Source organism: Nicotiana tomentosiformis, chromosome 2 (genome assembly GCF_000390325.3).
Source record: "Nicotiana tomentosiformis chromosome 2, ASM39032v3, whole genome shotgun sequence".
Classification (NCBI taxonomy): Eukaryota; Viridiplantae; Streptophyta; class Magnoliopsida; order Solanales; family Solanaceae; genus Nicotiana; species Nicotiana tomentosiformis.
In genome coordinates this window covers 191929943-191997875 of record NC_090813.1, presented here as the reverse complement: position 1 = coordinate 191997875, position 67933 = coordinate 191929943, and the positions used below count along the sequence as shown (strand labels likewise).

The window sequence follows — 67933 nt, the reverse complement described above, 5'->3', positions numbered from 1 at the left end:
ATATGCCCCCGTGAGTCCTTAGTTTTACTTGTTCATGTATCTACGCCGGTGGGCGATACTATTATTGTGGACCGCGTGTATCAATCGTGTGTGGTGACTATCGGGGGCTGGAGACTGGAGTTGATATCTTATTGCTTAGTGTGAACACCTGATTTTTGCCCCACATATGAAATTACTCCTAAAAAATAATCCAAAAATAATTTTAATTATTTTATGAACTTTAGCATTTTTTTCTTTATTTGTTTTGCATTTATTTGCATTGTTTATGCATGTTAGGAATATTGTAAATCATAAAAATCATAAAAATATTCAAATCTTAATTTCATAGCATTTTAGTTTTTAAATTGTATTTTTAGGATTTAATTATATTGTTAAATGCATTATTTAAATATCTTAAAACCAAAAATAATGCATTCTTAGGCTAGTTAATTAATTAGGTCATTAGTCAATTAGTAAACGAAATATATAAATAGTTTAGCCACACAAATTAATTTTAATTAAAATCTGAGTTCATAGTGACTAATTTTGCAGAAAAAAAAAGTCTAATAAAGAAAGATGAGAAAGAAAGAAAGGGTTGTTGGTGCACATCTTTTCGAATTGGGCCAAACAAATTCGGTGGCCCAGTTGCTCCACAAGCTTGCCCTAAATTCCCTTTTAATTACTCAATTCTTTTCTCATTTTTGAGAGAGGACAAATGATGAGAGAGAACACACGGACAAAGCCCCCTCCCTCTTTGACAAAAAAATAAAAAATAAAAAACCTAGCAGCCCCATCTCTCACCTCACTCTCAACAGAGGGACCGAAAATACACACTCAGACATTCTCATTCTCATTCTTATTCTCATCTCTCTCACCCGGATACACACAGAATTCTCACCCGTCATTCACGGCAATAGAGAGAGACATACCCTTACCCTCATCTTCATACACCACACGTTCAAAGCTTGGACTAGCAGATGAAAACGGAATTTTGAAATTGAAAAGGGAGATTCAGATCTGAAATTTTCGAAAACAAATGCACACGAAATAACTGAGAAAGAATTCTGAAGTTCAAAAAAAAAATCAAAGTCAGATGTGGGAACAAAAACTTTCGAAAAAACCAAATTGAAATAAGGATTTCAAGGGGAGGGGAATTAGCTGAAATTTTGCTATTTGCTGTTGATTGTTGCTCAAATGAACTCAGTGCGTTAGAAATCATTGTTGTTTGTTGCTGTATCTTCTGATTTCTGCTTGTGTCGAGCTCCGTTTCATTCTCTTAGCCTTTACATGGCATCTTAAGCAATCTGTGACTTCTAGGTGCGTTTCTTCAGCTTTGTATTTTAATTTCGAAAAGCAATGAAGCTTCGAGTTTTCTGTTATGTTGTTTTGTTTGATTTAGTCTCCGATCTTAGTAATTGGTTGTGGACTGAATTACTTGAAGTATTTGATATAATGATTGGATGAACATTTAAAGCATGCTTTGAATTTAATGCTAATTTTGAAGACCGGTGGCCCGCACTTTTAATTGAGTTGTTCCACTAATTAATTTGGTATAATGCTCTATTTATTAATTCATTTTTGAAGCAACTCACCGCGCTATTGGGATGATTTATAAATCAGCAATTAACTCTTATTGAATGTTCAAACTGTTAATGGGTTGAAAAGGGCTGCACAATCTTGATTCACGAATCTCAATTCGTTTTCTAATTTAATGTCGGCATCTCGTTATGTAGCAGCATAATCTAACTTTGGTAAATAGGAAATTCAATCCACATGTCTTCAGAAATTAGTATCTATGAGATCACGCTTCACGGCAAATCTTAAATGTAGAAGTAGTACACTTATAAGGCGCGATTAATAAATCATCGTGGTCATAGTACGGTTCTTATGACATGGTCACAATACGTAAATTTCAATTCGAGTGTACGTTTTACGTGACTTTACCATAACTTCAAATAATAATAAAAATTAACATGTTATAAATCGCGAGTGCGTTTCACGTGGCGCGATTCACAATGTGTACAAAAACAAACAAGTGCGCGACATCGCGACTTGTTCAAACAAATTCCATAAATGCTAAACGCGATTTAAAAGTAAAGAATGCACAATAGGTTTCAAATATGTATTAAATCAGATAATTTGGCCAATTATTAATAGTTGAGCGACCGTGCTAAAACCACGGAACTCGGGAGTGCCTCACACCTTCTTCCGAGTTAACAAAATTTCTTACCCGGTCTTCTGTGTTCGCGGATCATAAATAAGAGTCAAATTTCCTCGATTTGGAATTTAAAATAAACCGGTGACTTGGGACACCATAAATTATTCTAAGTGGCGACTCTGAACTAAATAAATAATCCCATTTCGAATAATGTCGCTTAAATTAGAAAAACTCCATATCCCTTCGGGAAAAAGGAGGTGTGACACTTAGTATGGTTGATTTCGATGTAATCTTGGGTATGGATTGGTTGTATCCATATCATGCTGTTCTGGACTGTAACGCTAAAATCGTGACGTTGTCGATGTCGGGGTTGCCGAGGATCGAGTGGAGATGTTCTCTAGATTATGTTCCCAGCAGGGTAATTTCTTATTTGAAGGCCCAACTGATGGTTGGGAAGGGGGTGTTTGTCATATTTGGCCTTTGTGAGAGATGTTGATGCATACACTCCTACTATTGATTCTTTACCGGTAGTACGATATTTTCCGAATGTATTTCCTGCAGACCTGCCGTTATGTCACCCGACAGAGATATTGAATTTGGTATTGACTTGGTGTCGGTCACTCAACCCATTTCTATTCCTCCATATTGTATGGCACTGGCTGAATTGAAAGAATTGAAAGAGCAACTCCGGGAACTCTTGATAAGGGGTTTATTAGGCCTAGTGTGTCACCTTGGGGTGCACCGGTTATGTTTGTGAAAAAGAAAGATGGTACTATGCGGATGTACATCGACTACAAGCAGTTGAAAGAAGTTACAATCAAGAACAAGTATCCTTTACCATGCATTGATGATTTATTTGACTAACTTCAGGGAGCGAGGGTATTCTCCAAAATTGATTGGAGGTTTGGGTATCACCGGTTGAAGATTCGAGACTCAGATATAGATGACATTCAGGACCCGCTATGGTCACTGTGAATTTCTCGTGATGTCTTTTGTGCTGACCAACACCCCAACAACATTCATACACTTGATGAACAATGTATTTCAGCCATATCTTGATTCATTTGTCGTAGTATTTATTGGTGATATCCAGGTGTACTCACGTAGCATAAGGAGCATGCACAACACTTGAGTATTGTATTACAGAGGTTGAGGGAGGAGAAACTTTATGCCAAATTCTCCAAGTGTGAGTTATGGCTTATTTCAGTGGCGCTCTTGGGGCACGTGGTGTCTAGCGAGGGTATTTGTGTGGATCCAAGGAAGATAGTGGCAGTTCAGAATTGGCCCAGGTCATTTTCAGCTACTGAAATTCGGAGTTTTCTTGGTTTGGCCGGGTATTATAGTCTCTTTGTAGAGGGTTTCTCGTCTATTGCAGCGCCTATGACTAAATTGACCCAGAAAGGTGCTACATTCAAGTGGTCGAATGAGTGTGAAGAGAGTTTTTAGAAGCTCAAGACTACTTTGACCACAACTCCAGTTCTAGTTTTGCCTTCAGCGTCATGCTCTTATATAGTGTATTGTGATGATTCTCGTATTGGTATTGGGTGTGTCTTAATTCAGGATAGTAGAGTGATTGCTTATGCTTCGATCCAGTTGAAGCCACATGAAAAGAATTACCTTGTTCATGATTTAGAGTTGGCAGCCATTGTTTATGCATTAAATATTTGGAGACACTATCTATACGATGTGTCTTGTGAAGTATTTATGTATCATCAAAGTCTTCAGCACTTATTCAAACAGAATGATCTAAATTTGAGCCAATTTAGATGATTGGAGCTATTAAAGGACTATGATATTACTATTTTGTATTATCTCGGGAATGCCAATGTGGTGCCCGGTGCCTTGAGTAGAAAGGTAGTGAGTATGGGTAGTCTTGCTTTTATTCCTGTTAGTGAGAGGCCACTTGCATCAGATGTTCAAGCCTTAGCCAATCAATTCGTGATATTAGATGTTTCGGAGCCCAGTGGGGTTCTAGCTTGTGTGGTATCTCGGTATTCCTTATATGACCGCATCAGAGAGTTCCAATATAATGATCCCCATTTTCTTTTCCTTAAGGACACGGTTCAACACGATGATGCTAAAGATGTTACAATTGGAGATGATGGGGTGTTGAGGATGCAGGGTCGGATCTGTGTACCAAATATAGATGGAATGCGTGAGTTGATTCTTGAGGAGGCCCACATTTCGCGGTATTCCATTCATTCGGGGTGCCGCAAAAATGTATCAGGACTTTAGGCAATATTATTGGTGGAGGAGGATGAAGAAAGATATAGCCGGGTTTGTAGCTCGGTGTTTAAATTGTCAGCAGGTGAAGTACGAGTATCAGAATCCGGGCGGATTGCTTCAAAAACTTGAAATTCCGGAGTGTAAATGGGAGCGTATTACCATGGACTTTGTAGTTAGACTCCTACGGACTTCGAGAAAGTTTGATGCTATTTGGGTGATTGTGGATCGGTTGGCCAAGTCCGTGTATTTTATTCCAATTGGAACTACTTATTATTCAGAGCGCTTGACTGAGATTTATATTCGCGAGATTATTTGCCTTCACGGTGTTCCAGTGTCCATCATTTCAGACTGGGGCATGCATTTCATATCACAGTTTTGGAGAGCAGTGCAACGAGAGTTAGGCACACATGTTCAGCTGAGTACATCATTTCACACTCAGACAGACGGGCAGCCCGTGCACACTATTCAAAAATTGGAAGATATGTTACGCACTTGTGTTATAGATTTCGGGGGTTCTTGGGATCAGTTTCTGCCGCTTGTAGAGTTTGCCTATAACAATAGCTACCAATCGAGCATTCAGATGACTCCGTATGAGGCTTTGTATGGGAGACCGTGTCGGTCTCCGGTGGGTTGGTTTGAGCCGGGTGAGGCTAGGCTATTGGGTAATGATTTAGTTCAGGATGCTTTGGAAAATGTTAAATTGATTCAGGATCGACTTCGCACGGCGCAATCTAGACATAATAGTTATGCCGACCAGAAGGTTCGTGATGTTGCTTACATGGTGGGAGAGAAGGTACTACTCCGACTTTCGCCTATGAAAGGTGTTATGAGGTTCGAGAATAAGGGAAAGTTGAGCCATCGGTATATTGGCCCTTTTGAAGTACTTAAGAGGATTGGAGAGGTGGCCTATGAACTTGCATTGCCGCCTAGTCTATCGGGTATTCATCCAGTGTTTCATGTATCCATGCTCCATAAGTATGTCGGAGATTCGTCTCATGTTTTGGATTTCAGTACGATCCAGTTGGATGGTGATTTGACTTATGATGTGGAGCCGGTGGCCATTTTGGACCGGCAGGTTCGAAAGTTGAGATTAAAAAACATAACTTATGTGAAAGTGCAGTTGAGAGGCCAGCCAATCGGAGAAGCTACATGGGAGATTGAGCGGGAGATGCGGAGCAAATATCCACGCCTATTTGAGACTCCATGTATGATTCTAAATTCGTTCGAGGACGAACGTTTGTTTAAGATGAGGAGAATGTAACGACCCGGCCGGTCGTTTTAAGTATTACTACCATGTTCACCCATTTACTGAATAATTTATGCTCAATTGTGATAATGTGATTTGTCGGGGAAGTTTCGGAATGAATTTGGACACTTAGTTCCAAGATTTAAGCTTAAGTTGAAATAATTGACCGAATGTTGACTTATGTTTAAATGACATCAGAATTGAGTTTGATAATTTCAATAGCTCAGTATGGTGATTTTGGACTTAGGAGTGTGTCATAATATTTATTTTGAAGTCCGTAGAATAAATTGAAGCTTTTTGGTGAAAGTTAGAAATTGAAATTCGAAAATTTGACCGGGAGTTGATTTTATTAATATCGAGCTCAGATTTCGATTCCCGAAATTAGAATAACTTTGTTATGTCATTTATGACTTGTGTGCAAAATTTGAAGTCATTCCGGATGATTTAATATGCTTCGGTGCAAATTATAGAATTTGAAAATTTCATAACTCATAATTCGATTCGAGGCGCGATTCATAGTTTTGGCGTTGTTTAATGTGATTCGAGGCCTCGACTAAGTTTGTATCATTTTTTGGGATTTGTTGGTATGATTTGACGAGGTCCCGAGGGGCTTGAGTGTATTTTTGGATCCTTAGTTGAGAGACTAGTAAAGTTAGAAAATTTGGAGTTTGACCATGGTCAATATCAGGTCAATACGACCTATTTTCATTGTTTTGAGTGCGCGAGTAGGTCCGTAGTGTATTTTATGATTGAAATTTATATATGGTTTGTGTCCGGAAGGTTTCTGATGAGTTTCGGGGTAGTTTTGTATCATTTCGGAGAAGTTTGGATTTGTTGGTTTCTGATGTGGCACTGTTCATTTGCATTTGCAGATGCCAAGTTTTTGTACGCAAATGTGAACCTGGGCAGAAGACTTAAGTATCGAAAATTGATCATTTTATTCATTTCGTTTTGGGGTTTGAAGCCTCGGTTTTGGGCGATTTTGGAGGAGTTTTTCTCGAGTTTGAATTGGGTAAGTATTCCTCAACCGAAATTGGTTATATTTCATGATTCTATGGTAATTTTAATCATTTATTAGTGAATCAAATGGAAGAAATTGAGAAATTTGTAAAATCTTTCAAAAACGAAAAATGAAGATTTGGAGGTCGAATTATTATTGGAATTTGATAAAATTGGTGTGGCTGGACTCGTGGTTGAATGAGTATTCATATTTTATAACTTTTGTCGGGTTCCAATACGTGGCCCCCAATGTTGACTTTTGGTTGACTTTTCGAATTTAATTAGAAAATTTAGTATTTTCATATGGAATTGATTCCTATAACTTGTGTTGAGTGTATCAAATAAATTGTGACTAAATTCGAGGCATTCAGAGGCCAATTCGCGAGGAAAGGGCTTATTGGAATAGAAAATTTGCACGGTTTAAGGTAAGTAATATTTCTAAACTTGGTTCTGAGGGTATGAATCCCTGAATTACGTGTTATATGAATTGTTTGGAGGTGACGCATATGCTAGGTGACAGACGTGTGGACATGCACCATAGAAATTGCGTCTTAATTGATTCTGTGGAGTTGCATAATCAAATAATGATGTCATTATCCACATATCCTCTATGTGTTAGAGAAATTGAGTTGTGACTCGTATTAAAGATCATGTTTAGGCTACGTGCCGATATTTTGGGACCCACATGGCTCATATTGCTGTTAAATTAATCGTTTTAAAAATATAAATTTCATACTTAGTCATGTCCATCCAGTTGTGGGGATATTTATGGGATCGAGTTGCACGCCGCAGTAGGCCATATATATAATTTATAGATCGAGGCTATATGTCGCAGGAGGCTTTACAGGCCTTATTATTATATGGATCGGGGCTGCACGCCGCAGCAGACCTTATAGGCTTTATTGTTATGGGATCGAGTTTCACGCCGCAGCAGGCCTAAATGACTTATTATTATAGCGCTTGGGCTAAAGGAACCCCTCCGGAGTCTACACCCCCCACAATGAGCGCAATTGATATTATATTGAGGGATGGATCTTCCCTGGGCTGGATTTGCCTCGTACAATACTGAGTGATTGAGTACTCTGAGAGTGTGAGTACGCGAGATTTTCATTATGTTGTATCACATATGACATGTACATTTGCATGTAGATATAAAGATGTCATATTCCTCATATCATTCAGATTTGATCTATTTTTCTTGTATTGAGTTTAACTGTCGAACTTGAAAGGATGTCTACATTTTTATACTATTATATTCTATGATTAGACTGTAATTGTTGAGCTCGTCACTACTTTCAGCCCAAATGTTAGTCTTGTTACTTATTGAGTACATTGGGTCGGTCGTACTCATACTACACATTGCACTTTATGTGCACATCCAGGTACTTCCGAATACGGCGGTTGCTAGATTTTGGAGATTTATTTGCTGGAGACTATAGAGGTAGCTGCTTTGGCGTCCGCAAACTTTGACTCTCTTTCCTTTCAGTTATTTATACTGTTCTATATTTTTCAGACAATGATTTTATCAGTCAGGTTGTGTTGTCATTTAGATGCTCATGCACTTAGTGACACCGGTTTTGGAATGTGTTGTATAAAGACAATATTTTGTATTAGAAATTGTGGGATTTTACTCTTAAATTTATTTATGGTGTTTTCAAACTTAAAGGAATTGGTAGTTTATTGAGGTTGTCGGCTTACCTAGTATTAAAATAAGCGTCATCACGACATGTGAGATTTTACATCGTGACACATACAAGGTAAACACTAATGGTGCGGCATACCAAAAAGAAAGAGCATAAGGTATATGAGGAGTTATTAGAAACAACAATGGGGACTGAATAATGGGGTTCATGCGAAAGATACATTGCACTAATACACTCCACTCAAGAGTTAACAACTTTCATGCAGGAGCTAAAAAGGCAGCATCAAACAATCTCCTACCCTTGGAGATTAACTTAGACTCAGTAGAGGTAATCCAATTCATTAACAAAGGTCATCTGATTTATGACACTATGGTATATGAATGCAGGTCACTCCTAGCAGCACTGGGGCATCCACCAGTAAACCATATCTTTGTTTGTGGATGCGGGCAATGTACCACAACAACCCACAGTAATGAACAACTAACTAGTATTTATATAATACCCAGTTGATCCCCCCAAAAAGCATTTGCCCAAGTGTCGAGACTATTTATAATAAAGCATGTTTGGTTTGGGACCCAAACTAAAACACTAAAAAATAAATTTCAACAATTATCTAGGACTTTATTAACATAAGAGGGGTCGCACAATCCGAGGTAGCCAAAGCCTCCCAGATAAGTTATTTTTGGAAGATTATTTCATGTAAATATGTGCTCCTAGTTTTGAGAAGATCAAACATTTTTGAAAATTTTATTTATAACTCGAGACAATTGTGTAGGTTGTCAAGCTTTATCTATATTTTTCAATTAGATATTTAAGCTTTTACACATTGTATTCTCTACTAGAATATTCAAGATGGCTCTCTAAATGTCTTATCATATCTTGAAGGCCTGAAACTCTTTAGCGTGTGAATTCGTGTATGCTATTGGATAACACAAGTCAACGAATCTTTTAATTATTGTTTTCGATCTTTTGGAATCTTCTACATGACATATAGATATTGAAGCTAGTAACATGATTTAAAAGATGTGAAAGCTATAGGAAAAAAAGATATAAACTTATACACGATACTAGTTATAACTATACAAATCATTATTGATGTGATTTTTATCGCACTGAATACGTTTCTCATCTTCGACTTCATTTTCGTTACGATAAAGTTAATTCATCTGAAAATAATTTAATAAAAGTAATTTATCTGAAAAGTTAATATAAGAGTTAACATGAAAAGAAGTTGAGTATATCATTAGCATTTTTTAAATTTTTTTTTTTTAACACAAACATGAGAAAAATAATTTTTACAATGACACAGGTTTTCACATTGACGCATGCCAACAATTGGAGCGATGCAAGTAGAACCATAAATCTAGGTTTGGCCCGTTGTGCCGGCCCAACTTAACTCGTAATTTGGTATGGCTATGCTTTAAATTTTTGGAGCCCGTATATGAACAAGCCTTTTTAAGCCCAACCAGTAAGTCTACAAACCATGAACTTGAATGAGGTTGTGCTCAGCTAGGCTGGGCCCGTGGGCCATGTAATTTTTTTTAATTAAAATATAAAAAATAAAAGAAAATAGGGAACTAAAAATAGTTTGGCATGTCAAAGTGAGTTCTTTCATGTGCGTTGTTCTGCTCATATTTGAATTTGATTATTCAAGAGGTTTTAAAAGCAGCTAGTGATTCCTTATTTGCAATTAGGAAAAGTGTTAAAGAATATGAGAGGATCTGATGGAAGAATGCAAAAGTTTGAGTAATGTTTTTAGGCAAGTTGGAATTCATATTAATCTTGGTTTACATTTAGATGTATAAACTAGATGGAACTCAACAAATTTGATGTTTGAAAATGCTCTCCCGTATTAAAAAGGTTTTTGCTAGTCTACATTTGCATGACCTAAGTTATGTTTGTCGTACTACATCTAATCAATGGAGAAACACAAAAAAGATTGTGAAGTCCTTAGCTTTTTCATGAGATAACTGACTTGATTTCTAGTTCAAGTTACTCAAACTTTAACTTGTATTTAATGCAAGTTCGAAGTTTCATTGTAATCTATTGAACAATGTTAAAAGTTTTTAAGTTTTGCAGAAATTTTCTATCCCACACAATATTTTTTGACCCGTAAATACTTATTTTTTATATTTTAGGTTAGAACTTAAATTTTTAAAAATATAAAAAATATTTTTAAAAATGATAGGCAAGCTCATGGGAAATGGTACCTCACGTAGGGCTGGGTTGAACTGATCATTTTAAGACCCATCAAAATATTAGTCCAACTCCCGTTAAATCCATCAAATACCACCGCGGGAGCTGGGCTAGGCTGGGCCAGCCAACCCATATTTGTTTTTTTTGGTTAACCTAATATAATATATAAAACCCATATTAACAACTCCAGGCGCAAGCAAAAAATGATGGTAGCAGGCCAACTATCTTAAAATAGGAATAAATTAAATGCATAAACCTTCCCCCAAATTTCAACATTTTCATTAGAACGAGGTGCAATTATAGACTATATAGGCCAACAAAGATAATTGAACGAGATAATTCTATCTATGAAGGTTTAAATAAAAACATTCTAGCATTTTTTATTTATACTGAAATTTGAACAATAATCATTAAGATTTATACCCATTTAGGCCTCATTTGTTTTTTTATAAGATTAATACGTCTGTATCTGAATACACATCTGAAAATTAAGATGTGCATTAAGATTAAGACATCTGAATCTGATTACATATCTGAATATTACGATGTGTATTAAGATCTGAATACTAAATGATTAAGACCTTTTATTTTTAACATCTAAATGTATAAAATTTATCTTTATTTGAGAATTAATTGTAACGATCTGACCGGTAGTTTTGAGTATTTACGCTCCTTTCAACTATTTGAAGTCTTGAATAGCTTCATATGGCGTATTATGACCAGTGTGCATTGTCGGAATTGGTTTTCAGGTGTTTCGGGATTAGTTTGGATGAATGAAATTCATGTTGGAAGCTTAAATGAAAAGGGGTGGACCGAAGTTTGACTTTTGTGCAAACGACTCCAAAATTGAGTTTTGATGATTCCAATAGCCTCGTATGGTGATTTTAGACTTCGGGGTGTATCTGAAAAATTATTTGGAAATTTGTAGTTAAATTAGGCTTGAAATGGCAAAAATAGGAAATTGAAAGTTTGAAAGTTTGACCGGGAGTTGACTTTTTGATATTGGGGTCAAAATTCAATTCTGGTAATTTGAATAGGTCTATTATGTCATTTATGACTTGTATGTAAAATTTGAGGTCAATCAGACTTGATTTGATATGTTTCGGTACGAGTTTTGGAAGTTGGAAGATTCAAAGTTCATTAAGTTCGATTTAAGGAGCGATTCGTGATTTCGACGTTGTTTGATGTGATTTGATCCGTAAAATATTTTAGGACTTGTTGCTATATTTGGTTGGGGTCTCGGGGGCCTCGGGTGAGTTTCGGATGGTTAACGGATCAAATTTGGACTTAAGGAAAAATCTAAAAATTTTGGCATTCTGGTGCAATCGCACCTGCGGAATTTTGCTCGCAGGTGTGAGCTCGCAGAAGCGAGATAAGCATCTCAGAAGCGACATGGCGAGGGACTGGGCAGTGTGCGCAGGTGCAGAGTTTTTGCCGCATCTGCGAAGTCGAAGAGATGTTTGCTGATCGCAGAAGCGAGTCCGCATGAGCGGATAGGCGATCGCAGAAGCGGAGGCAAGGCAGCCTGGGCAAAACGAAAGAACCGGTAGATTTTCCGTAAAACTGGAACCACATATGCGGTTATGAGTCCGCAAGTGCGAAAGCACTGGACATATTACAAAACAGAGGGGTTCCGACGTTTTTGTCATTTTGGACATTTCCAACACGGGTTTGGGCAATTTTTTAGAGGAAATTCACGGGGAAACTTGAGGTAAGTCACTTAGAATCATTGTTAGTCAATAATATTGAATTATCATTGAGTATTTCGACTAGATTACGTGTTGTTGAGGTGAAATTCAAAAATTTGGACCTAGGGATTTGAAAATAAGATTTGGGAATTTAAAGGTCGAGTTGATGTCGGAATTTAGTAAATTTGGTATGTTGGACTCGGGGTTGAATGGGCGTTCACATTTTGTAACTTTTATCGGGTTCCGAGACGTGGGCCCCATTGCCGATTTTTCGAGCGGAGTTGAGAATTTTTATGAATTGTTAAATTGTAAGCATTGGAGTATATTTTGATTAATTTGCACTATGTTTGATTAGTTTCGAATCGTCTGGCTTGGAATTAAGAAGGCATGAAGGCGTTCGGAGGTTGATATGCGCGGAATAGAATTTCTGGAGTATTATTTATCGTGCTCGATATTGGATTCAGCTTGTTCGAGGTAAGTAACACTTCTAAACTTAGTGCTGAGGGTATGAAACCCCGAATTCCGTGTTATGTGTTTGTTGTTGAGGTGACGCACATGCTAGGTGACGGGCGTGTGGGCGTGCACCGTGTGAATTATAATTCTGTTATTTCTGTGGTGTTGTGTAGTTACCTGAATTTATCTGTAAACGTGAAATCTCTACGTATTAGGGTTATTTATATGTGATCCATGTTAGAAACCATATCTAGACTATATGCTTATTCTGTTAGGACCCACTGAGGTCATTACTGTTGTTTAGTTATTTGCTTACATTGCAATTTCATACTCAGTCATGTTCATTCATTTTGTATCATATATCAGACTTTGTTGATATATATTGACACATCATATCATCATTTTGGGTTAGTTTCATGGCATTGTGGCCCCGAGAGTGTAACGACGCGACTTGTCATTTCTAATTAATGCTCCGTTCAGTGGCTTAAGGTCTCGAACAGCTTCGCAATATATATTATGACCCGCGGGTGTGGTCGAGTATGATTTACTAAAGATTCGGAATTAAATTAAAAGAGCAATTCTTATTTAGAAGCTTAAAATGGAAAGAGTGATCGGAGAGTTAATTTTTGAGCAAACGACCCCGGAATAGAATTTCGATGATAGTAATAGTTTTGTATGATGATTTCAGACTTAGACGTATGTTCGGATTTGGATTTAGAAGTCCATAGGACAATTCAACACATTTTGGCAAAAGTTGGAAAATAGAAGATTTTGGAAAGTTCGGTCGAAGGTGGAATTTTTTATAAAGAGGTCGGATTTCGATTCCGGAAATGGGAATAGCTCCATTACGTCAATTATGACTTGTGTGCAAAATTTGAAGTTATTCCGGATTGATTTGATATGTTTCGGCGCAAAATATGAAAGTTGATAGATTTGAAAACTCAAAATTTGATTTGATGCATGATTCGTAATTTCGGCGTTGTTTGACGTGTTTTGAAGCCTCGACTATATTCGTATTGTATTTTGGGACGCATTTATATAATTGGTTAAGGTCCCGGGGGCCTCGGGCGAGTTTCGGATGGTTAAATGGACCAAAATTTGTGCTTGAAGGGATTTTGGAATTTTTCCAGTTCTGGTGCAATCGCACCTGTGATGGAAATGGTCGCAGGTGTGCGACCGCAAAAGCTACAAAAATGGTTGCAGATGTGGCCTGGGCTGGAATAGGCAGAGGTCGCATGTGCGATGTACTTTTCCGCACCTGAGAGACCGCAGAAGTGGAACTCTTCCGCAGGTGCGAGAGGGCAGTGGTCAGTGGACATCGCAGAAGCAAGAATTTGCTTGCAAAAGCGAGCTCGCAGGTGCGACCAAAATGTCCGCAGGTGCGAAACTGGGCAGAAACATAAGGATGAAACTTGGTCATTTTTGACATTTTGTTTTGGAATTTTTGGAGCTCGGATTTGGGCGATTCTGGAGGGATTCTTCACAAGCTTGGTTGGGGTAAGTGTTTTATATCCTAAAGTGATTATATTTCATGAATATATGATTGTATTCATCGTTTAACCCGGATTTAAATGGAAGAAAATCAAGATTTTTGTAAAATCTTCCAAAACGAAAATTTAAGATTTGGAGGTCGATTTTTTTATTGGAATTTGATAAAATTGGTATGGTTGAACTCGTATCGGAATGGGTGTTTGGATTTCATGAAAATTTTATCGGGTTCCGAGAGGCGAGTCCCTCGTTGACTTTTTGTTGACATTTTAAAATAAATTTTTAAGTCGTCGCATTATTATCCGAAATTATTTCTGATGAATTTTAATGAAGTTATACAATAAATTTGGATAGATTTGAGCTGTCCGGAGGTCAATTCAAGCAAGAAGGCTATTTTGAAATATCGGCCTAACTTCAAAAAGGTAAGTGTCTTGCTTAACCTCGAGTAAGAGACTTATCCCTTAGGCATTGAATCTTATATGAAAATTGTGTGATTAAAAATCATGTACACGAGGTGACGAGTACGTACTTGGTTTATATATGCAAATTATATCGGTTTAAATTCGTAGACACGCTTATGTATTAAATTGGAAATTATTGGCACTTATTAAATCCTCTATTTATCATGCCTAGATTCTTGTTTGTTGAAATTATTTTTATATGATAATTTGGTGTGATTGACACCTTAAATTTATGTGAAATATTATTTTGTTGAGTTGTTCACTCCCGGATATTTTTGTTAAGATTTTGTGCACATTATGGTCGAGCCATGGGCTCCTTTTTATGAAAATTTATGTATTATTGAATTTTGTGAAAAATTATAATAATTGAGCACTTGTGCAAATCTGTGATATGTTGTAATATTTGAGCACTTGAGGTGCAGTTTATGAGATGTGATATTGGCACGTTATTTTGTTTGGGTGTTTGCACGATGTTTCTGTCGTGCTATTGTTACTATTGATATTTGCACATGCGGCGTGACAAGGCGGTATATATATATATATATATGGGTTGCACATGTGGCGAGACAAGGTGGGAACATTATTGTGCGCATGTGGCGAGACAAGGCGGGCATTCACTTTACTATTGCACACGTGGCGAGACAAGGTGAGCTATGTCGGGGATTGATTTGTGATGGCCTGGGGGCATTGTTGTTGTTGTTGCATATTTACTTTGGGGATTACGAGGCGGTACCTCGGGAGTGCCCTTTTTGTTAATATTTTTTATGGTTACACTTGCCTTTGGTTATTTTATTTTTCCGTGATATGTAAATCCTTGTGTTCTTCCGTGATGTATTATTTGATTTTATTGTGTATTTATATTCCTTGTTGTAATGTGTTGGCTTTGGCTCTTGTACGAGACTCTAGGATTTGTGTTTCTAGTTTTTACTAATTTTTAAGGTTAAGTTGTTTTGAATAAAAGAAATTGTTGTATGCTTTAATTCTTATAAGTTTTACATCCAAATCAGCAACTATCGGGTGTTTCATTTTAATTGAAATGTTATTTACTCCATCCAAATGATTTCTAAAATAAATTCATTATTTTGTTGATTTCCTACTTGATTTTAAAAAATTTAAACATACTTTATTGGAAATAAATTGATCGTGTGGATCTCATATACATTGATATTATTGGCACGTGAATTGTCCGTGCAGTTGTGATATAAAATGTGGGCACGAGGTGCCGTGATTGAGTGATAATAATATTGTCACGTGAACTGTCCGTGCAGTTGTAATATGAAAAGTGGGCATGAGGTGCCGGAAAAATATGAAAATGGGCTGAGACCCGTATTTATGAAAAATATGAAAATTGGTTGAGACCCGTATTTCTTATGATTATGAAATGAGGTGTCATATGATGACTTTTTTTAAATTGAAGAATTATATTTTAAAAGATATTTATTTGAAAGAGTTTTATATTCGAAGGATACTTATTTGAAGAAATATATATTTGAAGGGTTCTTATGTGAAAGACTTGTTTAATTAGTTGTACTCATAGTAATAATTGTGGTGTTCTTGCTGCCTTACTGTTTATATCACTGCTATTTGTTCTCGATTATTTTAGTATAGCACAGGTTATTTGACTAGTGAGTGTCTTGACTGTACCTCGCCACTACTCCACTGAGTAATAATTATGGTGTTCTTGCTGCCTTACTGTTTATATCACTCCTATTTGTTCTCGATTATTTTAGTATGGCACAGGTTATTTGACTAGTGAGTGTCTTGACTGTACCTCGCCACTACTCCACTGAGGTTAGTCTTGATACTTACTGGGCACCGCTGTGGTGTGCTCATTCTACACTTTTGCACATTTTTGTGTAGATCCAGGTATTGTTCGTTAGTAGCTGTGCGAGTCGTTGCTGTGGAGACTCAAGGTAAACCTGCTGCTGCGTTCGCAGGCTTCAGAGTCACCTTCAAGTTTTTATTTTGCACTGTTTATTCTTATTTTTGGACAGTTGTATTTAGAAGCTTTCTAGCAAATACTCTGTAGAGCTTATGACTTGTACTACCGGATTTTGGGAATTGTAAATTTTAATAGATTTCTATTTCAAATTGTTAGATGTTATTTAAATAATGTTGTTTCAATTAATGTTAAGCTTACCTAGGCCCTAAGACTAGGTGCTATCACGATACTCAAACGGAGGGAAAATTGGGTCGTGACAGAGAGATTGGAGAGATTGATGACTGAGTGAGGCCGATGGCCTGATTATGAGGTTATTGATACTATAGCACGTGAGTTGTCTGTGCAACACGTGAGTTGTCCGTGCGAATCCAGATATTGATAATATAACACGTGAGTTATCCGTGCAACACGTGAGTTGTCCGTGCAGATCCAGATATTGATACCATAGCATGTGAGTTATCCATGCAATGCGTGAATCGTCCGTGCGGATCCAGATATTGATATTATAGCACGTGAGTTGTCCGTGCGGATTATAGCGTTTGGGCTGAAGGAGCCCCTCCGGAGTCTACACACACAACCAATGAGCGCATGTACCTATTTAGTGTGAGTGCGGGTGCCGAGTGATTGGGAGAACTTAGTGGATTGATACTCTGGAGTATGCATATGGTTGTTTACCATGTTGTACTGCATTGACATGCACACTTGACACACAAGCATAGAGACGCGTTTTTCTCATGTTTTACGGTATCACGTCATTCATGACTTCTTATACACATTGACATATGGGCATAGAGATGTACTTTTTCTCATGCCATTTGATAATGAAACATCTACCTGTTGAAAAGTTTTGGAAGGAAAATCACGATTTTACAAACTTACTCATATTTTAGTAATTTCGGTAAAAGATTTGGGATTTTTACTCTTATACTTGAAAAGCATGTCTATTTTCTGGAACTCTGAACGAGCTGAACATTTCATTTTTGAGTTATTTCATGTACCACTTTTTGTTATATTGTTATGAGTTGTTGTTGGCTATTGGCGTTTGACATTGACTTGTGATCCGGCTCGTTACTACTTTCAACCTAAGGTTAGGTTTGTTACTTATTGAGTACATGGGGTCGGTTTTACTCATACTACACTTCTGCACCTTGCGTGCAGATATTGGATGCTGATATTGCTGTGATCGACGGGTGTGGGATTTCAAGACGTACCTGCATTCCGGTTGTAGCTGTCTCTTGTTCATGGTAGCCTTAAATTTATAAAAATCTATTTATGTATATTTCGAACAAATGATGTATTTATTTTATACCAGCTTTGTAAATTCTAATCTTAGAAGCTCATGATTTGTACTACCAGTCCTTGAGAATTCTTGTATAAAAGTAGTTTTATTATCCTTTTTTTTTCTTAATAAATCTCATCTAAATTGGATAGTTGTTAATTGGCTTACCTGACGGGTTGGGTTAGGTGTCTTCACGACCAGGTTGATTTTGTGTCGTGACAAGGTGGTATCAGAGCTCTAGGTTCATAGGTTCTACAAGTCATAAGCAAGTGTCTAGTAGAGTCTTACGGATTGGTATGATGACGTCTATACTTATCTTCGAGAGGTTACAAGGCATTTAAGATAAATTTTCCATCTTTCATTCTTTATCGTGCGGCATTGGTTCAGCTTGGAGTGTAATTCTTTGAATTCCTTCCATGCATTCGTATGCGCATGTGAGCGCTTAGTATCAGCTGTGCATTGCCGGCTTATGATTCCATGGATGAGGTGTGAGATGTAATTTCGGTGTGATGATGATGGGCCAGCCTGGAGGACTTGAGGCCGGGGTTTGACTATAGCTTGAGCACGAAGTTTTCAGTTGTGTGTGAGTATGTTCTTTTGGACTTATATGTCCGGTAGTGTCCCTATTAGGATCGATGAGTGGCTGGATGGAGATATGATGAGTATGATGTGACTACGGGATATGTTCCGATGGTTTGATTGTGACGAGAATAGTTTGCTTGAGATGTAAAAGGGACTATTGTGTGTTTGATTTCTAACCTAATATATTGTATAGTCTCGAGTTATGATCGTAATGCGGAATCCTTCATGTTGTTTAATTATGGGACGAAGTAGATTTTATGTCTTGTTGTGAGTTCAGACTCAGGAAGATTAAGTGATGACGTAGTAATCGTGGCTGTGAAAGGGCAGCAAGATGCCAAATTGAGGCTAAACAGGTGGGTTATCTCCTGCGGAGTAATCTACGGAGGTGTGATCCTTATAAAATTATGTGGAGAGTTTTGTTTTCTACTAGCGGGGTATATGTGTTAAGATTCGAATTTGAATTTGGTTGAGAAAGTTGACTTGATCATCATGTGGATGTCTGCAAGTTTAGTAGATGAATTGAGGTAATATATGGGTTGTGTTATGTAAGCGTAGGAAGGATTTAGTTGAACTTCGGTGCGGGATTATGGTAGTAGTAGAGTATGGGTATTATGAGTTATCGAGTGTTTTGTTATATGGCTTTGAGCCAAGTGGGGGAGTATGTTATCGATGATTTGATTGCGTGGTTATGTGTTATACTGGTTTCGGTTTGAGGCATACTTGTGGATCGGATATGACTTGTAGAGGTTAAGATCGAGGGTGATTCGAGCAAAGAAATTTTTGGATACGGGTTATATTATATTGTATGGATATATGGAAATTATGGAAATTATGGAGTTGTTATGTGTGAAGGATGTAGTGTGCATGGAGTATGAATTTAATCGGCTGTGTTAAGACAAGGTTACTTCCTTGGGTGTTGTTGTGCTAATGGGGCACATGTCGTTTGGCCCGTTTGGGCGGCACAATTGAGATTTGAGCATAATGGATAACTCTCGAAAAGGTTCTAATGGGTTCAAGATTTATATATGCAGCAACTGAGAATTTTTCGGATCGGTATATGGAGAAATAAGACAGTTTTATAGTAAGTTGTATCAGCACAATAATAGATATGATCGGTTCTTTAGGTACTTATGACGCGGTGAGGCTCTACATGTGTTTTGGTGTCAATACTCTTGGGTTTGACAACCTGCGTTGATTGGTTGAGTTGGAGAGACTCAGTCCTGATGGTTTGGTTATGGACAGATGGATTTCAAAGTGTTCTCAATAGTTTCTACTACAGTTCGAGGTGTATATTTCCTGCTGGTGTGGGGAGCGTGTTGCGTATTGTGATTTTTTCCTCGATAAGATTCTCGTACTTTACATATGATGGCATGATAGATGTGGTGTATTTGTGCGGGATTGAGATTTACATGTACAAGGTGGCAGTTCAGTCTTTCAAGAGAAAATTCTTCTTAAATTTGAAGTATTAAGAATGTGCCTCTTAGGATTTTCTCTGGTTGTAGCTGCCTCTTGTTCATGGTAGACTTAAATTTATAAAAATCTGTTTATGTACATTTCGAACAGATGGTGTATTTATTTCATACCAGCTTTGTAAATTCTAATCTTAGAAACTCGTGATTTGTACTATCAATCATTGGGAATTCTTGTATAAAAGCAGTTTTATTATCCTTTTTTTTTTCTTAATAAATCTCATCTAAATTGGATAGTTGTTAATTAACTCATCTGATGGGTTGGGTTAGGTGCCTTCACGACCAGGTAAATTTTGGGTCATGACATTAATAAACATAAAATTTAAATAAATACTTATATATATATATATATATATATATATATATATATATATATATATATATATATATATATATATATATTGTCACGACTCAATTTAGGATCATGACTGGCACTTAGGATCAAGTGCCCTCAAGTAAGCCTCATCGGTATTTTACAGAAAATGGGACATAATTTTCCCTATTTAAGGACTATCTAAAAGTTTTCATGTCTCATAAAAAAATAATAACCGACCAATATTCACCTAAACCAGTCACAGTCTTCATCAACTAACCAGCCTTATCGGCATATAATACTAAACCTATAAAAAAATATGGGAAGAAGTGCAATACTAGTAACTAGTCCAATAAAACGAATGAATACTCATTACACTACTAAAAATGATTATGGAGCGACTCTAAGAGTTCATAAGGAAAGACGATAACAAATAAATAAACTCTTCACACACGCGAACAAGTGCGGGGCTTACCATGAACTATCAACTCATGTACTCTAATTAACAAAATCCTTGCTCGCGTCAACTGTTGTATCTGTAAAAAAAATGGGGAGTGAGTCGCTAGCTCATTGAGTAATGATACTTAACCACAACCATTTTTTTTATAATTGGGAACAAGTCATAAAACATGCTTGCATAATAATAATTAGAAACTATCATAAAAATAAAATGCCCTCTAAAAAACGGTAACAATAATCAGTCTCATCATGTGTTTCATATAATAGAAATCAATTTAAAAATTCGATAATAAACTCGGTAAGCACTGTATCATATCAAATCTTTATGTTTGGGAGATTTTCAAGAAGAGATCATGTAATCTGTATCACTATGTGGACTCCTTCGTAAAAGGAGTCAAATATAATTGTAGGTCCCTACTCGAGGGAAAACTTTAACTGTATGCTAGTTCTACCTTCCCACTAGTGAGGGCTATAACTGTACTCGATAATCTGCAAATACAAGGTGCACCAGGTCTAACGAACCCGCCGTTAGCTATGGGATCATTCAAAGTCTCCTCCCATTAATATTCTTTCTTGTAATCAGTCAATACTCGTATGGAAGCATTTTCAAAATAATAAAGGGCATATCATTTCTTATCAAATCATGTAATTTTATTTTGATAACGGTAAAAATATCTAGTAATAAAGAGTTTAAAACAACAATAATTACCTCAAATAACTATTTCGGTATCATATCGTATAAAAAACTTGTCCCACGTACACTTTCAAAATAATCGGTAACATATTCATATTAGAACTCATATGCAAATCATGCAAGTTGTGAAAATACAAATTGCGGTAGGATTACTACTCACCTTTTGATGTCAACTAACCAAAGCTTAACTTCTAGTCAGATCCGAATCGCTCGGCTGCTCGCGTATGAATCTATAAATCAATCTATAGCTTAGTGTTACCATTCACTAGTTCTGTAATTTATAATTAAGGTGATAACGAATCACTATTTTGATTACCCACGTCTTGATTTCACTTAAATTAGCAACGGTTAGGCTGCTATTCCTTTAAAATAATTCTCTGTAATCCTCCTTTCCTGACTTATATCTCCTTTAATGAACTACTCTATTTTATTATGAAAATTCCTACTTAGTACCGCCATTACAGTTAAACATCGAAATAAAATCTTAGAATCCCAATTTCACTTAGCCTGGCCAAGAATCTAAAGAGACTAGTTTAAATAAAAAATGTATTGCTATCTCTCTTTTTTTCGTTTTCTTAAATCCCAATTTGATTCCCAACTCTTAATCAAATTACAACCACATATTTATTCAAACTTTAAAAACAATACTACTTCAAATAGGAGGAGACAAATATGTAGTTATCTGAAATTCTACTGTTGAGGGTCAAGATATATATTTAATTCTTCAAGTAGAACATGATATTGGATGGAGCACCAGAAACCCTTCTGCTTTGATGCCTACGATGACTGGTTTTTTTTTTTTTTTTTTTTCCCAAATCCCTTTTCCCTCCTTTCTATCTCACGCCACTTTGGACCAAATGGGTTGTCGATTATGGTTGAGAATGGTGGGTGGTGGTGGTGGTGGTTATAATTGTGACTGAGAAAGATGGTGGTAGTTTATAACGGTGGGCAATGCCGACTATACTTGTTGATGATGATGGGGTGGTTAGTTGTGGTAGTTGAGTATGTGTTTGTGATTGAGAATGATAGTGGTGGGTCTGTGTGGTGGTTGTCGATAATGGTGACGGCTATGATTGAGGAGGAGGAGGTGATGGTGGCGGGTGACATGGTAGTAGTTGATAATAATAGGAGGTAGTGGCAATTAATAATGAATGTAATGATAGGATCTTAATGTAATTAAGTCTTTGTTATGCATCTTAATCATACAGACTTATTAAGACCTATTAAGTGGTTGTTAAGTTAAAAAAAATAAACAAACTTAATGATTAATATCTGAATAATTAAGATTCAAATTTTTAAAACAAACTTACTTAATGTCTGAGATCTGGATGATTAGGATTCAGACCTCCATTAAGTGCAAACAATTGAGGCCTTAGTTGAACACAATGATATGCCACTAAGTGCTTAAGTTTTTTAATGCCACGAAATAATTACCTTTCTTTAATTAAGGATAATTTACTTTAATGTCACATGCCATTAAATGAATGACATATTTGGAAATGATAGATAATCAATGAGGAGACACATAAAAAGAATAAATTTGAATTTTGAACCTTATAGTCATATTGTTTTATCATAACAAAGGTTCTATATTTAACATGTCATAAATCTTGTGAAATCTTATTGAATATTTGAAGATATATTCTGTACTTTGTTAAAAGATTGATTCTTGTTTACCAATCACATATTATTTAACTAAATTTAATTCTCTCTCGTTGCCAAATTTAGGGGCTTTTACCTATTTACTGTGTATTTTTCTCTTTTACAATTGAAAATATTTGATAATTTTTTTTCTTACAATGATGATGACCGACTTATTTGCGTATTATCTATTTCATTGATTACTAAACCATGTTCTTACTACTTATACTAACGTTATGCAATAAAATCAAATGAAAATTACTTTAATTTCATAGACCATTAAATGAACGAAATGTTTGGAAGTAACAGAATGGATTACTAGGATTTACTGATTTAGGACAAACATAAAATTTTTCCCAATTTGAAGAAAAAAACAAAGAAAAACCATTGACCGTAATTTAGGGGGCACGCTCAAAGTCACGTACTCAGCGCGCGTGAAATCACCGTAACATCACTGCGAACAGAACTATAGTATAAATTTCCCATGCTCCCCCTCCAGTCAAGCAAAAAGCTGAACACTCTGTTTACGGTTATTCACCAATCACAGTTTCGTCACTGTTTGCAAGTTTTTTTAGGGCTTTGATTTTTCCGGCAATGGCGTCTTCTTCGGCTTCGCCGTCATCGGCGTCATCGACAGCACCTGAGTTTCCACTTCTACCAGTTATGGGAATGAAGAGTAAAATCGTTGAGAAAATTCAAGAGAATCGTGTCACTCTTCTTGTTGGTGAAACTGGTTGCGGTACTCCTCATTTTTCTATTTTTCCTTAATTGGTCTGTTATTCTTTCTGAAAATTATGTTTACAGTCAGTTTGTAGAGGATGATTCAACATATAAGCAAGTAGTTACACATGTATACAAATTTTTGACTATATTTATATATGTGTACGGTCATACATATCTATAAAAGTCAATCCTCTATAACAACATTTTCATAGAGAGATTCATCATCTACAATATATATATATATAAAATTGACCTTGTGTATACAGTGTGATTTCCGCCCCTCTAGCTTAAACCATGCCTATAACAAACATGCTTTTTGGAATTGATTTTTTTTATTTTATATATATATATATATGACGATGGTCTATCGGAAACAGTAAGTTATGCGTACACACTGTACTCCCAAGACCCACTTGTGGGATTATAGTGGGTATGTTATTGTTGTTGTTGTTGTATATTCTACATTTTATAACTAAAACAACATTCTACTTGTAACAACATCTATTATTATACCGGTGAACTCTTTGTATAGTTACCACTCTATAACAGCCTTACTCAAATATCTATATATATGTTAGGATTTGTAATAACCAAAAAGCAATCTATTTAATAAGTAATAACAAAATTTTCATAATTTTTGTAAGTTTCAACAAGGAATCTGGAACGTTAAAAACTCTTGTTAGCTTAGAACAAGAGAAATTAAAAGATGAAGTTGGAATTTTTTTTTATTCTGCCATATTCCCACATTTTCCACCTATTAAAATTGTATATTAGTTTTTTTTAATTCTTGATAAATGATACAAATTATCATTTGACATCTTAAAAGTAAATAGTTTTATTAGCTGTTATAACACAAATAAATTGAAAACACAAACCAATCAAAAAACATAAATAAATTTAAAAAAATGAGTTATAGAGTATTTTTATCCATAACAGCCATAAAAGATCTAAATGTCAAATGCTGTTATAGGTGTATAACAAATTAATCACTATACAAGGCAGCAAAAAGTCCGTACAAATGAGGTTGTTATAGAGATGTTTGACTATATATATATTAAGAGGTCCATTATCCCTCGGACTCGAACTTTATATATGTACATTAAAAATTAGAGAAATTTTAAAGTATATAACTTAGAGCTGTGTACACATTATCTTGAATTCAGTCTATATATATCTTCAAAAAAGTGTAAAATAAGTGTATTTATTCAGAGGTGCATCTACTGTCTCGGGCTTGTGACTTATTTTATGTATGTGGGAAATATATATGTGTGTGTATGTATAAAGAGGTGCAACTACTGTCTTTAAATTGGCATGTCAATAAAAGACTAACTAACAAAACTTAAGTTGTAGTTTTATTGGTTAGTTCTGATGATCTTATACCAAAAATAGTAGATTGAGTCACTGGAATATGGAGAGCGGCATTTTTAAGGTTCATGGAAGTAGAATAACATATATATGACTTGGTAATCTATATATGTTGGTATGGATTCATCGGATGAAATTTTCTTGTTACAAATGCAAATGTTTGCCCCTTTTTAGAATTTCCATTAGGTTTCATTTTGTCACATTTGCTTTTAGCTGCATGATTATTGCAAAAGGAAAAAGATTAAAAAAATCAAATGCAAAATGGTGGTGCAAGGTGGTGGTGCTTACTTTCACCTAGCCGACAACACTGGTGCCTACTATAAATTTTGTGCCTTCTTAATTATGTATTTGCTTTATATGCTCTAGAGTTGATATTGTATTCATGAATTTATTAGGAAAGAGACCTACAACATAAATTTTCCAAATATGAAACATTTCTACGCTGCATTGTGTAACTTAGCCATGGATGCTTGTTATTATGGCTTTACTAATTTTTATAACACGTGTCACTTAACGCTCATATCCAAATCTTGGTCAGAACATAGGGCCTCCTAGTTAGTGGGGAATTACTCCTAGATGAACATTCAATGTGTTATTATCTTATTACGAGTGGCTATTAGATTCTTCTATGGTGAAATTCTACCATTCGATTGTTTGAACTTGAGTGTACTTACTAGCTTTATAGTTTTTTGTTAAAAGTGCACAGCTTTTGCTTAATGTCATGCTACTGTTTTAGAATTTGTCAATTTGTTAGTTTTATTAAGTAACTTGTTCCTTGGTAATTAAGGAAAAAGCTCGCAAGTCCCTCAGTTTTTACTTGAAGGAAACATGGAACCCATACTTTGTACACAACCAAGGAGATTTGCTGTGGTAGCAGTTGCTAGAATGGTGGCGAAGGCTCGAAAATGTGAAGTAGGTGAAGAAGTTGGATACCATATAGGGCACTCTAGGGTCTACTCGGAAAGGTAGTCTTTTGTTAGTGTTTTTCTCAGATGTACTCGTCATCCATCGTTGCTTGAGTTTTGCCTTTCACTCATATTGTTTGAATTGGTTGCTATTCTTCTCCTGATCTGAAGTTTGAGTGAGCATTAAATTCTAACAAAGCTACATATACTACATTTCAGACAACAACAGCAAAAACATTTACATAGTGCTATTACTTATAAGTAATATAAAACCTGTTGGTGTCCGTTAATTACATGGGTTGTTCATGGCATGTTTGTATAATTGGTTAATACTGTCTTTACTCTTGCCAAGGGTTCACTTACGTGAAAACGTATTATTTGACGATGATCCGGTAGTTTATACACACATTCTGCGTGCACGTTCTTTTTAAATAAGAGTCTTAGCTAGCGTTTGGCCATAGATTCCCAAATTTATTCTGAAAAATCTGGTTTGGGTGAAGTTTGGTTTGAAGATGAAAATGTGTTTGGACATCTGTTTTGGGTGAAGTTTGGTTTGGAAAAACATGAAACATGACTTATACCCACAAGTTATAAAAGCTATCACAAATACCCAACAGTACCATTATCAATAACATTCGTTATATTATTGCTAACCATGGTCCTGAACATAAATAAATTTGATACAAAATTATCATTTTTATAATGAACTACATGATACACTATCAGATGATCGAGAAGACGAAGCAACATCGTTACAAAATAATAAATGGTGGGCTCTTTTATAAAACACAAAAGTTTGGGGCAATTTTTAAAAAATATAATAGTGATATTTTGGCCCAAAACCAGCTATTGAGCTTGGTTTGGAATTTGGGATTTGACCAAAATGTAGGCAAAATCTATGGCCAAACATGTGTTTGCCAAATAAAACCCAAGTTTATTTTGGCAAAATCTATGGCCAAACGGGTCCTTAGTGTGTGTTACAACAACTGTGCCTTAATCCCAAGCGTGGGGTCTGCATATAAAGTCTCACTATTCATTTTACCCTAGTCGGTATACTGTTTTTATACAGGGGCTTTCTCCATCATTAATATAAAAAGTTTACTTTTTAAAAGAAATCCAATGATCTACGATTCTCCAACACTAGAGGATATCTACATCTTCTACTGACATGCAAATTTCTAAATAGACTAGAAAATACTCATAATGACGCTAGCCCTAATGTAAGAATAACATCATGACTACGTCTTAATCCCAGTTAGCCAATGTCGCCTATATGGAACTTTTGCTTCCATTGCATATGTCTATGTTGATAGATAAAAAGAGGAAAGGTTAAGTGGACTTTTATTTTTTGTTTTCATGACATGCTGAAATGAACTGAGATATGGTCAACTTAGGCTGGAGAAATTTGCCGATGCAGGATATCATGTAAAGCTTTGACGAATTTTATATGGCCTTGTCGGATGAGTTTTAATGACAAAATACAAGGACACCTTCCACTTTACATCTTCAGATGCTTAATTATCGTCACTGTCCTTTCTTGCTTTTTTATTTTAATTTCTTTTGGTTCTGTTTTTTTTTTTTGGTTTCTTGTTGTTATTGTTTTTTCATGTGAAGTAATAAGCAGAGAAGCAGAAATATGTACATCTCCTTTTATTTTCTTTCACTAATTTCTTAGCTAATGTATAAGATATAAAGAAAAATTTAAGGTTATTTCTGCACTTAATATTTTGAAATTTATCAATTTGATAAATGTCCAAAATTAATGGTGTTTGGCACTGGTGGACCTTCAAGAGAAAGTGGAATATACCGCTAGTGTAAAGCTCATTTCAGTTGTCTTGTGACTTTGACATCATTTGATCTTCTATCTCCAATGAAATGTGCCAGCTCGCAATGATTTAAACAACTAATAAGAGGGAATTTTTAAATTAGTGCTACTGGGACCTCCAAGCAATATTCGGAATAACTGCATATGAAGCTCATTTGAGTCTTCTTATTTCTTTGACGTCATTTAATATTCTCTCTCCAATTAAATGTACCAGCTTGAATGATTTAAGCAACTAATAAGAGGGAATCCCAAATTAGTGCTACTGGCAAGTGATACATTTACCGAAAGAAATAAAAGCCAATTTATTGTCTTGTTTTTATGTCTCAATGCAGTTTTGTGGGAATATATGCGCATCATGATTCACTGTATTGTCACGTTTATAGTTTAAGTTAGTGAGCACATGACCTCAGTGTCCAACTGATGTATTATTAGTCAGTCCGTATAGCCATTCTCGAAAAAGCAAACTACAACAACAACAAACCCAGTGAAAAAAAAGCAATCATGTTGTATATTTATCTTTCTCCATATCAGAGCTTGGCACCCATCTATCATGTTGTACAGTCTTGGTGATCATTTTCGTCAGTCATTCCTCTTTTCACTGGTTGTTGCAAGGGAAGCCATCTTTGGCACCTTAAGCATGATTTATCGAGATGCAGTTTGCCTGGAATGCCATGGAAGTTATATGTTGGAACTAAGATGTTATGGTAAAAAGGAAGTATAACAATCTTTACCTTTTCCTTGTTAATGTCCCTCTCTTTTTGGGGAACAGTTTTAAGGAACGTCATTCTCCTCCTGTAGTGGATTTATCAATGTTTTTGTGTTTCAATTACATCCAGCAAAATTTTCAACTACTCATTATCACTTTTTTCTCTGTGATGTATCTTCTTTATTTAACTTATCAAGTCAACATCGTACCACAGATCTAAGATTGTGTTTAAAACTGCTGGAGTTCTGTTGGAAGAAATGCTAGAGAAGGGCTTGAATGCGCTAAAGTATAAAGTTATCATTCTCGACGAAGTGCATGAAAGATCTGTAGAGTCAGATCTTGTCCTTGTTTGCATCAAGCAGTTTTTGCTTAAAAAGAGTGACCTGAGGTAACATTCTCTTTCTTCTTCTTTTCTTCTTTTCTTCTTCTGTATTTTCTATTTATTTGTCTATCTTGATATGAACTGTTTGCCATCTCTCTGCTTTGTACTCAATCTTCTACCATTAACACTTGGAGAACTTGGTCTACTATGTCGCATGCATTACAAACTCATTGGTGATAATGTGCTTTGTGTATCTAATTGGTTCAACTCTATAGGGTGGTGTTAATGTCTGCTACTGCTGATATTGCAAGATACCGTGAATACTTTAAGGATCTCGGTAGAGGTGAAAGGGTAGAGTTGTTGGCAATCCCTAGTTCTGGACAAGACACCATATATCAGCGAAAAGTTTCATACATTGAGCAGGTATAATTCATCTATCTTAGAGAAGAGAATCCATTTCATTTCCTTTATCAGAAAAGGAAAATGAAGAAAATTCGTTTAACAGCATGTTTCTTATATTGAAAGTTACCATGCACCGATGGTCTTAAAGCAAATTCCATCAATAACAGTTAGCATCTATAACTTTGGCATTTCCCTCTCTCCAGATTAAATTCGTTTAATTATGTTTAAATTCATGGTTTACTTTTCATAATGGTAGTTTCAAGTGCACTGAGTCAACCTAACTTGGCTTTGTCCTACTGCCTTGGGTGGATATGTGAATCCATTTTTGTTCATGTAACCCTACCTATTGAAATGTCTCTTTTGATGTTCTATCACAATTGTCAGTTCTCGTGTTCTATTATTTTATCCCTCTTTTATCTTTTCTTAGTTATTTGGGCTCGTAATTGGCTGTAAAGATGTTTGCTAGAAATGAAGCAGTTGCATTGAATTCCATAATTGGTATTGCCTTTTCGAGTTATGCTTTTAAACATAAGCTTGAAGGTTGCTCCAATGAAACCACTATGTGGAACTTGTTAACCTTTGTTACTTTTGCTTTCATGTAGACTAATATAAGGAATAAGAATCCTTCATTTCTAAAGTAAAATATTGATGGAAAGTCATCTTTTGCAATGGCTATTTCTTGAGATATTTAATATATTTGTGTTCTTACTTTTTGCAAGTCAGCATTAATATGTAAAACGATATAAAAGTTGCAATACATATGATTATTAAATAACTATTTATGATCACATTATCTGAAACCATTAATATTATTTAGACCAACTAGGCATAAATAGGTAGATACATTATCTTTTTGTGTAGGTAATTATGGTTTGTAAGAAGTGAATATTTAGAATTTAATTATTCAACATCTTGTTAAGAGACTCTATTGGCGGATGATCCAGATTATACTCTCTTCATCCTAAAATAGATGACTCTCTTTGACTAGTTTATTCATTACAATAATAAATTTTGGTTAATTTTTTTAAACCAAAATTAGGTTTAGATATGTTACATAACAATATTTGCTGAAATCTAGAATGTATGAGTAACCTTACCATACATGAGGTTTACAACCCTATATGAAATATAAATTCAAATTTAACGAAGTTATCCATTTAAGGGGAGAATGTGCAAGCTTTCAAATGGTGAAGGTTCCTTACTTATAGAGAGAATAGATGCAAGACTCCAATTTTACGTACCTCTGACTTTTGAGCTCAGGTAAGGCCTCCTCTCCGTTTAAAATAACAAGCGAAATGTGTAAATATGAGGTATATGCTATAAGGATGTCACATGAAGGCTAAAGTGATATTAATTTAGAATACATATTGTATGTTACTCCGTATTTTTATGGGATGGAGAGCTTTTGGGGTTGGGAAAGGGGTCAAGTAATTTTTAGCATATTAAAAAGGAAAGCGGGCCAATTTTTTTCTGAAGGAGGTAGTATTTCATGTTGAACTTGATGTTCTCAAATTAGTCTAGTCTCTAATTACTAATATCACAACTTTCAATACAGTAATCAAATGACCCCTTATTCCACTTACAAACTGTTTAGTATCTAAAAGAGGACTTATCTCTTATTGCCTACACATATTGTGGTCTTCCACTTAATTAATTTTCCCTTTTCCTATTCGACTTCTATGATGTATGATTACTGAGAAAATGCTTTGTTTAAATCTATGCATTTCTGGTTACTGCATGGTATGTTTTTATATTCATATGCTGCAAGAAATATATACAAGCTAATATTTCTGCTGTGCCTGCCAGACTAGAGAATATTTTAACTTTATCAAATAAGGAAAAAAATTCATGAACATCTTAACCTGATCAAAAAGGGGAAAAGATTATACATAATTAAAGTGTAATAACAGTACAGCAAGTGTTCTGTTAAGAGGATATGTAATATTGCTTCCTATAGATTACTGATGTTTTCCATTTAATCAAAATTGTAATCTGCAATGATATTATTTGCTTAACAGGTAGCTGAGCTCCTTGAAATGGAATCAGAAGAGACGGCTCTGAAATGCTGTTCTGGTCCAAGCCCATTGACAGCTGATGCTGATATCAAGCCTGAAATGTATCAGCTTATACACAATCTTATTATACACATTCATAAAAATGAAAGGGACATTGAAAAAGGAATTCTGGTCTTCCTTCCAACATACTATGCACTTGAGCAGCAGTGGCTCTTGTTGAAGCCTTTCAGTGTATCTTTTAAGGTTCACATATTACACAGTAGTATCGACACTGAACAAGCTCTCAAGGCCATGAAAATCTGTAAGTCGCATCGTAAGGTAGGGTTTCTTTCCTCCCTTTGTTCAACATCCATCATTGTCTAAAAAATCTGGGGAGACAGTCCTAAAAGCAGGCAGAGTGCTTATATCCCTCTCCCCTCCCCCCCCCCCCAAGCAATGCCCCCCAGCAATGCCCAAAAGATAAGAGAAAGAGTGCTTACAGCGAAAGGTCATTTTTGTTAATAACATCTAAACATTTCTGTTTTCTCTTAACCCTGATTCCTGATTTTATTTCAGTGGTTAGCTGCTATAAGTATTCAGTAAAATGAATATGGTAACTGCATTCATGTCTCTACAGTACTGATGCCTCTCTCTGAAACCTAAACTTATCTGCAGGTGATTTTGGCCACAAATATTGCAGAATCTTCGGTTACAATACCAATGGTGGGCTATGTCATTGATTCTTGCCGTTCTTTACAAGTTTTCTGGGATAATAATAGGAAAACAGATTCTGCAGAGCTTGTGTGGGTTTCCAAATCACAGGTACTAAATGAGTCATGTTTGCACATTCCAATCTCTCTTCATGAGATTGCTGCTCCTAATTTTTTGAGATGCAGGCAGACCAAAGGAGAGGGAGAACTGGACGGACTTGTGACGGCCATGTATATCGATTGGTAAAAAGATCATTTTACACTCAACTAGAGGATTACGAGCCTCCTGCAATACTGAGGTTATCGTTGAGGCAGCAAGTACTTCTCCTTTGCTGTGCTGAATCTAAAGCCATCAATGATCCCAAAGGTATTCAGCTACTATGCTTTTTTAGCTGGATATTCAGCATTACAGTTTCTTCTCTGTTTGTTTTCTTTCTCCTTTTCCTTTTACATGATTACTTTCATGAAATTGCTTGCTGCTTCATCTTGAGTTGAATTGTGAAAATTTTCTGTAATTTGATGAAGAAAATGAAGAAAGCATGCTTAGGGATGGAAGAGATGTATAATTGGCTTGTTTATTTCTCCTCCTGTTTTCTTCGTACATCTTTAGTCGTTCTGCTATGGATTTGTTTTATTGGAATGAGTCTTATGACAATTATTATGGAAAATGTTTTGTTTTGCTGACTTCTCTATGCTTCCTGATTCTACCATTTTGTTGAGGACGAGGTTTTAACTTTTAACTTTTTAAGGGTGGTTATGAAATAACATATGTAGAAAATAAACATTGCGCCTAACTCAACTCAAAGCTAACTCATGAGCTGAGGATTGACCAAGAGCCCAAGACCATATAAGGAGATAACAGCCATCCCTTCAAACAATATGGAGACTTAACACCCCCCCTACTCCCAGGACGGGACATCTTGTGCGTGGAAAATATAATACGAAGGCTCAACTGGGTAAACCAAAAACAAGATGGGTCTATCTTTGATACCGTGTTAGGAAAATGGTCCTAGGGCCTAATTCAACCCTAAAAGCTAACTCATGAACTTAGGATTGTCCAAGACTATCTAAGGAGCTAATCAACCAAAGTGAGACTCTAACACCTCCCTTCCCTTGCACGCCCAAGACTAGACATCCAGAGCGCGGACACCATGACATGGGGCCTAACATTGGGTAAACTAAGAATTATGATGGGTCTTGCTTTGATATTGAAAATGGACCTTTGGTCTTGCTTGGTTGTCAATGCAAAATGTGTTCATAAATAATTAGTACATGTTATCAACTGAGAATTGAAATGTCTGATACACTAAGGAGTTAATGCATATAGAATCCTCTATATTTATGATTTGTTTCTGAAATGCGAAGACTTTCTTCCCACACCTACAAGCAAATGGAAAAAAAATGCATGAGATAAATTTGGTGCAGTATTACTAGCAAGTTTGTCCAATCTAAGTCAGATCCATACGGGGCCCTCTACAGCGTGGGCTGGTTAGACCAAGAACTCGAACCAACCTGCTCAGTTGTCACCCATAGTTTAAGCACAAAGCAGGACTAATCAATTTATATATGGGCTAAAAAATATGTCATTTATCCAAATTAGCATGGTCTTGAGTGTTATTATCATCAATTTGGGTAAGTTTGCTGTCTATGTTCAATAATTCTCTTTTCCTTTTTCTAGTCTACTGCTGTTTATAGATGTGAGATACTAAAATTTAACTTATGGATCTTTCAATTAGTTCTGCTACGGAAGGCTTTAGACACTCCAGATCCTGAAGTCGTTGAGGATGCATTGAGTTTGCTTGTTGACCTCCATGCACTACAAAAAACACCTCCAAGGAGCCGTTATGAGCCTACTTTTTATGGAAGATTGCTTGCCAGCTTTTCTCTTTCATTTGATGCTTCTATACTAATACTCAAGTTTGGAGCCATAGGAATGCTACGAGAAGGCATTGTTCTTGGTATAATGATGGATATGCAGCCACTCCCCATTCTTCGTCCTTTCGGCCACGAAAGCTTGGTACTATCCTATACTTTTTAATTTGAGAATGTCACATTTCTTTAATGGTTTAGATTAATGTTGATCAATAAATTTGATTTTGCAGTTCATGAAGTACATTGACAACTTTTTCAGTGGAGATTCTAAGACCACTGGTTTATCTGGTAGAAAAGAGGTAATCTGTATGGCAAATTCGTGCGCATTTCAGTTCTGGCAACGTGCTTTCAAGGTAAACCCGCAGTTCATTCTTGACTATAGGAAATCTCTCTCTTTCATTCTCTCTCTCTCTCTCTCTCCTCCCTGTTTTTTTTGGTTTATTTTTTTGGATGCTAGCATTCTATTTACGTATATTGTTTCCAAATGAAGGACAAATACCGCCTTCAACTATTAAGACAACTCTTCAAGTTGGATAACACAAAAGACAGAGAAATAGTGCTTTCAAAAATTGAGGAAGAGTGGTGCTCATACCATAATCTTTTGCGATCGGCACTCAAGCAAGTTGCTGAATCATGTATGTCTTATCTTGAGTTTTACCAGTTTAGATCCTTTGGTTTTTTATACTAAGCCTGTGTTGTTGCAGATGATGAGGTTCTGGACTCTTTGCATCGATATAGACCCCAATTTCTTGCTACATCAGTTGGCATACCATCTTATTATAATCCAAATGAATATCAGCACAAGTGCCATCTCGACTGTGATCAGTATTTAGATGCTGGTACGTTAGATATGGATTATCAGCTACTTGAACTAGGTGGTGAAATAAGGAAATGCATTTCTATTCCATTTTTGGGCCACAATGAATCATTAGCACATAAGGTGGCTCAAAATTTGGCTAGTGTAGTCAAAGAGGTACTGTATTCTGCTATCACTTTGCTGTTATATTTGATGTCAAGATTTTGATATCATCTTCCTTTTCGATGTTCGATAGATGAGAAGTCAGTCTTCTGCGGATGTCTCTGGAAATCCTGACATGTTGGTGTATGGTAATGGTGTTTCCACAGGGGAGGCTTCTTTTTGTAAATTTTTTCTCAGTGGTCAGTGCAACAGAGGTTCCCAATGTTCCTTTTCTCATTCTTTACAAGCAAAGAGGCCCACTTGCAAATTTTTCTTCTCTTTACAGGTATCAGTAGTTTTATGGCTTATTGTATTTGTCAAATAACAGTGTCCCTGATCGATAATCCCCCATTGGAAACATTGGTGATTGAAAAATGAGGAAGTGAATACTAGGGAAAAAGAGTTAATGAAGGTCCTCCTCTTTTTACTTTTGGTTGATTTGAGATAGAGGAATAAAAGAATATTGAAGGGGTTGAGAGTCCATTCCGTAGAGTAAAGAGTTCCGTTTTTGCTTCATTTGGTGTAATAAAGACATCCCTTACTGTATTGGTCATTCCAGGAAAAAATGCAGTTATCATTCTTAATAGGCTGACTATGATCAAATTAGAATCTGATTCTTCTGTCAATTTTTTCTTCCTTGGTTCATCAGTCATCACAAAGACATGTTACTTGTTACATCTTTCCTTTGAAGAGGAAGAAGAGCTTGCATTAGTGGAAGGAGGAGGAGAAAGAATGGGGAAGATTTAAGGGTGTGCTATATATATATATATGGAGGGGAAAATAGTCATTTGTTGGCACTGCCTTATCCATAGGTTATCCATGTAGTATTAAATGGTGCATATCCTTGGCTTCTTTAAATTTCTTCTTACAAATTTTTTCTCAAGGGTCTCGATACTCCTATCTGACATATTCTGAATTTACATTTATATAGGGATGCCGGAATGGAGATTCATGTTTCTTTTCTCACGATTCAGTTTCATCTGCTTATTCTGGTGTTCTGTCAAGTTTATGCCGTCCGGAGAATGAAGATGCTGATATGTTGTCACTTCTGCGATGGTTTCCTGCACCTCATCATGGACGCATCCTCATACTTGATGACAATGATTTATATTTTTCGTCACATATTGCACGTCACTATGCTCCGTCTTCTATAATTTCCACAACGCCCCTTCCAGATGAATCCACACTTGACCAATTACCAACTGATGTCAGAATTCTCTGGGGCCATTCCAATCCATACAACACGATAGTATCCAACACTGCAGGAAGTCCAGTTCTGTGGAGTGAAGTTAAATGTGTCCTATGGTTTCCTAAATTTGAAACAGGACATAGAGAAGGGCAGAAGAGTGTGATGCAAACCTTTTTTGAGTATTTAGCCATCCGGATGCTTGGATATGCCTTATATGATGTTAAAGTTATTGTCACTATGAATAATATGCGTTTCTCCTACCTACAGGTAATTTACTCCTCGTATTTTTTTTTTTCCTTTTCCTATCTTTATGACAGTTCTGTTCTGAAGTGCTCTATTTGTGGGTAGTACTTGGGGGGGGGGGGGGGGGGATTAATACAAAATCTATATCTAAAAGTTAGTAACAACTGAGCTTTTGAAAGTTGACATGAAAGTATGCTTTGTATTTGTGGAGCTGCTTGATGTTTTAAGCATCTGCAATGAGAAATGAATGGAATGGTATTACGTTTATGTCTACTGATAAATAAAATAGGACTTGCTGTGAAGCTATATGATATTTTGTCGCTTGGCGTGCATTTACGCTATATAAACACATACTAATATGTTGTTGCTTTATCATACTGTAGGTTGTCGAAGAGAATGTTTGAGAATCACTTTTGAAAAAAATAAAAATGTTTTCTGCTCTTTTCTATTGGCTGAGGCTCTTGACTTTGTTAGAACTTTTTCTTTGATGAAAACTGCCTATCAGGCAGACATGCACCTTGACAGCTTCCATGCTCTAAAAATGTTTAACAACTTATGTAATATTATCTCCTTATACATTTTAATCCCCTTCCCTATTTCTTTTAATGCTGCAAATAGTTCTCTCCTTCATTTCGTCCGAGTCCTAAATCCCACCTGTTGCTAACATAAATGCTTTGCTGATTCAGATTATTTTCCCCTTTATTTCATTGAATTGAACATTTGAGACTGTTGCTTCAGGTAGAAAAGCTGGCAAGGGAATGCTGTTTTTTTCTCAGGGAGTCATTCCTATTTGATGAACAGAACTTGGGAGAATTGTTTGATGAGATTAATGCCAGAAAGCCAATGCTGCAGTCGAAGCCTGTCTCGTATGTTTTCTCGCTGCATCCGCCTGTAGATGTCCAGTCTCGTGATTTTGCAACACTCCTTAGCCAAAATAAAAATAAGGTTATTTAGATACAAGATTAGCTCCAGAATGACGTGCAGTGCGGGGAGTTAAATTATATGCAAATTCGCGTAGAACAGTGTGAAGAGAAGGTTCCTTTTGACATCCAAAAATGCTTAAGTTGCAGAGAATTCCTTCATCTTGATCAGGTTTTACTGTTATATTAGGCATCTCTGTGTGTGTGTGTTTGGCCGGGGGGAGATGGATGAAGTGCACTAGTAATCCTTGAACGTGAGAAAAGCAGATTAGCCATCTAATTATTTGTGGGGATAAAAGATGACTTTGGTTAAACTCCTGCAACGGTTTGCTTATTGGCTAATGAAGTATTTTAAATTGTTAAATCAAATTATATTTCTTTAATTATTGTTATCTTTTGTTATGACAATTAACCGTGAACTTGATTTTAGTGCTTATGATAAGTTACCCTCCTGAGTCTTGGCTTGGTCATCTTTTTTCTTTAACTTAGTAGACAAATGTTACCAGAATTACTGTTTGAAATTAGCCAAATTTTTACTTTCTCTATTTCAAAAGGATTTATTCTATTTCCTTATTAGTCTGTTTAAAAAAGATTAGCACATTTCACTATTTTCTTAATAAGAAGTATTTATAGCCACACAAATGCTAAGGCAAATTTCAGACAACAAAAGTTTTAGTCACACAAATGCTATGATTTATTTAAGATCACATATCTCAAAAGTCTTCCCCTCTTTATTATAGTTTGTGCCAAGTCAAACTAAGACAATTTTTTTTAAACGGAGGGAGCACTATTGTGTGTGATTTTCTATGCAATGTACTTTATTTTTACTTGCTCTTTATGTGTCTAAAATATTTTGCCATTTTTCATAGAGAAGAGATCGAAAAGAGAAAACGCCAAAAATTAGTATTGCTAAACATTAAATACCAGTATAAACAATTATTCAAATAATAACCTGGTAATAGTTAATATTTTACTTTCTTTGCGTTATTTCTGTTGTTTTGAAATGATTAGTTGTATATTTTCCACGTAATTTATATAAGGGGAAAATCCTAAGTAGACAGCAAAGATCTAAAACAAAAAATTAGTGTAATTTTAGATTATCACACTAACAGTAAGGTTCAAATGGCAATTTGTAAACTATCTCACCTAAGATAATAATTTGTCTTTTCCGTTTTTTTTTTCGTCTTTTTTGTTTTGACATCAATAATTATTGATCACTGGAGGGGTGCGGCAGAAAAAGTTAGAATTTCTTTACTTTTATTTAAAAAAATTAAACTCGAGCAAGAAAATTTAAAATCTTTTAACACAAAACACTTTACAATTTCATATTTACCATATTATACAAAAATCTGAATTAATCAAACTTAATGAACTTCAGATACAATATACACGAAAAATAGATAAAACAACATATTGCCATGTGTCTTGTCTCCTACTTGAGTAGAAAACTACTGGCTGACATAACGAATTAGCTACCATATTACTACTAGTATTACTTCATAATATTTGTTATAAAAATTAACTTGAAATTATTTTATACGCGATTTAATTATGTAAAGATTATTTACACGGTGTACATTCAAATTAAAAACTACAACAAGTAAAATATTGCCACGTGTCATGTCTCCTACTAGTAGACTAGAAAACTAGTGGCTGAAACTGAAATAAAAAAGCGGGGATCTTTTCGTGATTTTGATTGTGCGAATATAATAAAGACAACAGACCAATTATCCATAGATGCTTCTGGAAAATTGATACCAAATTGTCTACTCCACAAATATCCACTCCTCTTTGTTCTTCAACAATCCATATTCAATTATTTCCTATTCATTTATTTAGCTGCTGTACATGATTTATGCGAGTTATATAAATTATTGTGTGCATAGGGAGTTATATAAATTATTGTTCATTAGCCGACTCGAACCGTACATTTATAAAGAAAGTGTGAATAAACAAACTACACATAGCCTGTAGTGTGTGTTATGTGTGTAGTGTGTGTGTTCCTGAAGCTGCAATGTCACCAAAAACCCTAGATTCACGTCACACCATTGAATCCTGTACGTATCATCTCCATTCATGGAAGCCCTTTCAGCTCCCAAACCCTAATCCCAAAACCCTAGATTCCTCCGATTCACCAAAACCTTACTCTGCACTACACACTAAGCGCCAATGTAGAGCGGATCGAGCTACTTCGATCCCGATTGAAACCCTAGACATGTCGAAGTTGAGCTTATTTGATGATGATCGTCCTTTATCGGCTAACAAACGGGAGAAAAATAAAAATAATCTCCGTTTGATAGCCGGTAAAAGGAGGCGGCGTGGGTCCCGCTCTGTTTCCGGGAGGAGCAGTGATCGGAGCGGGACCCATCGCCCACGCCGTTGTTGCTCTGTTGGAGCATCAGCGGCTTATGGGACTTGTTCTGATTTTCCTGTAGCTGTTGGGACTGATTCTAGTGGAGAGTTGTTTGTAAATGGGGATATGAATTGGACATTGGATGTTAGTGAGGTTACTAGGAATTTGAAGAGAGAGAAAGAAAGTGGTGGGGTTAGTGAGAGAGAGAATAATTTGAATGGTTTGTTCGGGGGACAAATTGGGAGTTTTGAGGGATTGGGGAATGAATCAGGGTATGGGAGTGAACCGGGTTATAGAGGGGATGCGGAGTTTGGATATGGGGATGAGTTTGATGAAGAAGAAGATGATCAGCAGCGGTTCTCATTATGGGGCGACGAATTTGAAGGTATATGTATACTCTGCAATCTGCATTTGTAGTTCCATTGTCTTGGATTATGCAATTAAGACTTAATGTTGGGGTCAGCTATATGAATCCTCTATCTAGATTTTGCACCATTTCGGATCCGTTTCATTTCAATACTAAATAATTTGTCGTTTAAAATAAGCATTTAAGCAGTCAATGTGCAAGAAAAAAAAGGAAAGTAACTAACCCCACCTTCTGGGGCGACGAATTTGGAGGTATATCCTGTAATCTGCATTTGGCGGTTCATGTTCTTCAAATACGCAATAAGTGTTGATTCATATCTATTTAGCTTCATTTAGGCCTGTTGCATTGACTATTGAATTGTACATAGATTTCCTTAAAGTATTTGCCTTTTGAGACAAACATTTAAATGGTCAATTTGGGAAAAGAAAATGAGAAAGAAAAGAGAGGTTGAAGTGCTCAATGTGATTTAGTCTAGTCAATGTAAAGCCAATGCAAGTTAATTTTTCATTGAAATGTCAAGCTTTGGCTCAAATGGATGTTGTCATGATTGGTGGAATCTTCTGTCTATCAAGATGGACTTTACATAGAATGATGTAGTTTAAAGAGTTAGTGGTAAAATATTCTGCCGGACAAGTCAGTTTCATCCTGTCCCAAATCTTAGACGGCTGCCTTATAGCCTCAGAAAAAGAAAATGCAAATACCTCCTATTTTTGGGGAGCAATGAACTCCTATAAGATAATATTACAGGATTTTTTTTATTTTTTATTTTTAAAATTCATAACCATTCTTTACGTGTGCAATACATATAGTTTCTCTGTGGAAGATTTATATATCATGATTCTACTCACCAACAGAAGCTATACCCTGCCTATAGAACACTACTACAGTACTGCAAGTTGGAATGAAAGAAGTAGTCTGTCAAACTTGTGCCAGAACTATTGATCTTAATTCATTCACGTTTTCATTCATCTTGGGGCTGATATATTGTTTTATCGGTGACGGTATTTGAAAGAACATTGAGAGAGGAGAGGGTGTGGAAGTCAGTAAACATAAACTGAGGGGAAATTTGGATATGTAAATGATGGACTTCTAATGGCTGATAGATGAAACTACGACTTATAAATGTACATGGCACTTATCCAAAGATTGGGACGGAGGATTAAACTTGGTTTTAGGAGTTGAGATAGAAGTATGTCGTGGAATTGTCTCTAGTTTCACTTAATTTTCTGATTAAGTAAAGTATGGGCAAACTGTAGAGATTTGCTTGTGTATGTCTTAAAGCTCAAGGTTGCTTTACTTACAACGTTGGTTTTCTTCTACCTGTCTGTGATTTCCAACTTAATTTTTGTTTAATATAGTCTGAGGACAGTCTGCTCTTCCTATTCTTGCTTTCCTGAAAAGTGGTCTTATTTCTGTATGGTGACAAGCAGGAAGACTATTTTCTAATTGATAGGAATTCCATTTGTAAATGTTATAGTCTTTCACTTACTTCCTATTAACAAATTTGTTCCAAATCGTGTGTGTAAACTATCCTATATATTCACTTTCCGTGTGACATAATTACCCACATGCTCTATTTTACTGGTGGCTCTTACTTATATATACTCATTAACCTTGACTCTTGAGTAGGGGGGTGGAAAGGGGAAAAAATGATAGTGAAGCATAAGGAGGTATTGTGTCGTTCATTGCGGAAGGAAGTAAAGTTGACGCCTTTCAATTCCTTTGATTTCTCAAAGATTATAGGTGGAGTTATATCACAGAAAATCTAATTGGTGATGGGTGGTCCTTCACTGAGTTCTGGGGCTTAATCCTGTCCTCGTGATTACTAAATCTAACATAATCAGCATCTGGCTTTCTCTCTCTCTCTCTCGTTACTTCTTTTCCTTTTGTACTCCCCCCTTTGGCTGGCCTTTGAACCAAATTCTTTCAGTTTCTTCTGGTAGAAGGAACCAGATATAACGTCGTGTGATCTCCTTTTCCTTTTATATTGTTGATGCAAAATTATCTTACTGGTTCTAGGTAATGATTTGTCTGTATTTCTCGGCACAAACGCTGGTGATCATGGTGTACTCCCTCTTGTTACCTACTTGGTACTATTTCCGTTATTAAATTTACCTTATTAAAAAGTAAAAGTTAAATGCTGGTAATCATGGTGAAAGAAAATTGAAAGAATGGTGCGGGGTGTGGTAGGGGGTTTGTAGCTTGTGAAGGCACAGTGTTACCATTTTGTTGTATGCTCAAGGATGCCTTTACTAAATGTAGTATGACCATGTAAACAAGCTGGATCTTTACCAGTTTCTCCATTTTTCCTATAAGCAGACTCTTTTTGTTGAAATCTCAACAGATGGGATGGCTACTTGGACTAGAATCAGTTAACCACTATTTGCCAGCCTAATTTGTTAGACAAGCTTCTGAAAGGATTCTTAAGCAGTCTTGCTAATGTCATGCTTATGTTTGTAATCATGGCTAATTGAGTATAAGCCCACTTCTTTCTAAAGAAAAAAAGAGAGTATAAAAGTTCTCCTATTCTGTTTACTTTACTGCTAACTTGTTCCTTTTCTCTCTTGTACTAACAGCACTTTCTAAGATGGAGAAGGTTGGGGAGAACACATTACAGAAGGTGCACCACAGATGTCGGCGGAGGAAACAAGACTGTAAAATGGTGATCGCCTGAGGTTGCTGATGCTGATGAATAATATTTATAGTTGACTGTATTGTTGTAGCTGATTCAAAGATTTGCCAGTGACATGTATGAACGCATAATGCATGACACCGCCTTTCGGCTATACAGATTTTTTGCTGTGTACAAATAGAATCAGTAATTTATAGGCCATGAGGAAATATATCAATATTGGTTAAAGCATCGCGCACCTTATACGTATTTGGGGTGCAAGAATCATTAATATATTCGAAAAAGTTTCTGTTCTTTCTTGCCCCTGCTGTTGTTAGTTTTAACTGGTAAAAGGTTGTCTACTGTTTGTCTGTTCCCTGGATATTTGCACACAATTCTCTTGGCTAATCTGTGTCATGACCCCCCAATTTTCCTCCGTAGGATGTCACGATGGCATTTAGTCTTAGAGACTAGGTAAGGTTAACACTTATTGAATTAATGACAAAAACTGTTAAATATGAAATAGAAATCTCTATACAAAACTTACAATCTTAAAACTGGTAGTACAAGTCATAAGCTCTACTGAGTTTACTAGAAAATCTTCTAAGTACAACTGTTTCGGAATAGAAATAAATAGTACAAGTACAATATCAGAAGGTGATTCCGAGGCCTGCGAACGCGACAACAGGTTTATCTAGAGTCTCCACAGCAAAGCCTGAACAACTAGCTAGTGATCAACCAACTTCGAAATACCTGAGTCTGCACAAAAATGTGCAAAAGCGTAACATGAGTATACTACAGCAGTACCCAGTAAGTATCAAGACTAATCTCTGTGGATAGTGACGAGGGACAGTCAAGGCACCTACTGGACTAAACAACCTGAACAAGTATGAAGGTGAACTAACGAAAAAACAATATTAATATAAAGCTAAGCATGGTAAGGAAGACAAAACAATACTCGCAATGAAACACTAGAAACAACAATTAGCAACAAGAAGCAAACAAGTAATAATGTTGCTGGGTAAGCTGAACACAGTCTAAGTTCGGTGAAACCAAATAAAGGAAAAACAAGTAACAACTCATTAAGAACAACCGCGCTTTTACACTAGATTTATTCAAGAAATTCCATGAGGTACCAGGCCTCCTAATCACAAATCACGGGTCCCAATTCATGAACCCTAATCACTTGGCATCTTGTGCCCACAATACAATTCATAATCGCATGGACGACTTACGTGCCAAGAGAGTGACAATATTTAATATCCGCACGGACCACTCACGTGCCAACGATAATAACGACTCGTGACAGTACAGTCAATTCACGTGCCAACAGGATAACTCTCACACAGAAGACAAGTACACGGGAGCACATGTAAATGGTCAAATACATCAGGATTCATCTTCTTAAATCGATATGGGTGATTTGTTTACGCGTATGCTTGTGCAAGTGTTCTACCACAATTCAAGTCAACAAGCAAGAGTAGAGACAATGAATGACACATAAGAAACAATCACCCCAAAATGTACACGATACAACTCACACAAGGTAGGCACACAATTACACAAATATCAACAATAGCAATGCCCCCAGGCCATCATAAGTCATCACAAATTATTCCCCGACATAGCCCACTTTGTTTCGCCACGTGCGCAACAATAAAGTAAATGCCCGCCTTGTCTCGCCACACGCGCATAATAATATTCCCACCTTATCTCGCCACATGTGCAAACCCACTTATATAGCCTGCCTTGTCACACCGCATGTGCAAATATCAATATAACAACGGCACGAACAACTCACGTGCGAACACCCCGACAATCCTCACAACAATAACATGTGTGCCAAAACATAACAACACAATAAAATGACTTTCAAAACATGTGCTCATATGCCACAACATTTTCAAAAACAGTTTTAATACCACAACCACGCATAGACCTCGGCTCAACAACACTAAGTACAACAGAAACAACAACAATAGCACGAAAATTGTAACACCCCGAAAAATTTTGAAGTACTTAAGTATAAGGCCTGGTAAAATTTGTAAAGAAAATAATATTTTATGGTGCCGGACTAGGCTTACGTGTTTGAGGATTATAGAAATTCTTAACTCGAACTTTTTGGGTTGAACAATGCACGGAAAAGTAAAAGAAAATTTTTGCCGAAAATATGCATTTATGCGGTCCATTATGCGACCGCATAATCACTCTGCGGGCCGCATAATGGCCGCAGAAGTGAGCAGGTGAGGGCTATTCTGGAAGCAGTTATGCGGTCGACTATACGACCGCATAACTGTTATGCGGACCGCATATATAGACAGATTTTTGATCATTTTTGTCAGTAATTATGCGACCGATATGCGGTCGCATATGCGACCGCAGAACCTGTTCCGGAGCTTCATTTTTTGGTTTTTAAAATCCGATCCTATTTCGTTAAATACACTCTTTGGGTCATTTTTGAGCTATTATCTAATATTTTAGAGTGAGAGAAGGTGCCCTAGAGTGAGAAGGTGTTCTCCAATAATTGTTCTTCAATTCTTGCCCAAGTTTTGGAAGATTGAGAAGGGAAATTCACTAGGTCTTCATCCTAGAGGTAAGATTCTACACCCTAACCCTTAATTTCAAATTTTGTGTAGAAATGGATAATAAGCAAGATAATTTCTGGGTAAGAGGGTTGGTTATTTTACATGCATGTGTTATCAAAGGGTGTAGAAAGATTGTTGAGCTAAAAATGGTAAATGTTGAATTGTGGGATGATGGAATCCTCCATGAAAGGACCTTGAAACCTTAATGCACATCTAGTGTTTGATAAAATGCTCAAATGAACTAGAACCATGATCATCTTCCTAATTTTGGTTCAATTTGTTATATTTCTAAAATAGATTGAAGTTGCTAAGAATTTCGAAATATTTAAAGTGTAAGGAAGCTCAAGTGAGGTATGTTGGCTAAACTCTTCTCTTAGAATTGAATTCCACAATATTCATGTAAATTATGTAAGTCCCGAGTGATTCATTATGAGACTGGCTATTCCGAGTAAGATTGGATTGAAAGATATATATTCAACAAGCATTCTAAATGCTTTATTCATGTTATGTTACCAATTGAGGATGTGTTAAAATACGGGTTGTGCATTAATAATATTTCGACTTTAAGTCAAGTTCAAATGAAGGCTATTATGCCAAAATTTTGTGAAATATCTCTATGTGCCTTAGACTCTAAATTGCTCACATGTGTACTACACACCTTGATTTGAGTTGTATTTATTGTTGCTGATGATAATGGTATTTGAAATTGATAAGGTGAGCATGAAATACTGAACATGGCCAACGTGCCAAGAATGACCTTAAAATTATGGCCATTAGTGCCAATGAAATGATAAGATGTGAAAGTATTATGAAATGCGATGATTGATATAAAAATGTTGATGTCTCAAATAAGATGGCCTAGACGGTCGGGTCGTGATCGGACACCAAGCCGCACACATGGTGGTGATTGCGCTGGAAATTGTAATTGAAATGGTAATTGTGGTTGATGTCCCTAATGGATAGCCTAGCCGATCGGGTCGTGATCGGACTCCGTGTTAAAGACAGTGGTATTGATATTGAGAGAAATTGTGGTTGATGTCTCTATTGAGATGGCCTAGCCGATCGGGTCGTGATCGGACTCCGTGCTAAGAGTACGGTGGTACCGGTATTGTGAATAATGATATTGTGGACAATGGTATATCGATACTAAAAATCTCCCAATGTGAGATATGGAAATTAATTTGAACACTGTCTTGATCCTAAATTGAGGTTTGATGTTGATTAAGACTTTCATTGATATTATGATAATCTTATTTGTATTATTTGTCATTCTATTGAGAGGGTGTTTAGTTATACATACTAGTACTATTCGACAGTACTAATGTCCCTTTTGCCGGGGGCGCTACATCTTTCAATGGATGCAGGTGGTTCCACAACAGGAGATATTGGTCAGTGATAGTAGTGCACCTTCTTCCCAGCTGACTTGGTAGCCCCACTTCATTCCGGGGTCATGGATCTTTTGTACTTTGTGTATTCTATTTGAGGTATAGCCGGGGCCTTGTTGTCGGCATTATCATTGTACTCTTCTTTATCTATAGAGGCCTCGTAGACATAATGTGGGTTGTGTATTGGTGCTGGGGAAAGACAAACTATGTTATGTTGTGGACGTATTACTTGTCCATTTGAGACTTTAAAAATGATGAAACTATTGGAAATGAATTGGTATTGTAGACATGAACACATTTTCGTCTAATTAATGATAATATGTATTATCTTTATTCATGGATGAGTTTGGGTAGAATAAAATCTAACGGGCTTGCTCGGTCGGGTTCACTCGATTGAGCGCCGGTCGCGCTCCTCGATTTTGGAGTGTGACAAGAATACAACAAGTAAATCAACACAAGAACTTCAGAACACAAAGAAACGGAAGAAGGAGCTCACAAAGAAAGACACAACATGGAATAATGGTCTCAACAAGAATAGCTCAACAATAAAGAGATAATGTGTAACAGTGATTCCAAATAAGGATGAGTCAACAATGAAAAGGGATAACAAAACTTCATTTAGGGTTGAGCAACTACGAAAGAGATAACAACAAATTCAATTAAGGATAAGCAATTACAGAAAAGATAATAATAACTTCAATTAAGGATAAATAACTACGAAAAAGATAATAATAACTTCAATTAAGAATAAACACTTACGAAAAAGATAATAATAACTTCAATTAAGGACAAGCAATTACGGAAAAGATAGTATGGCAATAAAAGAGGCAATAACTTCACTTAAGGCACATAAGAGTTCAATCGGCAAAAAGGGTAAAACATGAATCAATTAATTCCAAATAAGACATGTAAGGGTAAATTTAGTAAATGGAGGATATAACATGATAAAACAGCTTCATAACTAATGAACATAAGAACCTAAGGGTCCTAAACGGTCAAATTTCCACAATTAAGCCCGAGTACGTACTCGTCACCTCGTAAGGGGTATTTTCCCCACACAAAGTTAGGCAAGATACTTACCTCAAAGAAGGTAGACCGACACTCTAAATTAGCCTTCTCGTGTGAAACAACTTCCAGACGACTCAAATCCCAAACAAACACGTGAAGAACCCTTCAAATATCGCCCACTCTTGGACTAGTTTTAAAAAAAATGAAGAAAAGAAGCTGAAATGCATTTTTAAGCTGCTCCAGGCAACTTATTTCCAGGCAGGTCGCATTTTAAAGAGGCGACCTGCTTCAGCAGTTTTCCAAGCAGAAATTACAGTACCAATTTTTAGTAAATCGACCATAACTTTCTATACAAATATCCAAATGATGAATGATTTAACTTTCTAAAAACTAGACTCAAAGGGATACAACTTACATTTTTGGATCATCTCCAAATTCCTTATAGATTAAAATATATAAGCTTCCGAAATCAGACTAGCAAGTGTGCAGATTCGAGGTTCTGCGGCCCAAAGTGCCGAATTGCTCAAACTTATTCAAAACTCGCCCGAACCTCTCGGGACCTCAACCAAACATACACACAGGTCCTAAAAGATGATACGAACTCGCTCGCGCAATCAAAATACCAAAATAACACCTGAAATTTAGAATTGAATACCAAAAGGCATGGATTTTAAAAGAAATTTCAAGAACTTCCAAATTTTCAATCAAGCGTCTGAATCCTATCAAATCAACTCCGAATCGCGCCAAATTTTGCAGACAAATTTCAAATAGCAAAATGGTCTTGTACAAACTTTCAAAACCAAATTTTAGGCCTGTTACCATAAAGTCAAACTCAGGCCAAACTTTAGAAATTCAAGCTTTTTAAAATCAAAACTTTTAATTTTTCAAAAACTAACGGAAAACATGCCTACGCATCTCGGAATAACTTCAAATTTTGCACACAAGTCATAAATATTATTATAAAACTGTTCGAACTTTCGGAATCTATATTGGGACCCGATGTCAACAAAAATCTAATTATGGCCAAATTTAAGAATTCTTTAAACCCTTAAAAATCTACTTTTCGACAAATGGCGTTAAATCAAGCTAGGAAATTCCGAATTTGATTGCGGGCATACACCCAAGTTCCAAATCATGATACGGACCCACCATAACCTTCAAAACACTGATCCGGGTCCATTTAAATAAAACATTGATCGAAATCAACTCAAATGAGTTTTTAAGGCACGATTTCACATTTTCATCAATTTTCTCATAAGAACCTTCCAGAAAAAGATACGAACTGTGCACGCAAATCAAAAAAGGCTGAATGGAGCTATTCGAGGTCTTGAAACACAGAAATGAAGGTTACAATTAAAGATGACCTATCGGGTCATCACAATCTGTAGGTAATCATTGGTTTAGTCTGCTTTGTAACCCCGATAAACATAAAGTGCTCTTAAATGCCACATAATATTAGGTGTTTCACTAGCACCCATGGATTCGGCCTAGTGGTAAATGAAGTGAATGCAAATCTTGGAGACTCATGTTCAAATCCCGCTAAATCTTCTCTGCCAGTTAAATATGCAATGTATCTTATATAATAAAAACTACTTTATATACCATATCTTCATACTTGTGCAATGGGGGAATATTTACACTGATAATGGAGTGCATGCATTAATAATCTATGATGATTTTAGTAACCAGGCAGTAGCATATCGACAAATATGAATATTTGTTATGTTGACTACCAGGTTGTGAGTCTGCTGCTGGGGATATTTTCTATTTATATCTCCGTCAAATCCTGAATAGAGCACCAAATATGTAGATGATAAATGGCCCCTATTTTCATCTTTATATTCGGCAACAATTTCCTACCTCTACCATGGTTAAATTAGATCAGCACACTCTCAAATAGACCGTAGAGTATGGAAAATATACTAGTTATATATTCCCCCGGTCCACAATAAGTGACCAATTTACTTTTTTATTTTGGTCTAAAATAAGTGTCCATTTATATAATCAAGAAAAAATTCAATTTGTTTTTCCAAAATTACCCTTACGTACGTATCCCTAAAAAGTCTTTTACTCCTCACATTAACTATGCCGCAATATTTAATTAAGGGTAGTTTAGTCACACTAACTATTTTTGTCTAGAATTTAGTATTTTCTTAATGGGTGTGCCCAAAATAAATTTATCACTTATTGTGAATCGGAGGGAGTATGAAATAAGAACATGCGTATAAGCAATATAGGATGAGAATATCTAAAGATAAAAATTATATCTTTAAACCAAAGTTTGAACCGAAGTTATTAGAACCGTTTTTCTGAGGGTTCGGCGAGGGCAGCAAAGTTAGCCTGACTGCTACTTAGCTTCAGCCCTTAGACAATAAATAGCACAATCGTGCTAAAGCGATGGCAATCACACGAAACAAGCAAGAAAGCTATGAAATAAAATGACTCGAATTTGGGAGGCAAGTGCCAATTTTCTGTTGTGTTATTCAATATTTGATGCCTTACAAAGAATGAGTACAAAGCCTATTTATAGAACTAAAATGCCTATACAAAGGGGTAGTTGGCAGGGCTGGAAATGCTGTTGCAGCAGCCTGGTGCATTCCAGCCTGGAAAGCTGCCTGGATTTCAACATGGAAAGCTGCCTGGATTCCAGCATGGGAAGCTGCCTGGATTCCTGCATGAAAAGCTGGAAAGGCAGACTTTGTGGGATATGATGTCAACCATGGCCCACTGATGGCAGTCCGAGAGTTGAGCTCGGACAAGGCTCGTTATCGCTGGTTTTGCCGAAAATTAATAGGTGCGATGGCGGGGCGATGCACGCTCTCCCACTTGAAATGGCGACGACCCCGACGCCACACAACTGAAGATAATTGTGGACTTGTTCCCTGAACTGCCACAAATCTTCAAACTTCTCCCATGATGCCTCCTCTAGTGAAGTTCCTTTCCAATGAACAAGGAACTGTGCGCTTGAATTGCCCCATCCTTTTCCACGGACCAACTGATGGTCTATGATGGCTTCCAATTGCTTGTCTGTTGCCGGCGGAGTAGCAAAAATTTGGCTTCGGCTGGACTGCGCCCGATCCTTGTCTTCCATGTCTTCGAAATATGGTTTTAATTGGCTAGCATGGAAGACTGGATAGATTTTCAGATGACGCGGCATGTCCAGTTGATATGATATTATCCCCACTTTGGCAACAATTTCGAATGGACCCTCATATCGGCGAATCAGACTATGATGTACGCCTTGCAGTGATTTGAACTGCCGTGGATTTAATTTCACTATGACCCTGTCTCCAATCTTGTAGTTGACTGGACGACGCTTCCTATCCGCAAATTTCTTCATTTTGCGGGCTTCCTTGTCAAGATATGACCTGGCTAGATCGGCTTGTTCCTCCCAAAACTTGGCCATGTGAAAAGCCCCCGGATTCTTCAATCCGACGTTGGTGGGCAATGATTGAGGAGTGTTGGGTTGTTGCCCAGTTGCAATCTCAAAGGGACTCTTCCCAGTCGCCTCGCTGCGTTGCAAATTGTAAGAGAATTGAGCTATGTCCAGTAGCTTAGCCCAGTCTCTTTGATTGGCGCTGACATAATGCCTTAGATAGCATTCAAGCAAGGCATTAATCCTTTCCGTTTGTCCATCTGTTTGCGGATGGAAACTTGTTGAGAAGTGCAGTTGAGTTCCCAACAAGCTGAACAATTCTTTCCAGAATGCGCCGGTGAAACGAGGGTCTAGATCGCTTATGATGTGCTTAGGCACGCCCCAATATTTCATGATGTCCCTCAAGAATATACGTGCTGCCTCTTTAGCTTTGCAACCGATAGTGGTGGCCGAAAATGTTGCATACTTGGTGAACCTATCGACAACCACCATAATGGTGCCAAATCCCTCCGAATTTGGCAAACACGTGATGACGTCCATGGTTATGCTGTCCCATGGCTTCGCCGCAACTATCAGCGGCTCAAGTAAACCCCCAGGAAGCTTGGATTCCACCTTGTCTTGTTGACAAACTAGACAAGTGCGTACATATACCTCGATGTCGTCCCGCATCCAAGGCCAATAATAAGAAGACTCAATTAGGGCCATTGTGCGTTTTTGCCCTGGATGACCTACCCAGGCAGAGTCATGACCTTCTTTCAGCAGAGTACGCCGGAGATTTGCCCATTTGGGCACGTAAACTCTTTTGCCAGTGGTGTACAAGAGACCATCTTCTTCCCAAAATCGCTGAGTTTTGCCTTGACTGGCCAAGGCAAGAAGCTGTTTTGCCACGGGATCATGTTGTATACCCTCTTTGATGGTCTTGATGATGCCACTGCTTGCTGAGCTAACCATGTTTGCCAATATTGTCTTGCGACTCAAAGCATCGACAACTACGTTAGCTTTCCCCGGTTTATATTCCAGGGTGTAGTCGAATTCGGCCAAGAAATCTTGCCAACGAGCCTGCTTGGCAGATAACTTCTTCTGTGTTTGGAAGTAGCTTGTTGCAACGTTGTCAGTCTTGACAACAAAATGTGCCCCTAACAAGTAATGACGCCAAGTCCTTAGGCAGTGGACTACATCAGTCATTTCTTTCTCTTGGACCGTGTAACGCCTTTCAACGTCGTTCAACTTTCGACTCTCAAAGGCTATAGGATGGCCTTCTTGCATCAGTACGCCTCCTATAGCAAAGTCAGACGCATCCGTCTGGACTTCAAATACTTTCGAGAAATCAGGCAGGGCCAATACGGGTTCCTTGGTAATTACTGCCTTGAGTTTCTTGAATGCCTTCTAGCATATGTCGCTCCATTCCCACTCTCTGTCCTTCTTCAGCAAGTCAGTGAGGGGGGATGCAATAGCCGAGTAACTGAAGATGAATCTCCGATAATAGTTGGCTAAGCCGAGAAAGGACCGAAGTTCTGGTACCTTTGTTGGAGCTTCCCAGTCCTGGATAGCTTCCACCTTGTCCCTATCCATCCGAATTTCCCCATGGCTGATTGTATGCCCGAGGAATTGTACTATGGGCTGTGCGAAGCTGCATTTCTCACGTTTGACGCACAGATCATTTTCCCTTAGTACCTTGAATACCTTACGAAGGTGTTCCGCATGGTCTTCCATATCGTTGCTATAAACCACGATATCATCTAGATAGATGACAACGAACTGATCCAAGAAAGGATGGAATAGTTTGTTCATCAAAGTGCAGAAGGTTGCTGGAGCGTTGGTCAAACCGAATGGCACTACCAACCATTCAAAAGCCCCATATCGTGTAACACAGGTTGTCTTGGGCTCGTCTCCGTCGGCAATCCGCACTTGGTAGTAACCTTTCCTCAGATCTATCTTGGTGAACACCTTGGCCTGCCCCAAGCGATCAAATAAATCAGCAATGAGAGGGATAGGGTACTTGTTCTTCACTGTGACCTTGTTAAGGGCCCTATAATCAATACATAACCGCATGGTACCCTCCTTCTTCTTCTGAAATAAGACAGGAGCTCCGTAAGGTGCCTTGGATGGTCGTATGTGGCCAGCCTCTAGCAACTCCTTGAGTTGCTTCCTCAATTCCTCCAATTCCGGGGGCGCCATGCGATAAGGCGACATGGCAGGTGGCTTTGCCCCTGGAACCAGCTCGATCTGATGATCAACTTCCCTTCGTGGTGGCAAATGTTTGGGAAGTTCTTCCAGCATCACGTCCTTATTATCCTCAAGGACTTGCTCAATGCGGGGAGGCAATGCTACTGCCTCAAGGGAATGCTCAACGATTCCCGTCAAGGTTGCAAGAAATATTGGTTCTCCTTTCTTGAAACCTTTCACAAGTTGCATCGCTGACAGATGCACTCCAGTTTATGGTACCCGAATAAGGGGCACAATACACGAACCTCCAGGATCGCTTATGTGAAGCTGGTTGATACGGGGTGCAATAAGTGCGTTGACCTCGTACCAAAAGTCCAATCCCAGAATGATGTCAAAGACATCCATGGGAGCAACGGTGAAGTCCGTCAATCCCTGCCATCCTCCTAAAGCAATTTGTACGTTAGGAGCAAAGCCATGAACGGTAGTGGGAAGGGCATTGACAGTCTTCATTATCGTGTCGCTGGATATAAAGACAAGTCCAAGCTCCCTAGCTCGTTCCTCTGTCACAAAATTATGAGTCGCACCTGTATCCACCATGATGCGTACGTCTTTGCCGTTTAACTTGGCATCGACGAATAAAGATTCACGGGGCCTCACACGAGGCGGTTGGGCAGCAATAGCGGTAATGGTCATATGGTTTATCAAGGCCATATGATTGAACAAGCCTACGACCTTGTTCTTCCCTTGTCCTGCACCATCAGCTGGTGCTCTTCGTTCCTCAGGTTGCCTGTCAGTAGGCGCATCAGTTTGTCCTTGCTGCTGGTGTGCTGCTACAATTGCTCCTAATTTGTTCAGAGTAGGACAATTTCGAGCAGCATGAGAATGGTCTCCGCAAAGATAGCAAACATCTCGCTGGGCAGCCTTCGGTGCTCCTCCTTTCCTCTTCTCATCGTAATCCTTGCGATAATTAGAAGAGTGGTTGCGGTTACCTCGATTATCATTGTTCCGATTGGGAACAAATCTGCCTTTGCCTCGGTGGGTGTCCATCTTTGGAGAAGCAGCAACTTGGCTCCGATTGTTATTTCCCTTAGACGCTTCGGTCCGAAAATCTGCCAATGATTCGGCTACTATAATAGCCTCATCGACGTTGTCGATTTGTCGCCTTTGCAATTCTTGTTTGCCCCAAAACTGCAAGCCATCCAAGAAATGAAATAATAGATCCTCACCGGTTAAGTTGGGGATCTGAAGGGTGAGTTTTGTAAAATCCTTTACGTACTCACGGATGGAGGATGTTTGCCTAAGCTCCCTCAACTGTCGGCGAGCTTTGTGCACAACGTTTTGAGGATAAAACTACCGTTTTAGCTCCTCTTTGAACTGCTTCCAAGTATCAATGGAGCACGTTCCTTTCTCCATATCTGCCTTCTTTCTGCGCCACCAAAGTATGGCGGTTTCTGATAAATACATGGCTGCCGTTCGGATTTTGGCAGCATCGTTGGCAATGCTTACATGTTCGAAATAAGCATCCAGCCGCCACAAGAAGTTTTCCACGTCTTGAGCGCTTCTTTCACCCCGAAATTCTTTGGGTTTAGGAGCTTCAATACATGTTTCCCGGACAGTGATGGGACCTCGCCCGGTGGTTCCTGCTGTCTCCTCTAGACGCAGTTTTAAAGCTTCAACTTCTGCCTGTAAGGAAGACAAAGCCTCAGTGAGCTTGAGTTCAAGGTTGTTTAGCCCGTCATCTTGCTCCTGAACGTTCCCTTTGACTTCTTGAAGTCCATCAAGGGCAACTGACTCAAGTGAACAAATATTGATTTCTGCAGCGGAAATACGACGATGTGCGACCTCTAAACCCTTTTCTATCATACAAACTCTCTCATCGAGAGATATAGCTTGAGAAGTTTCGGGTGCAGTATAGGGAAGCAACTCGCTTTCAGGTGGAGATGCATCCCTGGCCCTACTTTTGTCGCGCTTTCGACCCATGCCTCTTTGTTGTTCTGGGTTCTCTTCAATGTTGGTTTCTTCAATGTTACGCTGTGAGTTCTTAGCCATGCAAGAACCTAGGCTCTGGTACCAATTGTCGCGGAACCGTTTTTCTGAGGGTTCGGCGAGGGCAGCAAAGTTAGCCTTACTGCTACTTAGCTTCAGCCCTTAGATAATAAATAGCACAATCGTGCTAAAGCGATGGCAATCACACGAAACAAGCAAGAAAGCTATGAAATAAAGAGACTCGAATTTGGGAGGCAAGTGCCAATTTTCTGTTGTGTTATTCAATATTTGATGCCTTACAAAGAATGAGTACAAAGCCTATTTATAGAACTAAAATGGCTAAACAAAGGGGTAGTTGGCAGGGCTGGAAAGGCTGTTGCAGCAGCCTGGTGCATTCCAGCCTGGAAAGCTGCCTGGATTTTAGCATGGAAAGCTGCCTGGATTCCTGCATGGGAAGCTGCCTGGATTCCTGCATGAAAAGCCGGAAAGGCAGACTTTGTGGGGTATGATGTCAACCATGGCCCACTGATGACAGTCCGAGAGTTGAGCTCGGACAAGGCTCGCTATCGCTGGTTTTGCCGAAAATTAATAGGTGCGATGGCGGGGCGGTGACTCTATCATACCCGTAACTCTAATGCTAGCTCCAACTAGTTAACAAACGAAAGTTGATGAAACCAATACACAACTGCTCGGATTACAAAAAGACAACCAAGGAAACTAACGAGAAATGTCAATAATGGAGCATCCAAAAGTTCGCGAGCTTTCCTGTATAAGTTCAACGGATCAAATATTAGTAAAGATTAAAAGATAGAATCAATCAAATTTAAATGGTGGATCCGTCATATAAGTTATATGTACCGACGATTTAGAAAATTTATACATAACATAATTTACATTTATAACATATTACGTATTACCTATTTATTCTAGGTTACTAGTCAATATTTATTAAATAGTGCAATGGACTTTAACTCAATCAATGAGTATGTTACAATCATATCGAATAGTTAGCTGTTGATAAAACTACCATAAAAGTCTAAACTCTAAAGAAGTTGCTTTAATCAAATCAGATTTTGGTTATATTGATGTAGATCTTGTCTATCTCGTGTTTCACGTTACCTACTTATATTATTATTCGCCGTTCACGTCTTTTTCTTGTATATATTCCCACCACATTTCTGTAATTGTGCATACACACACTTCTCATATTTTTAGTTAAGACCCCATTTTTATCCCTTTTTTTCAATAATAAAACGGTCCAAAATGGATATTGAGGATTTATACAGTAAGTTCCCAGCGACCCATTTGCAAATCTTGGTAAGATATATTGTAGATTAATCTTTTCTTTTCCTTTTATTATATACTGTGTTTTTCTCTAGCTCTTTTTGTTTCCAACAATCTTGGAATTACTCCAGAGTGCTTCTTCAGCTGTTTATGTTTTTCTTTTCTTCCTTTCTGTGTTTTTGAAATTAGAAAGCTGAATACAAAGATCATTGAACAAAGCTAAAACTTAGAGGACTATTTCAAACCTTTTCCCCTATGAATTCAATACGCAGTTGTTTTGATTTGGAACATCAATATATAAGTGAAAAATTACAAAATTATATTCTGCTATTTATTATTGAACCCATCAAATTTCAAATGGTGAAATTACATTGGATGTACTTATTTAAAATCAATGTTTATATTTTCACCCAATTAAAAAAAGTTTTGAAAAATAGCCCTGCGTCAGAATTCTAAAGTATGATGGTCAGAATTTTAAAGAATGCTGGTAAGAATTTTAAAACACCAGGAATGCTGGTCAGAATTATAAAATGCAATAGCCGGTCAAAATTTTGTGGCAAATTGCAAAAAAAAAAAAGGCCGTCAGAATTCTGTCGAATCATCATAAGACTTGCTCATAAAATTCTAACCAGCATACTTCAAAATTCTATTCGAAAATTATTTTTTCAAGACTTTTCGTATCGAGATCAAAATTTAGACCGTGTCACCAAATGATCCTATTTGTGCAAATCACCCATAATTTACTCAAGAGTATGTTATATTAAATTTACCAACTACAATCAATGTATAACTAGTTGTTAATAAAACTACCATAAAATAGAAGTCTAGAGTGGATTTTATTACATTGACGTAGATATGTCTTTGGCGTGTTTCACATGACCCCTACTTATGTTGAACACTCCTACATTTTTGAACACAGATATCAAGCTACTATTGGTTTGGACCTTCGAAACAACAGGGGAAAATCAGGTCACCGTTCATTCCATGCACGTCTTTTTCTCGTATATAATTGGGATAATACATAATTACGGGGATTGTTTTACTTTGCACCCTTAAATTTTGCGAGGGTCCTATGACCCCTTGTATTTGTTTAAAGTGTAATAAATTCAATAATAGCGTGTGAGAAGTAAATAATTGCCCCAATTATGTTTATTTCTCTATTTTTCTATTTTTTCCTTTCCTTTTTCTTTTTCCTTTGCACCCACGTTCTGCTTTCATTTTTTGTTTTCTTCTTCTTAGAAGGCTATACCTCCATTAGTCTTTGTTTGAGATTATTATCAAGTTATTGTTCAATATCCTTGATTATGAAAAGGATTGAAGGTGAGGAACGAAAATTTAGTTGCTCGGTTTTGAAGAACTGAACATAAATTATCGAAAGAGATTGTGATACCTATTTTTAAAGTTCGAAACTGAAAATTCGTCTGCCATCTCTCTGGTGACTTTTGTAAAGCTTTTCTAATTAGAAATATGGATGAATTATTCAAAAATTGGTACATTAAATCACGTGAAACTCGTCTTATGGGAAGCGATTTGAAAAGATTTATTAAATGCATACATAAACATACGCAAAACCAGATAATACATAGAAAATAATATGACACCACTTGAAATAAAATAGCTTGTTGCTCAACTGGTTAAGTATTTATTAAAGAAGAATTAAAATATATTATGTATTAGTGAGGCTTGAACCACTGACCTCTAACAAAATTAAGCAACAACAAAAGTCACTTGAGCAAGAATTTATTTGTTAGTCAAGTTGACAATAAATATACTCAAATCATTCTTGAAAAAAGACATACTTGGTACAAGTATTTCTAATGAGACTATCATACTCAAATCATTCTTGAAAAAAGACATACTTGGTACTAGTATTTCTAATGAGACTATCATTAATAGATTTAAGAAAATAAAAACTTATTACAGAGATTTATAGTAATGTTTTGAATTTTATTTTTTTTAATAATAAATATGATGTCATTATAGTTATTCATTTGTTCATTTATTACAAAATGTGACACCACTTATAAAAATTTTTGTGTTCGCCACTACGCGTGTAAGAAATTTAAAGGAAAAATTGAGTATAAGCGACTTGGAGGGGTGAAGGTGAGAAAAGAAAATGGCTTGCTGTGGCAATGTGACGAAAAAGAAGGAAAAAAAAAGATGAAAAAAAGAGATAATTTTAAAATAAATAATGAATAAAAAGAAAATATAAATAGTTTAAATAAGAAAAATACGTGTCAAAATATGATTGGTGCGTGTAATATATTATTTTGGTGAAAGTGGTGCGCAATTGGTATTTATTACGGTTCAAACAAACACAAGTGGTCATAGACTCGTGTAAAGTTTAGGGTGCAATTGGGTAAAGTGAGACAACCTCAATGGTTTTTTTATGTATTATCCCTGTATAATTGACACCACATTTGTCTACACCTCTTTTTGAGTCCCTAATTACTCCTTCGTTATCAAGACCCCAATTAAGAGACGGTCCAAAATGGAGCAAAATGCCATTTATATACAGTAAGTTTCCCAGCAACCCATTTGCAAATCTTTGTAAGATCTATTGTAGATTCAGATTTTTTGTTTTTCTCTTACCCTTTTTGTTTTCTTGTGTTCCAACAATCTTGGAATTACTGCTGAGTGCTTATTTTGCTGTTTATTTGTTTTTCTTTCCCTTTTTTGTGCTTTTGAAATTAGAATCTTGAGTACAAAAATTGCTTCTTTTTTAGCTATATGACTTCCCAAATGTGTATTGAAGCTGAATTTATCTTAGGATGTCTATTAATCATTGAAGTAATTAAGCTTTGGCCAATGGTTAATAGCTCAAGTCTACCTAATTCTTGATAATTGCAATTTCTGATATAAAGAAAGTACTTTTTCCCCCCTGTTTGGTGACCACGCTCTTGTTTATTACAGTCCATATAAATGAATTCCCATTCTGGTGTGTCATAATTTTTTTTAATTTTTTATTTATTCTGTGTAAAGACTCAATTTTTATTCAATGTGGAAGAAGTTTATAGTAATTTGGCATATATGTGGATAGGAGAGAGTATAATTGGAGTGATTAGTGAACAAAGTTAACAACATAGTTCTTGCAGCACTTTAGTTTTGTATTGCATTAGCCGCAATAGTCGAGTTGGATCCAAGATTTGAACACTATGGTTCAAGTTTGGAATTCTACCACAACCCATTTGATTTACTGGGTTCGAAATCTATTTCCTGTACTTTTTAGTGATTTTTTAACACATATACAGAGTTGAGTGAGTAACTTTAGCTCAGACCCAGTGTAGTTGCAAATTGGGATTGTCTAATTTCTTAGTGTTTAATTACTAGCAAGTTTTCTGTAGAATTAGGAAGGATAATGCATAGCAGAATTTTTTTGTTGATAGAAAAATTAAAGGCGAGATTATGGGGATGAAGTACAAATGATAAATGGCGCTGATTAAATGTCATGGTTTTCTTTTCTCCTCCTTCGGATCATCTCTAACTCCTTTTATTGGAGTGTTTTGCTTCACTAAAGTTATTTGCATGTCACTTGCATTCCTAATGGTTCCTACAAATAGCAGGGGTTAGAGAATAGAACTGAGAATGCGTGTGCAAAGTGTGTGCATCTAGTAGAGAGAGAGAGATATTTATGATGATACCCTAATTCTTGTACTATATGTACTCTTACTCGACAACCAGTATCTTAGGAGTAATAGTTAAGGCTAATCTTGGCACTCTACTTCACTTTTTGGGTTAGAAGAATAGAAACTTTCATCAGTAAATGCTAAAGTTATGCCATGTGATCCTGTAATCAAATCGCTCGAGATCAGCCCATATCTAAACTCGCAAGCTTCTCCTCAGAAAAAGCTACTAGTGTAATTTGTCTCAAAACCCCTTCTAAGATTCAAATTCTATCTCGTGCTTCTTTCCTTCACAGCTTTTCTTGAGCCGAGGGTCTATCGGAAACAACCTCTCTATCTTCACGAGGTAGGGGTAAGGTCTGCGTACACACTACCCTCCCCATACCCCACTTGTGGGATTTCACTGTGTATGTTGTAGTTGTTGTTACTTCTTTCCTTCACAATATCTAATTTCATCATACACTTGAATTGGCTAGTAAAATGCCAAGGAAGGCAATCTCATGCTTGTCTCTGTTGGTGCCAAAGTATTTACTCTTATACAATTAACTTGGAAATTGATCTGCATGGTCTGATGACTTCCTTCTTCCGTACTTGCACATGCTTTATTTCATATTATTAATATTTAATGATGCAAATATTTGGGCTACATCTCTCCCCTTGTGTACTGACTTTCTGTGCACAGGTTTCTGTCGCCTGACGTGCTAAAGAAACTCTCGGGAATCTTTTTGTATATGAGAACTGTTTTAGGACTGTCTCTTGACTTTAATAGCTTATCAACAATTGTTGCATAAATGACAGGTCTCTTGCATCCGCTGGGCAGAATAATTCTTCTGGCGCTTGAACTGTGAATAGAAAATATTTGTCGAGATGCCGTCGCTGGGTAACTACACCACCGACAGCACAAATGGACATTCAAATATATTTGGGCATGAAAAATGTGATGCCTATTTACTTTTCCATTTAGAAACTTTTTTAGGCAAAGGCTTTCGGGCTTTCTTGTACTTTTTGGGTCTTGCCTATTGTTTTGTCGGATTGTCAGCTATAACTGCTCGGTTTTTCCGGTCAATGGAAAGTGTTGTTAAGCATAGTCGAACTGTAGAGACGCTAGACCCTCGCAGAGGCACGAAAATCGTCAAAGATGAAAAGGTGTGGAATTACACAATTGCAGACATCACTCTACTGGCATTTGGGACTAGCTTTCCACAGATATCTTTAGCTACAATTGATGCAATACGAAATATTGGAAATTTATATGCTGGAGGTTTGTTCTGGATTTCCTATTCTGCATTCAGAATACTTAGTTTGTGTTATAATTTTTCTCTTATTCATAATACGGACGTAGGAAAGCATGGCATCAAACTTTCACATTCCTCTCTTACTCATAGTATTTATATTATTAGATATGTATAAATATTTAATTGCAAACCTAGTAACTAGGACGAGTTAGGTGTTCGGTGGCACTTCAGAACCCATAAAGTTTAAATCGTGCCTCCACCTCTGCTTAAGACATGCTGAGATGTTAATTATGAAATCAAGAGTTAATCGGTTAATATTCATTTAAAAAATGTTAATAGGTCAATATACTTTGTGCTATGGCCAATATTATATATAGTTTCGTGCTATATCGTTTCCTTTTTTTCTTTTCTCTATTGAGAAGATAGAATGTGAGAATCTGACTTCCGTTGGAAAAGCTTGTTCATAGCTTGAATAGTTTAAAACTGTTAAAGTACTAAATTTCATGTTTTATTGTTGTTGAAGCATTTACATATAGTGTATCACTTCTACTAGCTAACCAGAAAATTGACTTAATCTTGGGCATCAGTTGCCTTGCTAATACACAATTTGACTTGGCCAGGTTTAGGTCCGGGAACACTTGTCGGCTCTGCTGCGTTTGATCTATTTCCGATACATGCCGTTTGCGTGGTGGTTCCTAAAGCTGGAGAATTGAAGAAGATATCAGATATTGGAGTCTGGCTTGTAGAGCTCTTTTGGTCTTTTTGGGCCTATATCTGGCTGTATATAATTTTAGAGGTATCTGCTAAAAATTTTCCATATCGTTAAAATTCACCAGTAGTTTATGTGAAGTTCAGAGATTTTGTAACTTTATGGGAAGTCTATTTTCCAGTGTTTTAATTTGAGCTATCAGATTTATCTTATTGATGAAATGTGCATGGTGCAAAAATGTAAATGTAAATGTCTTAGTCCTCTTTCATTTATTCACATCAATACAAGGATTCCGTTAACGCCGTCCTGTTCATGAATATAATTTGATTTTGTAGGTCTGGAGTCCAAATGTTATAACTTTGTGGGAGTCTATCTTAACAGTGTTGCAATTTGGGCTATTGCTGATTCATGCGTATGCACAGGACAAGCGTTGGCCCTATTTATCCCTTCCTATGTATGTCTATGTTTATTATCATAAATTTTGTATTGTGCCAATTCTCTAATTGATTTTTGTTTCAGCTTGTTTTTATTTTCTCATATGGGAAAATGACCTAAATTTGTGCGTTGTGTATACTTTCAACTATTTAGAGAAAGAGCCGAGAGGCCAGAGGAGTGGGTGCCTGCGGAGGCTGCTAAATATAGGCCTCTTGACAAGGTTCATGATCCACACTCTGAAGTATCTCAAGTTGGTGAAGAAGAAAGTAGCGGAATTGTTGATATTTTTTCCATTCATTCAGGAGAAGGGACAGGTAATTTCAAGAAAGAGATGCTTTGTTTTACCTTGGATATCCGATTCTTCCCGGTTATGTGATACAATTTGACTTATAATAGATACTCCCTCTGTCCCGAATTATGAGGCACTCTTTTCTTTTTAGTCTGTCCCAAAAAGAATTTCACCTTTCTATTTTTAGAAATAATTTAATTTTAAAGTTCCAATTTTACCCTTAATAAGATGATTTATAGCCGTACAAATGTTTAAGGCTTGTTCTAGACCACAAGTTTTAAAAGTCTTCTTTTTTTTTTCTTAAACTCCGTGCCCAGTCAAACGGTGCCACATAAATTAGGACGGAGGGAGTACTAAAAGTTCTGGGTATTTACACAACACATGCAGGTATAAGAGTATTGATGGTAATGAATTTGAAACACTGAGAGAAGTTATATGATCTTTTTGTAGTTAATTTTGTTCTGACAATTCTTCTGTAACAACAGCTCATTTTTATCAAAACTTAGCTGGTGAAGATGTCACTGAATCGTCCACGCCCCGTAATGGCAATATCATTCCTGAAGAATCTGATCTCCTCTCAATTTGGAAGCATCAATTTGTGGATGCTCTCATGGTACTGTTTTCTTATACTGTCTTATTATGTTTCTTTATTTGATGTCGCAGTGGCTGAAATACTATTCTGACACAAACAGTCATGTGTATGTGTTACAGTATAAACAATTGTCGCTTTCTATAGTTACCGACACTCTTTTGCTAAATGTGGAGTGGATAATTACTCCATTTTACTGTACTATGTGCATGTCCTAGTTTAACCAGTTTCCTGAGCAGAGTTACCCGGTACCTCTACTAGTAGGAGGTAACAGGTACCTATTGGAACAGTCGAGGTGTGCGGAACCTATCCCGAACACCATTATTATTAAAAAGAAAAAGGAAAAAAGAAAAAAAAATTAAACCGCTTTGAGAGACCGTAATTATGTCGCTGCATTATAAGCAAAATCTTTAATTGAATCTCAAATAACTGGTACATGTGGCCTCCAAAACTGAATCCAGGCCTAAAACTCCATGCATATGAAGAAGATGCAAAAATTAAGGATTTATTACGCCATACTATGTGTTCCCTACCCCAGCTGAGGTTTCTTTCCTTCTCTTTTTTCTTTTCTTTTTCTTTCTTTCTTTTGTTTGGGGGCTTCTATGTTATTTTTATCCCCGTCCCTATTTTAGGAAAAATGAGGTGAATGGTAGGTTAATGGGCTTGTTTAAAAATCTTTACAGTTGGAAAGTGTGGAATCCAGAAAATTGAATAATATATACCTACGTCTCGCAAGAATTTTCTGGCAGTCACTTCTTCTACCGTGGAAGCTTCTTTTTGCGTTTGTGCCACCATATCATATTGCCCACGGGTGGATTGCTTTCATATGCTCGTTGATATTCATCAGCGGAATAGCTTATGTCGTGACAAAGCTCACTGATTTGATAAGCTGTGTTACAGGTTTCACCCTTCCTTTAGATTAAGTGCTTTTTCAATGATCATAAATGTTCTTCTGCCTATATGCTTTGCTCTGACCTAAGAATATATATTGTACACAATGTAACTGCAGGAATAAATCCGTACGTCATTGCATTCACAGCTTTGGCAGGTGGAACCTCATGGCCTGATCTCGTGGCCAGCAAAATTGCTGCAGAACGGCAGCTTACAGCCGACTCTGCCATTGCTAACATTACCTGCAGGTTTCTTCGTCAGCTAATTATGCCCTTTACCTGTTACGTACTTAAATTAACTAGAAGGCATGCCACCCATAGAGATTTGGCAAATTGCTTTCTTTGTTTTCCAATTTTATTTTTCCCTTTTAGGTGGTTTAGAATTTCATCAATTTTAATTTTGCCCCTGTTAGCTAGGTAAAAGACTAAAGGGTCTTTTTGGTTGGAGGGATTTGGAAAATAATTCCAGCATAAAATTTCGCATAAAATAAATGCAATTTTTGGTTGGAGGGATTAGAAAAAAATAATCTCCCTATAGCTAATGCAACGTTTGGTTGGCCGTATAAGAAAATATAATTCTGGCATAACTTTATGTAGTGTCAGGTAGGCGGGCATTAAACGATGCCTGCATTAAGTTATGTGATAATCTATATATATTATTTTATGCAGAATGAAATATGGAATAAAGAATACGTGTATTAGCTATTCGGGGATAAAAGCATTTAAAGACAAAAATGACCTTGGAGTAAGTAATCCCTACATAAATATCATGTATTATTATTCACTTCATAACAATCCTTGAATTATTATTCCCCATATAACTATCCAGTATTATTATTCACCGCATAAAGATAAACAACCCCTGCATTAGTATTCCACCACATAAACAATCACTGCATCATAATCCTGTCTTAACTAACATGTGCACCAAACGACTCCTAAACGTAGTAGTTAGCCAAAACATTGTTATTCATTTAAGATGCACTTTTGTGATTAACTTAGTTTAATCTCTCATAATTTATAGAAAATGTGAATTTGACATTGTCATTCCTTGAAACTAGATATCCTGGTGTCTGACTTACGTTCATACGTTCTTCCTTGTAGCAATTCGGTGAACATCTATATAGGCATCGGTGTACCCTGGTTCATCGACACATTGTACAACTACATTGCATACAAGGAGCCACTACGAATAGAGAATGCAGAAGGACTAAGTTTCTCTTTGCTTGTTTTCTTCTCCACTTCCGTAGCATGTATCGGTGTTTTGGTGTTTAGGCGGCTTACTCTCGGTGCTGAGCTTGGCGGGCCAAAAGTTTGGGCATGGGTAACTTGCATATTTTTCATGTTTTTATGGCTCATATTTGTTGTGCTATCATCTCTCAGAGTTTCCGGGATCATATAGCAAACTTAGTCCAAATCAAGGTTTTGCTAAATATCGCTGGTTCGTTCCTAGCGAGGTCCGCCCTCATGGTTATGTACACTTGCATAATGCAATACAATTGTGCACGCAATTTTCTTTAGTCATTGTAATGATCAATGATATATAAAGATGTGACTTATTGAATTTCTTGCAAGAGGAGAGTTACAAATGTGTTAAATGTCAGGACCAAGAATTATGCAACTCATGGGATCTGATGATACACAAGTGTGTTGTATCAGGTTACTAAGGTATGGCCAATCATACTAAAAGTTCCAAAGTTAGATTACCATTTTACCCCTACACTAAATTAAAATCTAATTAATTAAATAGGACTACTAAGTCTAAAGTTGAAATATGAAAATGTCCATCAAATTTACATTTCACTATATAATAAATGTATAGTACGTATATTAAATATAAAATGTGAACAGATTGTTTTGATTTTAAAAATTGACAAATATGTTTTTAAAGTTAATGTCATTTATTGTAATCTATTAAATTTAGAATAACTTTTATCTTCCACTATCGATTAATATCAGTCTTTAAAATGTGCATTGAATAATTAACTCTTTCACCTTCTAACAGTAATTACAAATTCATGAATATCAGCTTTTCCACTCCTCAATTTACTTATTTATCAGTTTTTCTAACATACCATCTACAATCTGGCTTCGACTATGAACGTTGGGCTTCATTCCAATCGATTCCTACTCGGTAACTTTACCTTTTTGTCTCTCTTTCTCTTTGGTCTATAGTTGAAAAGTTACATTAAATCTCAATTATAGACCAGGTTCATATGCAAAGTAAAATGCGTAGTATTTGAACAGTCATTCCTACGACTATTTAGGACCTAACGCTGATAATGCACTGAAGTCAAAGAGATTTGTTATGAGTTAGTTGGCAAAAGTTGGGTTCATTTTTTTCTCTTTATTCCTAATCCTTGACCCATCTATTTCACTTTATATGTTATTTTCCCTCTTTTTTATAGTGTTGATTCTCATATTAATGCCTTAATAGCGTTATTTTATGTGTGTGATATATGTTTTTGTGCAGTGAGTACTGTATATCCACCTTCCTAATAAGGGGCTGAAGTGTTGTATAAACCGATGGCCTCATGGTATTTTTATGCACACGGACTTTGTTTGTCCGATTATTTACCTCGATAAAAGATCAAAATATTTGTTGAAAAAATAACTTAAATTAATTTTTATTTATTTTATGGATAAAATTCATCTCTGTAACAAGATCCAAGCTCTTGATAGCATCTCTTGGAAAGTAAGATCATGATATTTAAAAAGTCACACTTATTGGCTACATGTTAACCCCTTCAGTTGTTGTACAATTAACTGAACTATATGTATATGTAATAAAAATATTGAGCAAGATCTAAATAGGATAATATTCTTAAATTTGTACTCCATTACCTCACTATTCACATATCTCATACATGCACGTTTTAAGACATTAGAACACGAAAATTCTTAAGTACTCCTATGATTTATTTAGAATGCAAATATTTGATTTCTTGTTGGAACAGTTCTGTGGTGTTCTTGAATAGTTTTTTTATACTATATTTTTTTGTACTTTTTAATATTCCCAAGTATCAAAGAAGCATGAACAGTTTGACGGAGTGTGTAGTTGAGGAGTGAGGACTATGTCATGTATATTAATTTTATTGAGTTTCTGGTGTATACTTAACAAAGAATCTGATGATCTGATGAAGTGCATAAGCTTGCGTTTTTCATGTATGATTATTTATTATCCTTTTGAATATTTCTTTCGTTATAAATAGCATATATACGAAGAGCATGTTGTTTGAAATTATTGCCTTTCACGACAAGCAAGAAGCCAAGGAAGCTAATATTTTCATAACTTAAATAATTTCTTTTTAGAATAATTAAGTTTTTTATTTTCCATATAATATTTTTTTTTCGGAGCACACGTGTCAAATCAATTATACAATAACATATACGTCTAAATAGTTTAGTTCTTCATATTCATACGAACTAATGGCATCCAATCATTTTTAACCTCAACTACTAAATCACTAATCAAGGATCATATTATATGATTTTTATAATGTGAATTTATATATTATTCTTTAGTTTTTATTTTATTGCTCAAAAACATATTTTAATAATCTTATATGATGGTTTTTTAAAAAAACATTGTACTAAATGACTCATGGTTTTCTTAAAGTTTTGTACTAAATTACTCACGTGTTTTTAAATATTTTGTACTAAATAGCTTGAGATGAAAGGCGGATCCAAGATTTAAATTCTATGGGTTTCAATCTTTAAGATTTTAGCATTGAATCCATTCACTTGTTGATTACACTAGATTATTGTTGTTGTTTGTTTGTTTAATTGAACCTATTATGTTTTAAAAGTTACGGGTTCATATTACTATTTGTTACAATTTTAGTGGATTTTCACACATAAATTATGCTCAACGTCTTACGTGAATCCGATACCATAACCTTGGATCTGTCCCTTCTCGGGATACACGTGCAACGCACGTGTGAGAGAGAGAGAGATATTTTTGAAATGTTTGATTGACATTAAGCTGCAAT

At 36.5% G+C, this 67933-nt stretch overlaps 3 protein-coding genes across 4 annotated transcripts; all 3 read left to right on the top strand.

Moving 5' to 3' along the window:
• The first annotated feature begins 23410 nt into the window (after positions 1–23410).
• Positions 23411–37458, top strand: LOC104101907 (DExH-box ATP-dependent RNA helicase DExH8). The gene is made up of 14 exons (XM_009609458.4): positions 23411–23655; positions 25792–25969; positions 28655–28828; positions 29038–29185; positions 31183–31497; positions 31834–31980; positions 32055–32235; positions 33605–33885; positions 33971–34093; positions 34231–34375; positions 34445–34713; positions 34793–34984; positions 35630–36154; positions 36869–37458. The coding sequence occupies exons 1-14, from the start codon at positions 23511–23513 to the stop codon at positions 37082–37084; spliced, it is 3039 nt and encodes a 1012-aa protein (XP_009607753.1). The 5' UTR covers positions 23411–23510; the 3' UTR covers positions 37085–37458.
• A 1295-nt stretch (positions 37459–38753) lies between these two features.
• On the top strand, positions 38754–42696 carry LOC104101906 (uncharacterized). Its single transcript, XM_009609457.4, has 2 exons — positions 38754–39788; positions 42347–42696. The coding sequence occupies exons 1-2, from the start codon at positions 39065–39067 to the stop codon at positions 42442–42444; spliced, it is 822 nt and encodes a 273-aa protein (XP_009607752.1). The 5' UTR covers positions 38754–39064; the 3' UTR covers positions 42445–42696.
• Positions 42697–58521: 15825 nt separating this feature from the next.
• Positions 58522–65515, top strand: LOC104096862 (magnesium/proton exchanger-like). 2 transcript variants are annotated; one of them, XM_070196498.1, is made up of 10 exons: positions 58522–58688; positions 60593–61055; positions 61650–61825; positions 62074–62192; positions 62327–62487; positions 62948–63075; positions 63735–63951; positions 64061–64190; positions 64611–64686; positions 65046–65515. In XM_070196498.1, the coding sequence occupies exons 2-10, from the start codon at positions 60662–60664 to the stop codon at positions 65214–65216; spliced, it is 1572 nt and encodes a 523-aa protein (XP_070052599.1). In that variant the 5' UTR covers positions 58522–58688; positions 60593–60661; the 3' UTR covers positions 65217–65515. The 2 variants fall into 2 exon arrangements, with proteins under 2 accessions (XP_070052599.1, XP_009601604.1); XM_009603309.4 differs by lacking the exon at positions 64611–64686 and having other exon boundaries at positions 58527–58688.
• Positions 65516–67933: the final 2418 nt, after the last annotated feature.

What these genes read in the sequence shown, in the direction of transcription:
- LOC104101907 (XM_009609458.4), top strand. Translation starts at nt 23,511, where the DNA reads ATGGCGTCTTCTTCGGCTTCGCCGTCATCGGCGTCATCGACAGCACCT. An exon ending in TCTGTAAGTCGCATCGTAAG is followed by an intron (nt 31,498 to 31,833) that starts GTAGGGTTTCTT and finishes ACTTATCTGCAG; the next exon opens with GTGATTTTGGCCACAAATAT. An exon ending in TCTGGCAACGTGCTTTCAAG is followed by an intron (nt 34,094 to 34,230) that starts GTAAACCCGCAG and finishes TTCCAAATGAAG; the next exon opens with GACAAATACCGCCTTCAACT.
- LOC104096862 (XM_009603309.4), top strand. Translation starts at nt 60,662, where the DNA reads ATGCCGTCGCTGGGTAACTACACCACCGACAGCACAAATGGACATTCA. An exon ending in CCCTATTTATCCCTTCCTAT is followed by an intron (nt 62,193 to 62,326) that starts GTATGTCTATGT and finishes TCAACTATTTAG; the next exon opens with AGAAAGAGCCGAGAGGCCAG. An exon ending in TTTGATAAGCTGTGTTACAG is followed by an intron (nt 63,952 to 64,060) that starts GTTTCACCCTTC and finishes ATGTAACTGCAG; the next exon opens with GAATAAATCCGTACGTCATT.
- LOC104101906 (XM_009609457.4), top strand. Translation starts at nt 39,065, where the DNA reads ATGTCACCAAAAACCCTAGATTCACGTCACACCATTGAATCCTGTACG. An exon ending in ATGGGGCGACGAATTTGAAG is followed by an intron (nt 39,789 to 42,346) that starts GTATATGTATAC and finishes TTGTACTAACAG; the next exon opens with CACTTTCTAAGATGGAGAAG.